At 43.2% G+C, this 72,089-nt stretch overlaps 1 protein-coding gene across 1 annotated transcript; it reads right to left on the bottom strand.

Annotated features, from left to right (window-relative positions):
- Nucleotides 1-19,713: 19,713 nt before the first annotated feature.
- Nucleotides 19,714-47,578, bottom strand: Slc35b4 (solute carrier family 35 member B4). Its single transcript, XM_028866152.2, has 10 exons — nucleotides 47,272-47,578; nucleotides 37,090-37,203; nucleotides 33,743-33,845; nucleotides 32,607-32,656; nucleotides 30,207-30,288; nucleotides 29,927-29,987; nucleotides 28,212-28,321; nucleotides 27,009-27,084; nucleotides 25,968-26,043; nucleotides 19,714-25,215 (listed from the first exon to the last, which is right to left on the bottom strand). The coding sequence occupies exons 1-10, from the start codon at nucleotides 47,346-47,348 to the stop codon at nucleotides 24,969-24,971; spliced, it is 996 nt and encodes a 331-aa protein (XP_028721985.1). The 5' UTR covers nucleotides 47,349-47,578; the 3' UTR covers nucleotides 19,714-24,968.
- Between the last annotated feature and the right edge of the window lie 24,511 nt (nucleotides 47,579-72,089).

Here is a 72,089-nt window from a genome sequence, read left to right as displayed (position 1 = left end):
GGCTTTGGTGACACGATCTAGGCATAACAAGACCCTCACTCTATTGTCTCAAAAAGGGGGCCTTAGACAAAGATATCTCAATATAGATAGACCCAGGCCAGTTTCAAGTCCCCAGAAATGATGGCACCAGCCCCAGGAACAAAAGAACAGAGTCAGGATGTCTGATGGTAACCAATTAACCACCTGATGCCCCTCTCCGGAGATAACATGACCAGACCCCAGAGAGGAGTTGTAAAACTCCTGACAGGGCAAACAGATAAGCTAGAATAAGATAAAGTCCAGGCCCGGGAAAAACTGGACCAATCAAGGATGGACCCGTACTAACCCCCTCCCCTCTAAGAAATTTTATGGGTTTTGCCTATAAAAACTAACTTCCCCAAGGAAGAGTAACTCTTCCCTGCCTCACTTGAGATGGCTTGAGATGAGTTCCCTGTCATGACTTGTAACAGATAAACCTTGCTTTTGCATTCTGGTATGCTCGTCCTTGGTGGTCTCTCTGGGGGTTACGATCTGGGCACAACAGTCAGCACGGCCTCAGTTTGCACTGGACTTCTTGCTATTGCAAAACTTGCTGACTTTAGATGCTGTTATAACCATTTTCACCCCGGCCAAGGGAGAGAACTTGCTGTCTGACAGTGTCCGCTTATTCACAAAGGTGGAACCTTGTCCATCTCATCTCGTCTCAGTTCGCTCCACATCCTAGCACTTCTGCATTGGGGGGTAAGTTCCCGGCATGTCTGACCATAGCACATGGTAAGTAAGATTACTTAAGCTTAAACCCTATAGTGAAGGAAACTTAACCTTTATTCCCTAGTCCATTTGGAACAATTGCAGTTCATCTGAGGTTTCTCCTTCTCTAGCTTTTCATTTTGAATCAAAATTAGCTTCCAGAAAGCCACAGTTGTTCAAAACATAAGGAGATATCACTGGCTCCTGAGAGAACTCACTCTTGAATATATGCTGTTTTCCAGAGTCTTTTCCCATAGCACTGTCTCTTCTACCATTCCAGGTCAATTGTATCAAGCCTCTTTGAAAGGTAACTTTAGTTCTCTTCATAAAAGTACATAATAGGGCTGGAGCAATGGCTCAGAGGTTCAGAGCACTCGCTGTTCTTCCAGAGGACCCAGGTTCAATTCCCAGCAACCACATGGCAGCTCACATCTGTCTGTAACTCCAGTTCCAGGAGATATGGCACCCTCACACAGACATACATGCAGGCAAAAAAACAAAACAAAACAAAACAAAACAAACACCAATGTGTGTAAAATAAAAATAAATCTTAAAAAAAAAAAATAAATGTACATAATAAGCCACACGCTCCCTGCTGCAGGGTCCGTCTCAGCTGCCCTCTGCCTCGACACTCACATGTCACCTTTCCTTGACTGCTTCCCACCTGCTGCCGGGTGGAGCTGTAGGTGGGAACCCATCCTGGGAATGCCCTGTCCACCATGCCCTGCACTCAGACGGGGCTGTCTCTGTCCCATTAGCTGTGCCTCTGGCTCCCTGGTGCTGACCTTGTTCTGTGTATCAGATTTTCCCATAACATGGAAAACACCAATGTCCAGACTCTGTCTGAAGCCAATTCAATAAAGGTGTCTGGGGTTGGAGGCTCGGGTATCTCATCTGTTAAGTCTCCAGAGCGATTCCAGTGTGCAGCCAGGTTTGAGTTTAGAGGGGGCTTTCTAGAATGAGTTTATCAGAACTTTAAGATATTTTTGCCTTCAGTAATTTTTGAGCAGTCCTCTCCCCATACAACATCATTATTTTATCATTATTGATGTGCTATTTGAAAATGTTATCTTACTAAATGGCCTTACTACTTTTTTTAAATGGGTGTATTTGCTTGCATGTATGTCTGTGCCCCATGTGGATGCAGTACCTGCAGGACCAGAAGAGGGTGTCAGATTCCCCTGGAACTGGACTTACCGATGATGGTTGTGGACCACCCTGTGGGTGCTGGGAATTGAAGCCAGGGTCTCTGGAAGAGCAGCCACTGAGCCATCTCTCCAGCTCCTAGGGTTACTAATTTTATATGCTTTTTTAAAGTTAGTTTTTACTATGCAGTCAATCCACTAGTTCACATCCTTGTTCTTTCTAGTCTAAGGTATTAGTTTTTTCCTACAGTTTTTGTGAACTAGTCTATTACATATTAATTATGTGGTCCTTCTTTGTTATACCTATCCATCCATTCGTTATACCAATCCATTGTTATTAGACTGCATTTACTTTAAATGGGCTTTTATGTCTGTTTTCTTATGTGACATTTGCTTTGGTGTGTTCATGAATTCTGATTTCTGGAAGCAATCCTCAGTGTTTAAGAAAGCTTCTTGTGGTGAACTACAAAGAGATGTCTGTGCTGTTCATATGACAGCCATTTGCTTAGAGGAACTATTGAGCACATGAATGTGACCAGTTTGACTGAGGAACTTAACTTGTATTACTTTAAATGTAAATACTAAAGGAAATTGATGGCTACCATATTGAAAAGCCTAACACTAGAAAGTTCATCATAATTTCACTCTTTGGGTCCCTACAGCTAGTTTCAGACTGGGGGGGGGCAGTTAGATTATGAGTAAATAAAATTGCTTTTAAAAATAACTTACATTTGAAAAAAATCTCTATCAATTTTATGTGCTATTTCCTTAAAGATTTGAAAAACCTTCAGTGGAGTTGGAAAAAAGTCTAGTATGTAAAAATGTTGCTATTTCTACTGATTGAGTTTTATTAATTGGGCTATTTAAATGGCCAGCTACATCCCTTATTTTTCTTATCAGTTTGCTCTAGAATACATGATAACAATATTTAGTGCTACATTATAATTATGTTTCTGTCTCTTTTATATGTATAAAATAGTTTTTGTTCTATCAATTTTGATGTTATGTTAATCAGCTCATAAATGCTCAGAACTATTGTTCTGAGTTCACCGATTTCATCTGGCTTTAATATCAAAGGGCCCTTTGGGTCCCTGCTCTAGCGGATGGTTTTGCTTTGAACTTCCCTTGGTGATAGCACCACGTGCCTCCTTCCTCTGCCCCACTCACCTCTCCTTTTAATCTGCGTCTTTGATTGCAATTTCATCTTGGTCTGTCTGTGGTCTTTAACCAAACCCAAGTCTGACTTTGACTTCAATTATGAACAATACTGTTTTTATTTTAATTTTAATTTAGATTCAGTTCCATTTCTATCAATTTGCTGAATGTTTTCAGATGGGCTTGAGATCACTGGGGCTGCATTTTTGTTGTTGTTGGTGGTGGTGTGTTTGTTCAGTTTTTCCATTTCAGGGATGAGTTTGTGTCTTTGTTGTACACATTGCTCCTTTCACTTACAATAATTTACGATATATTTTCACTACCCTGATATTTGTCATGTAAGTTAAAATATCTTTACTTCTTCTTCCCAGTCCTAAAATTACATAGTTAATCAAGAATTATAGGCTCTGTATGGTAAGGTGGTGTATGCCTGTAACCTTATTGATTAGGAAGCTGACAAAGGATGATTATGGAATTGAGGCTAGCCTAGGCTACATAACAACTTCAAAGCCAGTCTGTAGCACACAGAGAGATCTTGTTTTAAAAACAAAAACAAACAAACAAACAAACAAAAACAACCCAAGAGCTGGGGATATAGTTAAGTGGTACCGTGCTTGCTTATTATGTACAAGGCACTGGGACTGATCCATGATAGGGGGAAAAAAGACTTATAGGTTTACTATTTTTCCCAAATAAGCCTTTAAGACCTGTTTTTATATTAACATTTTATGAAGCCTGAAATTTTCGAGGAGAAAGACCAAATCCATGATAGTCCAATTGAAGCAGGCTTTATTTTGGGGTGGCCCTGGGACTGGCTAGTCCGGCTGACTCTCCCTCCCTAAGTCAAGATTTCAGAGAGCTGCCCCTGCCGGCCTCTTGAAGTCCTTTTATAGGAGAGATAAGGTGCACACAGGGGCAAGAGTGGGCTGTTATACATTGTTAGAAAAATACAGTGAAAGAGAAGGAACAAGGGTTAGGATGTACATCACGTGAACGGGGTCGCAAGTTTAGTGTAGGTTGGAGAACATGCTTTGCAGTTTACATCAGACCTAGGAAACAGGGACTTATTCTTAATTACCAATAGGAACCTTAACTTGCAAGGACTTGACACAGGACAAACAGCAACTTATTCTTTAACTACAAACAGAAACCTTAACCGGCACAGGACAAACAGGAACTTATTCTTAACTGTCTTAATTGCAAACAAACACCTTAACCTGCAAGGTATGTTGTTCCTGTTTTGGTCTCACAATTTGTATTACTTTATATTAAGTATTTGTATTGTTTTATTGCTCTCTGAATTTTTCAATAGTTTTAATGTCTTTTTAAAAAAATGTTATGTTCATTGGTGTTTTGCCTGCATCTATGTCTATGTGAAAGTGTCAGAATCCCTGTAACTGGAGTTACAGACAGGCATGAGCTGCCATTGTGGGTGCTGGGAATTGAACCGGAGTCCTCTGGAAGAGCAGCCAGTGCTCTTAGCTGCTGAGCCATCTCTCCAGCCCTTCAGTGTTTATTATAATACTAATCATTTTACTCTTTTGTTGTCAAATTCTTTTAAAACTATTTTATTTTTTGTGTGTCTGTGTACCTGGTGTACATGCTTGAATGTTGGTGTTAGGTGTCCTCGTCAATCATTCTCCACCATGCTTTCAGGACTGGATTTCTCTGCCCAGCTCTGACTGTCCTGGAACTCACTCTGTAGACCAGGCTAGCCTTGAATGCAGAGATCCACCTGCCTCTGCCTCCCTAGAACAGGGATTAAAGGCATGTGCCACCATGCCTGGCTCCCGCCATCCTTTTTGAGACAGGGTCTCAAAGGGTACCACATTTTTGGTAGCTTAGGCATCAGATAGGTTCTGAACAGGCAAAGCCGTTTATCATATCTTCAAGTGTAGTCTTTATAATAAAAACATCACGATTCTCTTCTCACCTCCACCAAAGCCATTGTTAGAAAGGCTGTATCTGAGTATGCACCGATGCAATGATTTGCTGTGTGCAATTGTGCTCTGAATTCCCAAGTTCAAATCCTGTGCCAGCCAAGTTTGATTTAGACAGTCTCCTTGGCTCTTTGTTTCTTCAGTTGTTAGGCTGAGGCATGGGGATTGATGGGTATTTCATTTGACAGAACCAGGGGTTGGGGAAAGATTGGGGAAATGTAATGAATCAGAATGTAATGTAATGGAGCAGGTAGGCCTCCAGCTTCAAGTCCCAGCCCTCTGTGGCTGGGTCTTGAAAGAGAATTAATAATCAAATGGTATGAAATGGAAAGGAAAAAAAGTATTTTCCTGCTGATTCTAAGAGACACATTTGTCACATTTTAATATCTGTAAAGTCAGGCTACATTTTAAAATTGACGGCATGCCATGGGTGAACTGACGGCATTGTTTTTCTTTCTTGGTAGAATATAAAATGATGTTATATATTATAAGATCCTAGATTTGATAAAATATGGTGGGGATAAATATCCTAAGGAGCCAGCTGTCCCTTAGAGGCAGCTGAGATATGTTAGGACAGGCAGATGGATCCCTCTAATGTCCTGGCAATCCATGAGGGCTAAGAGCTGTCCAGTGAAGGTCCTGGGATGGCCAACAGAAGAGAAGATTGTCAGCAAGAGCAAGAAGCCTTACTATGGCGATCTCTTCCATTAGCCTTCTCTTTCAGATCCCAGGAATGCTGGAGAGGCAGAAAATTGCATGGGGCAGGAGACTCCATTCCTCTACCAGGAGCAGAGGCAAAGGCCCTGGGAACCTGCCAAGATCCCATTGGTGGCCACTTATAAATACACATGTTTATTCCACCAATCATATAGGTCTGCCCAGAGACCACTGCTCCTTCTTTGAGGATACCCTATTGAAAGATGTCATGCTGTTAAGGAGGGTTGCCTTAAATTCACTGGCCTGAATGCATCTGGAGGCCAGATGTTGACACTGAGGTCTCCCTTGAATATTCTCCACCTTAATTTTCAGACAGAGTCTCTCACTGAACCTGGAGTTCACTGGGCAGAGTTTGCTCCACCTCCCCCAGGCGCTGGGATTACAGGGGCACGCCATTCCAGGATTTTACATGGGTGATGGGAATCTGAATCCAGGTCCTTATGCTTGCATGCATGGCACCTTACCCACTGGACCATGCCTCTAGCTCCAAGATCATTGGGCCTTGTGCATATAAAAACTCACACAGGAAAGCAGACTATGAAAGCTCTACTCCAGTGTTGGAAGAAACTATGTCTACCTTCAAGAGAAACTTATACCACATTCTTCCCAGAATTGTCCAGGAAAGCACTCTCCAGGTAATAAATTGTCATCGGCTATTATTATATTTGGGAAGAGATGTCTGGAAGCTTTGAAATCGTCGATGGGGGAGATGTGGCAATACTACCACATCCACAGTGCCTGGGGATGCTGAGGAAGGGAGAGACCCAGATGGCCTCTGTTGTTTGGGTGATCCTGCACCTTGCTTTGCTTAGGGCTGTCCCAGATGAGCCTGTTGTGGCAGCAAAATCATTAACAAGGCTTCCATTTCACTCCGGAAACATGTAGAGAAAAATTTATATCACTTCTCAGGGCTCATATGGACCCATATTTTGTCCACACATGTGGGAAAGTAAAAATTTTTCACAAGAATGAAAGTTTGAATAAATAAGATAGTTGAAGGTTAAAAACCAAGAATTTCAAGCCAAGAAATAAAGAGTAAAGTAAAAATCCTCAATGAAAAAAAAAATATCACAGAGTAGAAAATTTCCAGATGATAGATCAGGTGAAAACATTAACTTCCCAAGTTAAAAATGAGTATTTTTAAAGAATTGCATTAAGACATGTAATCATAAACCTTAAAGGAAAAAATAGCCCTTAAAATTAAACAGTTTAAGTTTGTGAATGAATGAATATACATCAAAAAGAAGGACTAAAATAAATCAAGGAAGACCTCAAGGCCACACAGATCTGTACCTAACATTTGTTACCTGTTTCCCTGTCTTTAATATTACCTCCCTGGGAAAACACCAAAACCCGGGGGGAAATGGCTAGGCTTGGAAACAGGCCTTAGCTGAGACAGAGAAGAGCAACGACTCAGAAAAGGCCTCAGATGCCTCACAGTGCAGGGCCCATGCAGAGTCCACGGCAGGAATGAAGGGGAGAAGGTTCCCAGGGAATTACCCTCCTCCCCTAAACCATGCCAAAACCCTTCGACACCTCACCCCTTAACAAAGTCTTCTCGTGATGGGATGGATGGGACACTGTGTATTTATGAACCCACACAGCAGGTTACACTTTTGATGCCTTTTTTGAAAAGTGCTCATGGGTGAAAACTCTTCCTTGAAGTTTGTGATTAATGAAAATAGACCAGTCCTCAGCCATATTGCTAGCACAGGGAGCCGTATAGGAGGATGATGAAATCGACTGTGGAAGAACTTCTACTGCGTACCGTAATCAGCTCAGCATCAGATGGAATCTCTGGGAATACTGCTTTGAAAGCACAGGCGGCAGTCCTGTTAAACAGGACCTGTGAAACATGAGCGCAGTGTGGTCCACTAATTAGAACGCCTCCATCAAATCCAAGTGTCTCCATTAGGGTCATATGCAGCCTGTGCTCAGGAAGGAGAGAGGTCTGCAGTTTTTATATTTTCTCTTATTTATTAACATGCAAACTGCTTGGGGTTTTTTATTAACCCAGGCAGTTGTTGGCATGAGAGATTAGTTCACCCATTTGATGAGGTGAATTCCACAGCATGTTAAATTAGAATCCCAGCCACTAAAGCCCCAAATCTAATTTTCACCCTAGTTTATAAGTTTCTCTTGAAAACTCTATTATCCTAATGCATGTTTCTAATGCCTCAACTCCCAGAAGACACAGTACTTCCTACTGATTGTCAAGCCAAAAATATTCTCAATTGCCACAGTAGGATATTTAAATTTTATATTTACTGGGTCATTGAACTTAGGTACAGCTATCTAATCTATTTTCTCTGAAATCGCAGTGGTTATAAATCATAGCAAAAGCACTGATCTAACTGTGAGGTTTACAAAATACAGACTTGACTCTGGCCACTAAGTTACCGAGAGAGTAGCTACGGGCTGGGGATGTAGCTGGATAGAAAGCTTGACTGGCATGCACACAACTCAGGATTCGAACCCCAGCACCACATAAACCCGGGGTGGTGGATTACACCTGTAATCCCAGCACTGGGGGAATGGAGCCAGGTGGATGAGTTCAAGGTCATTCTCTGCTGTATAGTAACTTGGAGGCCGATGGGATCCATGAGAACCGGTCTTTAAAGAAGGGGCGGGAGCTGGGAGATAAGAGCATGTGTTCTTCTTGCAGAGTATTCCGGGCCAGCTCCCAGCACCCACATGGTAGCTCCTAATTATCCTTAACTCCAGTTCCAGGGAATCCCTTTTCTGACCCCTACAGGGAACCAGGCATGCATGTGGTCCACATACATACATGCGGCAAAACAGTCAAAAATAAAATGAAATAAAATAAAAAAATTCAAGTGCTGGGATCACAGATGTGTACTACCACCCTTGGTTTTCTAAAAAAAAAAAAAAAAAAAAAAAAAAAAAGATAAAGAGAAAGAAAAGAAAAGCAACAAATACTCAAGAATAATTATACTTGCTTTGTCTAGGAAAAGTCTTTAAAGACTGTCAATACAAAATGTGCTTTAGAAATGAGGGGAAACAACAGGAAGAGGGAGCTAACGTCAGGTGAATGAGGCGGCTTAGGTCATTGTACAGTGCTGATACATGGAGAATGGAATCAAGTCTACACACGTGTAACGCTAAAGACACTCACCCAGACAAGCATGGGCCTTGCTCCCTTTTCAGGCTTTGCTCACACCTCACCGTCTCAGATCTCCGATCAATGTATTTATAACCTGTCTCGAGACCCGCGTCTATCCCACTTGATACATCGCCTCCCACTTCCTTTCCTTATTGGTCTTGTAACCTGCGCTTCCCCTCGTTAACATGTGAGCCCAGGAAGACAACTTGGAGTTTCCACAGAGCCATTAGAGGCATTGCTCGATGTTGCCAAACTTCAAGCTTTAGGAAAATGCTATCATTCCTCTGAGACTGCATTTTGGTGTTCATCTTTGTTGGTAGGTGAAATTATAGTTAGCTCATTACTTTCCTGGGTCTTCCCCCAGTGCTCTTGTTAGTGCAACTGTGGCCGCTCCAGCTTTGCTTTTATAAAATGGGCGGCTGGGGGCTGGGGAGATGGTTCGGCAGTTAGGAGCACTCGCTTTGCTTGCAGAGGACTGGAGTTCTGTTCCTAGCACCCAGGAGGTGGTTCACAAGCACCTCTAACTCCAGCTCAAGGGGACAACGGCCTGTTCTGGCCTCCCCAGGCACCCATACCCATGTGTGTGTGCGAGAGCACTCACACATGCACACACACGGGCACACACACAATTTAAATAAATAAATACAATCAAAATAAGCGGCTCAATAATGAACAGTCTTACACATGTCCGATTTCTCCATCGTTATGGTCAGGAGTGATGATTATGGTCAGAAAAAGTTTTCTAACTGAAAGAAGGTGTCTGATTATTTTCCAACTCAGCATTATCGAATTGCAAACAGCTTTTGAAGAATCAATGCTTGTCCATACTTACTTAGTATGTTCTGGCTTTTCAATTTCAACCAATATGATATACATAATGCAGTATGCCACTCTGAATTCTGGACATATCCCCCTGGTACTGGGACTGAGTGTCTGAACATATCCCCCTGGTACTGAGACTGAATGTCCTTTCATGTTTTTTGACCACTGAATGTTTTTTTATTCTGTGAAATATGTCTTGTGAAATATTATTCATGTCTTTTTTACACCTTTGTTCTAAGAAATGAATTATATTTCTTTGATGGCTGTAAGAGTTCTGGATAGATGCTGGGTGTTAGGGCTCAATGGGTGTAGCGCGCGGGTGTAGCACGTGGGTACAGTACGTGAGTGTAGTACGTGGCTGTAGTATGTGGGTGTAGTATGTGGGTGTAGTGCGTGGGTGTAGTACGTGGGTGTAGTACGTGGGTGTAGTACGTGACTATGTTGTCCTCACTCTGCCCTGTCTTCCTCCTCTCTCCCTTGTTGCACTTCTCACCAGACTTGGGACAGGAGGGAACCCCATCCAATCAGCTCAATCCACCACGGTATACAGGGGTCCCCAGGGAGCTCTCTCTTCCTCCTAATTGCCCCATTCCTAATGTTCTTTTCTTAGATAACTTGCCGGAAAAAAATAAACAAACAGCCCTTTGGCATGTGAATTATTCCTTTTCATTTTTAAATTGGGAAATGGAATAATTGTTTTCCATTTCTCTTTAAGAACCATTTGGAGTCAATTCGGCTTCTCTATTCCTCGATGACCTTAGCTAACTGAAGATGACGCACAGTTTATGGGCACTCTGACAGCTGCTACATTGCTTAGCGCACTGTAGTACCATTTGTTTGTGGGAATCATGTATAAACGGCATGATGAGAGGCAGAGACTGCCTTTTGTTTTTCCTTTCTCCTTATGAAAGTCTCAATTCTGCATGAAATTGAACTCTGAATTTACAAAAATCCTTGTTCTCAGATTGAGAGTCTCGGTAATAAATTCTGTGAGATCAAGGGAGCTTGCTGATTTTATTGGCCAGTGTATTCCTTCCTCATGCCCAGCACTTTATATATAGTAGCTTGCACAGTAAATAGTTGACTAATTAATTATGAGGTGTGTAGACCAAGAAAATGTCTTTAGAAATCTGAAAATCTTCATACTCTGTGGATCAGGGCATCCACTTCAAGGGATATTTTCTAAGAAAGAAATCTGATCAATGCAGATGGATTTATAATGAAGGTTTTCATGGGATTCTTATAATAAAGTTTGGAGACATTATGTGAATGAATTTACTTAAGTAACCATAAAACACCCACATATTATACTGTCACATTCATTAAAACTCCTGATTCTGAAGAGTATAAGAACTATATACAAAGTAATAGTAAGCAAATGAAACAGCTGAGAACTATACATTTAATCATTATGTTCTAATATTGGCATGTGGTATATAGGTGGGGGAAAAAGGCTAGGAAAAAACTTGGGTGGTGGTGGCATGTGCCTTTAATCCCAACACTTAGGAGGCAGAGGTAGGCAGATCTCTGTGAGTTCAAGGCCAGCCTGGTCTACAAAGTGAGTTCCAGGACAGCCAGGGCTGTTACAAAGAGTAACTCTCAACAACAACAACAAACAAATGCTGTGGGATGTTTTGTATGCTGTGAATATGTGTTGCTCTGATTGGCTGATAAATAAAATGCTGATTGGCCAGTAGCCAGGCAGGAAGAATAGGTGGGATAAGCAGACAAGGAGAATTCTAGGAAGGGTGAGTCAGAAGACACCAGCCTGCTGTCCAGGGCGCAGCATGTAATGGCATACAGACAGGTAAAGCCACAGAACACATGGCAACATATAGATTAAGAGAAATGGGCTGAGTTTAAATGTAAGAGCTAGTTAGTGGTAGGTCTGACCTAATGGCCAACCTGTTTTAATTAATATAAGCTTCCCAGTGATTATAAGTGGCTGCAGGGTCCATGGGGCTGGGCAGGACCGGAAACTTCAGCTACAAACAAACAAACAAGAAGAAGGAGCAGGAGGAAGAGGAGAAGAAGGAAGAGGAGGAGGAGAAAGAGGAGGAAGAGGAAGAGGAAGAAGCTAGAAAGAAATATAGCAATATTTCTTACTAGTCTTCTCAGGGCAGTGGGACTACTAATAAATAGAATTACCACAGTAGACTGTACATGCTGTGGGATCAGCACCAGATGTTTTCATCTTGATATTATTTTTGGCTTAGGAATCTCTAGAAACCAATCAATTAACTAGGATAGCATACTTAAAAATAGCAATTCTGTGTCTCTTTTCCCCACCCCCACTCCCACCCCTCCTGTATGTGTGTGCACATGTGGAGGGCAGAGTTGACCAGGTATTCTCCTCATCCTCCACTGAACCTGGAGTTTGCCATATGTCTACCCTGGCTGGCATGTTAGCTACCCCCACCAAGCTCTGGGGTTGTAGGTGCATGCTGCCACTCAGGGCTTTAAAAATAGAAACAATTCTTGTGTGTGTGTGTGTGTGTGTGTGTGTGTGTGTGTGTGTGTGTGTGTGTGTGTATGTGTGTGTGTGATTTTTTTCATTTGTTTTTTGAGACAGGGCTGTTCTGTGTAACAGCCCTGGCTGTCCTGGAACTCTTGTAGACCAGGTTGGCCTCCAACTAAGGGATCCACCTGTCCCTGTCTCCTGAGTGCTGGGATTAAAGACATATGCCACCATGCCTGACATAAATGGGAACAATTCTGTCTTAGTTTGGGTTTTTATTGCTGTGAAGAGACATCATGGCCATGGTAACTCTTGTTTTTTGTTTTTTTTTTTGTTTTTTGTTTTTTGTTTTTCGAGACAGGGTTTCTCTGTGTAGCTTTGCGCCTTCCTGGGACTCACTTGGTAGCCCAGGCTGGCCTCGAACTCACAGAGATCCGCCTGCCTCTGCCTCCCGAGTGCTGGGATTAAAGGCGTGTGCCACCACCGCCCGGCGGCCATGGTAACTCTTATGAAGAAAACATTTAATTGTGGTGGCTCGATTTCAGTTTCAGAGGTTCAATCCATTATCATCATGATGGAGAACATGGTGGTGTACAGGCAGACATGTTGCTGGAGCTGAGAGTCCTACATCTTTCAGACAACAGGAAGTCAACTGACAGTCACACTGAGGGAAGCTTGAGCAAAGGAGACCTCAAAGCCCGCCCCCACAGTGACACACTTCCTCCAACAAGGCCACATCTCCTATTAGTACCACTCCTTTGGGGGGCCATTTTCGTTCAAACCACCACAAATTCTTAATCCTTCACAGCCCAGTGTCAGTAATGGGTCACTTCACCGTGTATTCTGAATTTTTATTATCATCATATCTTCCTGGTTTGCAAAACAGAAGGTTGGCATCATCCCTTGAGGGCATTCTGGGCATCAGAAGTGACAGAGGCATGTATATATTTTCTACCAGCACATTCAATGCTTGTGACCTGTCACAGTGATGCATATTTGTGGCCTCGGCATGCAGTATTTACAGGGGTATGTGGAGTTCTGTCTACTTGGCAATAGGCACATTTTCATTGCTCTTGGTGGGAGATTGTCAAGAACCATGCTCAGCGCTGCTGTCTTCCATAAATTATCAACTTGGCTACATTTAGGCTACATTTGGGGACTGGGGATATTTTTATTAGAAAATTGTGATCCTGCTGTGTGGGTGACTCCAGTTATGGTCACTGTGGAACACAATCATCAGACTATCCTGAGATGTGCATCCATAGGGTCACAAGCTCCATGCCTTGAGGCGATGTCCATTTTTCTCCCTGGACAGCTTCCCCAAGTAGCTTCCTAGAGAGACCCTGGGAGAAATGATAATGCTTTGGCAACCTGGGAATGCTTTCTGGGTTCCTCAACAGCAAGGTTTGAAAGAATAGCATGACTGTTCTGTTTTCAGAGATCTCTAAGATTGGCTGGAGGTTCTGTGGCCACCCAGGGAGCAGAAATTTCCCTTTAGGTTTCAAGTCAAGGAATGGGAATGGATGCAGCATCAAAGGCCAGGGTACCTGATGTGCACATACACCACAGAGGGTACAGCTGCACCATCTCCTCCATGGAGCTGGCAATGATGAAGCCTCTTGGAAAGTGGGACTCTAGTGGTAGGTGGATCATTGGAAAGCTCTGAACCAAGGCCCCATTCCTTCCTCCACCCCTGGCAGGGGAACAACATCTACCTTATAATGGTCCACTGAGCATGAATCTGCCTTTGCCTTCCCTCCCAAGCTCTTTGCTTGGCTTTAAGCGCCCCACTTCAAGCCCTTTGTGCTCCTAAGGTCAAAGAGTTTGTACGCTGGGAAATTCTAGGGCTAACACCACCTTGAGAGAAAGCCAAGGCCATGTGTTGAGGGGGAGCCATTGGAGCTACAGGGTCACCCAATGACCAAGAATGGACAGAACCTTTCATTCATCTTCTGAGCATCACATTATCCAACCCTCTACCCCATCCAAAAGGGTGGAAGGAGCCGGGGTAAAGAAGGAATGTGACAATATCCCCACCCTGGCAGAATGGGGGCTGGTTTTGTCAATCATTTAGCCCCTGTCAATTACAAGTGTCACCTCTGTCATACTTCAACACACTTGGGTGAAGAGTGTGATTCTTGAGTAACAACAGAGTTGGACTTCCCAAAGACTTTAGGGACAAGTTCCAAATGACACAACAAATGTCTGACCCTCATAAAGACTAGAAGCCTTTTGTTTCCCAGCAGATGACGGCAAAGTGTTAATTTTATTGATGGTGACGAACCTTCTGTCACCCTCAGCTGCCTTTGATTTTTCTGTTACCCCTAAAAGCCATTCACAGTTATACACTCTACTGGGTATGACTCTTTACATAATTAACAACCTTCTGCAGAGAATAATGGATGAGGGAAAACTCTACAAGGAGGAGGTGGTCTTAATTCATCTCATGTCTCCTACAGGAAGACGAGCTCTTCTGCACCAAATGCAGACGATGCGATGGGGGTTTACGCAGGGCCTTTATGGAATGATTTACTAGCAAATTTGGGTGTATAATATTGTAAACTGCTGCATACCATGTGATTACAAGATTAAGAAGAAGTGAATTGCTAATCTTGTCAGTCCAACTGTTTTCTTCCTTGATAACATTTGTCTTATCACACTTCGGGTGATGAAAGAGTGTAATTGGCTGTTGACACTGATTGAAGGAAGGAGACGTGCCTTCTATTTTTTAAAAAAGAGAATTAATTATCTTGGTAAGGGAGGTAACAATTCCAACAACGGCTCTCACAGCTGCAAAACAGAAGTGAGCTGTCAGGGAGTTTTCATCTCTTTCTTCCCCACCTGTTTTTCTCCTTTTGATAACATCTTTTCCAAGATTTAACACATTTACCAAGGGGGAGGGGAGGGGAGTCTGGGGAGCCTTCAAAAGAGAAAGAAAAAAATTAGCTTTTGGAGTTTGCAGCAAAACCACCGCAAATGTACGTGAGTGGCATTTGCATGTGTTAATGTCTAAGGAAGACATCACCGGCAGATGGAGGTAGCTAAACTCCTTATGCCATTCAAGCCATATTAAGCCAGTAACAGACATCTGAAACTGACCATCTGTCAGCCAAAGAAAAAGGATCCAGGTAAGTTGATACGTCCTGCTTGCCTGAATCCTTCTTAATGTAAGCAGTGTAAAATCAATGAAAACCTACGTCCTACAAGGTATGGGGTATGTCTGAACTGCGCCTATAGACTGGACCTTTTCACCCAGATGGGAAACAAGGCAGAAGCCAAAGAACCTCACTGTTACCCCAATAACGCATATGGAACACTTTGTTTCTTGCGTCTACAACTTGAAAGGCTGCTCAGCTTAAAGTTGTCATCCCAAAGAAACAAGTCATGGGGTGAGCCAAAGAAGGCACAAAGGTTCATTTGAGGAGGGAACTGAGCCTCTCATCAGATGCATTGGCTTGTTTTCACCACTGAGACAACAGAGTGAAGGGTTATGGGAGTTGCTGGGGAAATGGAGGCAGCAGTCTAGGGAAGGCAGGCTTCCTGTTGCATCATGAAGACAGGAATATTTGACACTGGAAGCATTCCACAGGGAACTTGATAGTACTTCCATGTCCAGAACTAAAAGCTAAGGAAGACTCCTCCTCTGCTATAAACAGGAGCAGGGTCAGATTCTTCAAGCGTGAAGGGTTGGGTCATTCCACAAGATCAAACTCATGACACCTGAGGAGCTGGCTGGCAATAAAAACAGTGAGTGGAATAAGATATCATCAGCACTAGTGATGGCCTCATGAAGAGTCCCCGAAAGCAAAGACTCAGAACTACATATTTTATTCCTCACAATTTGATTTTATTTTCACAATCTGTACCCCTCCTCCATCTCATATAAGAAGTGTGGTTAACTTCTAATTTTTCTGGCTTTAGCTTAGAAGATAATCAACTAGACATGAATATGTGAGTTGGGGACTTTGGATCCTTGGGAGAATGACAGCATGTCCCTTTGCCTGAGGGACAGCCAGGTATCAGTAATTAGGGGGGCAAGTTTATGTGGCTCATAGTTCTGAAGGTTCAAGTATAACACAAATGTCCTGGCAGGACCCTGTTTCTGTCACGGTGTAGTGGGGAAATGTAAAAGGAATCACATGGTAGGATGCAAAGCCTGAGTGGTTCAGGACCCAGACTTGAGCTAACTCCCTTCTGAGGGTGACCCTCACAATAAGTTAACACTTGTCACTGGGTCCCACTTTTTATGGTCCAGCACATTAGCGATCTGTCACTGCAATAAAACACCTGGGAATAAACACTAGGGGAAGAAACACTCACTTGGTTCCTGGTTTCAGAGGTCTCAGCACCAGGTTGCTGGCTCCCACCACTGCACCCAAGAAGAGGCGAACACTAAGGTGGGGGTAAGTATGGGGAAGCAGAGCCATACTGACTCCAGTGGCTAGGAAGCAGTTGGGGAGACGTTGAAGGCATGCCCTCAATGATTGACTTCTTCCAAACTAGGTCACACTTTCTAGTGGTTACTACTTCCTAATAATACCATCAGATTATGAATCTATCATCGTGTTAGGTCCATTGATTAGATCAGAGGCCTTATTTTCTAATTAATCCCCCAAAGCCCTACTTCTGAACACTATAATGGGGACAAAGCCTTCAACATAAGTTTTTGGAAGGGACACTTCAAATACAAACCATAGCCTACCACCTCAATGTTGCCACACTAGGGAGCAAATTCCAGCATGTAAAACTCTGAGGGACATAGCCAAGCCTTAACTGCATAGTAGGCAGAAGCATGCTGTTAACTAATTGTTTCGTCCAAAAGTTAAACATTATCATTCAGGCATTCTCTACAGGGATAAAGTGTGCAGAATCATGATTGGGATGTTCAGCCTTATTTCTCTCTAATCTCTCCCTGTATCAGAGAGTTTGAGATTCTTGGAATCTGCATTTTCCATCTTTCTCAGCAGAATTCTTGGATGGTTTTCTTTGATAATGTGATGGCAATTATTGTCAGTTTCTAGAATCTAGAATCACCTCTGGATAAGCCTGTGAGGGATTATCTTGGTTGTTCTGAGGTGAGTATATCTGCCCACTATGGGTGGCACCATTCCCTGGCTGGGTCCAGGACTGCTCAAGTGGAGAAAGCAACCCACATTCCTTGCTCTGTTTCTGATTACAGATGTAATCAGCGTCTCCAAGCTCCTCCCACTATGACTTCTCTGATGATAGGAACTATAACCTGCAACTTTGAGCCCAAATAAGCTCTTTCCCCTAGGTTGCTTTTGTTGGGGTATTTTATCCCAGAAACAGAAAAGAAATGAAGACATACAGGTGCTCCTAAGATCTGGGTGGCGGACAAAGCAGAAGCCATTAGATGGCTCTGGTGTCCCAAGTACACCTGATGCAGCCTTGTCATTTTACAGCAATTCCTGTCGTTTTCGTTGACAACTTCCTGGGGCGGTCACACCAGTTCCAACCCGCCCATTCCCATAAAGAATAAACTGTTGGGTTAAGAGACTAAACTGGGGTTCCTGTTCCATGCAGCTCAATATAATCCTCATGCAATTTCTATAAAAGGGGCGACAGTTTTCATTTCCTGAAAGAATTGCGTATGCAAATGTACCTGCAGAGGCAAACATTTTCTAGACCTAGGACTGAGCGATACTCTAACACTAATTCTCATTTAAATGAAAGGTATGTATGAGGCAACCTAGTGAATAATGGATAATGCATTAAACTTCATCAGTGCCAAAGATTCTGAATCATGGAAACCAAAAACTCTTGTAATGATCCTTGTAGAATGGCTGAAGATTCATTATCAAAGTATAATTCAGGGATGGCACTTAGCCAGGTAGATAACCTAATTAAAATGCTTTCTGGAACAGAACCGGGAGAAATGAAAAGAACAGTTAACACATACATTAAACATTCTGCAAAGTACAGAGACTTAAGCAAATCATTGTAAAAGCTGTGATTTAATTATCTTCTGCTACACATCTGATAATGTTGCTTAAAGTTATGTGCTTGAGCACCAGGAAAAAAAATAAGTACATTCTGGTGCGAACCTGAGGAACCAGTCCTGTCTTGTGACAAGATTTCTGAGGTTTTATTTTCTTGTGTGTACCGGAGGACAGGGCATGAGCTCTGGGAGAATAGAATATGAATCGCAGCAGAACTAATAATGCTAAGAACACAGAACTGAGGTTCACTGATGGCCTTTAGCATACGGAGATTTACACTAGCGAGTAGAGGCAGATAGGAATCTCATTCCTGGGACTTTAGAGGCAGCGCAGGACAGAGGGCACGGCTTCTAACAGCTCAAAACGCAGCTCCAAAACATGAGCAGCTGGCGGAAGTTAGGTAGTTCTTCAGCACCTCAGTCTCCTGGTTTCTAAAACAAAACTAATTTTCCTTACACTGTGGTTTCCCATGGGGATTGCATTATATAATTATAGAAATCCAATGTTGGAGATTCTGGGAAACCCACACGGATGTGTGTTTGTGCAATCCACTTCATTCACTGTAATAAATTCCAGTAATTATCATCATAAGCTTACTTGGCTTCAGAGTCATGTGTAATAACAGAGCCATATGCTAGCTCTTTGAAGTGCTGATGAAGAAACAATCATACACGAAAATAACTTCATTTTAATGATGAGATGACTACATTAATTTGCAGATAAAGGACATCACTAAAAGCTTTGGCTGTTGACAGACCCTGCACAGGCACGTGCTTGTTTTTCCTGGTGAAGAGACTGTGACATGAACAGAACACTCAGTGACAGGCGCTCAATTTTGATAGGTGTGTGAATGTTCATGTAAGAAGGGGGGCATAGGAAATGGGTCCTTGTGACATCTTCTGAAGTGCTGCGGACTCTCATCAGTGAGTGGCATCTGGGGCAGAGATCTGCTGCTGGTATTAGAATCACAGGGCAACGTGTAGAAGAGCGCCCCGTACATGAAGACACACAGGTTACTCAGGAGTTGAACTAAACCATAACTTACCATCTTGAGACGTGTGTCTCTTCTCAGGCTTGCAGTTCAGAACATTCTAGGGTTCAGCATGTCTTATGGCTGGGTGACTTCAGTGTGCAGGGGCTCCAGAGGTCATTCCAGTTCAAAACTGAAGGCTGGGACTACTTACAACCCCTCAGCTCTGCCTGACAAAAACCCATTACAGCTGTTAAAAGGAGGGCTTTTAACTCTTCAATTCCAGCAGCATCTTGCATTTCTGTTTGCACATGCATGCTCCTGCACAGCATGACTACCAACAGACTGAATGGCAAACTGCTTGGAGCATGTGTGACTTTCGTGTTAAGATTTATGTAAAAGTGATGGAGTTTATGGAGAAAGGGGGCTTGTCACACAGAATTATAAAAATCAATATATTGGAGAGATTTGCTGCAGACAGTGCCACAATCTTCTAGGACCTCAAAGGTAGGCCAGTCTACTTTAAATCTGTGAAGCAGAACCAGGCAGGGGGCCTCTTACTGATCCAGCTGTGAGGCATCAGCTACTGACAATGGTCCACATGGAACATCCCAGCACCACACACAAGGTAAAAACGAGCACTCTTGAAACCACACACAGGCCCCTGAAGGCAATGGTGATTGGACGCACCTGCAGGGATTTATCACTTTTATTAAGAAACAATGATCGCAAATCCAAGATAAAAACCAGATGTCTGATGAGTTTTTTCAGAGGTGAAAAATGGCTCTTTATAAGAAATGACGGTAAAAAGACACATTCAGTTTGGCAAAACGTTTTATTCAAAGAACCTCCCTTTCCTCCTTAGCTGCTCAAATATCTCCTAAGGCTGGGAGTGATGTCTGATATTTACACAGCTCAAAGTCTGAATACTCACTAATGTCTTCTGGCTGTTCTACACACATGGCTGCTACGGCTCCCTCCTTCTCTGATCTTTGTTCTTAAAATGTAATATTCAACGAAGCGCTCAGAGGCTGAATGAGTAAAACCCTCACTACCATAATTTGTCACTTTTCAAATCATCCTTTTTGGGAAGCCGAGGCTGTTCTCTGGAAAGCAGGCAAACAGCACGGGAATGCTCGTGGTTGTGAGCCAAGCACAAAGGCTTTCTTGTGTTGCTGGGAATAACCCCTGCCTCCCACTCCGCTTGAGGAGTATACCTCCTCAACCCCCGAAAAGATGTAAAATAACTCAATCTGTCAAAGGCATCATTACAGTTTTCCCCTCGAATATGGGCCTTATGAGTGCAGACCAGGCCTTTTCTGTCTCTGGCTCCTTTGCCGCTTGCCCCTTGGTGGTGATTTCTGTAGGCAAAGCTCAAGGCAGATGTCTGTGATACTCAATGCAGACAAATACACACAGCTCTTCAGGCATCAGTTGGCAACACTGACTTCAGGAACTGTGACATGGGAGTGTGGTAGTCACCAGGCACCCTCTTCAAAACCCTTAGGAGTCTCTAATGACCTCCTGGTGAGCTTCTTCCTGAACATCAACTCTATATGGTAATATGCTCTCAAGTCTCTTCCCTCCTCCCACCAGGCATCAAGGCAGCTAAAAGCTGGGTAGCATTCTACAGCCACCCCCAATAACTGCTCCCCATTCCTTTTCGCGTTTGGAGTCATTGGGATATACCCCGTCCTTGGCTTTCTTGCCAGCCAGCTACTGAGAACTGGGAAGAGCTGTAAGGAACCATTATGAAGAGGGAGGAAGAGGCCTTGGCGAGCATTCATTTTCTCACGTAACACATGTCAGACACTATGCCAGGAGCTGGCAGTTCAGAAATGAATTATGCATGCTCCCCGGCCCCTTCTATTCCTGGAATGTCTACAGAGAGGAAACTTCTAGAAAGAAAGAATACAATGTAAAGTTGAGAGGCATTAGTCTCCCAACTGGTCATAGCAAATATATTCCAAGGCTTAAATATTGCACTTAATATTGTTCATACTTATTTCCAAACACTACACCAATCAACAGTAATAATGAGCACATTTCATCTATATTGGCAGTTTTCTCGATGTTAGCGTGAACTGCCACAGACAAGATTCAGTCAACAGCTTTCAGCAGCAAGCCAACTGAGACCAAAATGCTTTGTTTATCTAACAGGAGCAGAATTCCTCCTAATTCTATCTACTTGTAGCCACAGAAAGGATCTTAGTTTCAGATCTTTACAACGTGGTTTCTCTGAGCACATGTGTCTATCTGCTCAGGTTCACTCAAACTGGTTCTCTGATAACATGTCCACCACCAATAGCTAATTCACTGATGCAGAACTATCCCTGACTTCATACTTCCCCATCTCCAGGCCAAAAAGAAGCAAACAAGAAGCGACAGGTAGCAGGGATTCTCTGCTCCTGGGCTGAGCTGGGAAAGACTATACAGACAGTTCAGAAAGCTCCCATGTTCACACTCCCGTGAAGCACTCTGCCAAGTGTTCCCCTGTACACTGCACTCTTACTAGCAATGCTTACAGGCACACTAAATAAAACATGCTGGACAGATATAAAAACGTATGAAACTCCTGAGATAAAATATCAAGAGGCCCCGAGAACAGAGGCACAAGCGAGCGGGCGAGAATGACGGGGATGGCGCAGTAGGAACAGCGCCGGTGAATGCAGGTGCAGAAGGGAGTGAGGTAAGGTCAGGAAGAACAAAGGGCAAAACCAAAGCCCAAGCCCAGAAGGGGGGCGGGGCCCAGGAAAGGACCACAGGTTGAGAACCCTTGGAACTACCATGCACTCCTCCCAGACCAGAAGAGGGGATACAGGCGGCCCCCACCACCCTGGCAGAGAAGGGCAGTGCTGTGTTTTGGTCAACTGGGCAGGAAGAAGGGAAAAGAAAACACACACCCACTGAACTCTAAATCCATCGAATGGGTTATTGGTTGTTTTAGGTGGATGAAAAGAAAAGAATCCATAAAATGTATGTTTGACTCTCAGTACTGCAAGGAAAAAGTTCAAAAACTGAAATTACATTTCTAATAAAAGTGATAAGGTTAACATTTACAACAGAATGTTGGTTAAAGGATATGCAGGTATTAATTATAACCCAAGCACCCAGTCCTCCCCCACCACCTCACCAAACACCCCAGGCAGGCTGTGATGTGGGCACAGGGAAACAGGACATTCCCTGGCTAGTGGCTTACACTATTGACTCTTCCTCTAAAGCAGTTTCCCATGTCTTCAGCTCTTTCTCGTCAAACTATAAGCTGTCTCTGAAGCTGAAAGAACAGCAATATTTGGTAGACATTTCTCTACATTCAATGAGTCTGGCCTTGATAAAATGGCTTATTTGCCCTTTAAAAATTTTTACAATCCACATAGAAAAAGAATTAGTCAAGAGGAATGAGTTTTTCAAAGAATGATTTTATGGATGAATTTGGAGATGATCCTGGTAAGCAAATTAAGCTAGCGTAGGAAAGACAAACATCATATTCTCTCATTTGTAGTTCCTGGACTTTGTGTAGAGACATAAAATCATGGATGGATGTGTGATCTGAAGGTCGAGGAAAACTGTCCAGCGGACAGCAGGGCGGGGGTGGGGGTGGGGTGGGGGTGAAGGTGGGGATGTGCTCACCTGTGTGGAAACGTCCTGCCACAGGGCCATGTGCAGTGCCGGTGTACAAGGAAAATGAAAACAAAACCTTTCAAAAGGCAGCTCTACAAAGCTGTGAGCAGTGTCTGCTGGGTACTTTCTTCTCTCTAACTAGAGTGTGGAAGGAGGCAGGCTGGGCCCTTCGGGTACTCTTCCTTCAGGTGTACATTTTGTTTTGTGAGTGTTCTGACCTCCTACTTGTCCCTCCATCTCCTTTAATGAAACTCACAAAGTATTCATATTAAGAGGGATGCACATTCTGAACACTCAAAGCCCTCCAGCAACAAAATCCTGTCTGTATCAACCAGTCTCAGGTAACTACAAACTGTAGTCCTTCTCACTGGCATAGACAGGAAAGTGCTGGGTAGCTGAAAGTTCTATCATGTTAGGAATAATCAGAATGGAGCCTCGGGAGCCCCTATGAGCAGATTCTCCTGTTAAACAGGAAGGAAAAAGTACTTTTTATTCCAGCCTTTTAAGGGGACATTTAACACTTGGTATTTATAGCAATGCTGGTCCAAGCGACCCCAAGCAACCCCACATATTTCAAAGCAGCTAAGGAGCTTCTGGGCCCGTGAAGGAGTTCACATGTATTGCAGTATCTTTGAGAACAGAGCATTACCAGCACTGGGAAGTTGTCAATGGCCAAAATGACAAATCAGTCTCCAAACCTGGGGACTCAGGTGGAGAAACAGTACCTCCATTTAAGGTAACAAAAGAGCAAGGCAGTTTTAACTGCCCTCCCCAGGGACCCAGAGGATTAGGATACTTCTCCTTCCTGCTCCTTCCTGTTGTTCTTCAGACCCATCAAAGGGTGCCTCAGACAGTGGAACAAGAACTAAAGTGAGCCTAGGAGACATGGAGAGCCACATCTCAGCTTAAGAGCGCAGACTGCACATAGCTAAAGGATGAAAGGTCTTGGTCTAAATGCAAGGGAAACAGTGAGTTCGGCTGCTTGCAGAGGAGCAGAGAGTAGGTGAGGTTAATGAGGGTCTGGGTCTGAGTGGAGAAAAGAGGAACTAAAACAACATGGACTCCGTGCTCTTCAATCACATACTATCCAGCTGAGGGCACATACAAGCACACACACGTGTGCTATTTGACAGGATTACTCTCAAGATTATCCATGACAGGAAAACCAGACCTTCAGAGCAGTCAGCAGAAAAGAGGCGTGTTTCTGTATGTAAACATGTTCTGCTCACATGAAGCCTCCTACCCACACCCATCAAGAACAGTCTAACCTCTATGGGAAAACAAGACCTCGCTCTGTGGTGGCGGGGTTTGGCCTGATTTATACATCACACTCACACCTATACATCAATTTCCTCATCAGTGACCTGACAAGTGACAACTCTCAGAGCGCCAGGAAGAGCTATCTTCTGATTACTGGTTCTCCAAGCTTTTCACAGACACATCTGAGACCTATATGAGTGTGTGGCTGGCTTCACAGGGGCAGCGGTCTCTCAGGGTACCGATGGAGTGAGCTGTGCTGGGCTACACTCCCACCGTATGTCTGTCACCAGCTAAGGAGCGTCCCGTGGGAGATGGATGGAAAAGCCTCCCTCTTCCCTACTGACCCCATCCTTCTTCCTGCCATGAACACTGCAGGACTGCTCTCAGCACAGAAAGCAGCGGGTCACAGAATCATGTGAACCTTGTACTGATTTTTAAAAAAGTGGAATGTGGGAGGGGGTCCCTCCTATCTGCTCATCATCACCAGCATTCCGCTCACACATCACCAGGGCTCTGCTTCTTTCCCGACACATGGGAGGGAGCTCAGACTCATCACTCCTGGGGTCTAATTTCTCACATGTCCACTGGGTCATTCGGTGCCCGACAGTGCCTGGAACATCAGATCTACTGTAAAGTGCGAAGTGTGGCGGGTGAGAGGGGAAAGAGGGACAGAAGGGTGACGGCTGTCACAGCCAAGGAACTGTCAGGAGCCACAGGGGCGTGGCCTTATCCAAGACCACGCATGGGTAGAAAGCGAGTAGCTCTGAGGACCTGGAAATCAACAAGTGTGGTTCTGATGTTCTGGCACGCAGATGCAGAGGCTATCCAATCGTCTGCCTGGTAGCCTTGTTTGTGTTGTTTACTCTAGCTCAGGGATGCCTAGGCAGAGTCTACAAACACTGTCTGGGTGGCCGGGAAAGAGCAGATGAGCCTCATCCTTCAGAGGTGCTCTGGGGCCTGTTGGGTTCAATACTGTGGTAATTTCGCACTAGCCAAAGTGAAATGGTAACCAGACCTGAGCCGGAGGCCTCTAACACATAACACAGGCTGTCTGTCCCAGGCAGACCTCAGTCCTTCTTGCCGTCCGTCTGCAGCTGACTTTTCGTGGTCCCCAGGTTTTTCCACACCTCTGTGTACATTAAGGTCCCAGTGAAGACAAGCAAGGTGCCCAGACAGTGCCCCGGAGTGAACGGGTTCTGGAAGTACAGGATAGAAAAGATGAGGCTCACGAACTTGCGCAGGGTCACAACCAGCGTGACGGTGAGGGAGGTACACTCTGTTGTAAGGATGAACACACCCCGGACGCACACGTATCTGGAGCAGTGGTTAAGGCTGTTCTCTGTAAACTACCAAGAAGGAAGCTTTGGGTTGCGATTCCTGCCTGCAACTTGACATGCTGAGAAAACACAAAGATCCACTCTGAGGATTCTCTTTAGTAGAACTTCCAGAAAGATTCCAGCCCTGGCGTTCCTAACCACCCATGACTATGGATTTTCATTACAGTTTATAATGAAGGCCAACTACAAAGTAACGCTGGAGTGACATGGTCAGGAGGTGACCCCACTCACCTTTACTGTCTTGTCCTTGGACCCTCCACTCGCTCCTTCAAAGTGGAACTCTGTATAGCAAATCTATGTGGTGATTTCAGAAGGAGGCAGTCAACCTCAATCTGTTTCAATATTTTAAAGACATCACAACTTTTATACTGGTAAGATCCTTCTATCCATATAATTACTTTTAAATGAGTCTTCATTTGAAGTTTGTTTCAGAGCTTTGCGGCAACTTATAACAGTCATGAAATAATAAAAAGTATCCTAGGACACCAGCAACCTCACAGAAATCTCAGGTCATTTCATTTCATGACATGACTAAGTCTAAACCAGTCCACAGAGTCCTGTTTCTTCTGTGTGACCTACCTGACCTGCACCATTACAGTCTACAAAGGAGCTTCACGAATAGGTCTACCCGTCTCCAGTTCACTAGAGAAGGAGTCAAAGCAAAACCCAAACTCATGTCCCTACATTGTAAGAATGGAGACACAGACCAAAGAGCACTCCAAAGGATACTGAGTCACAACATTCATGAGGAGGTAGAACCACATGATGGGCATAGCCACACTGATGACTGGAATTTGATAGAGTTCTGCAGAGGTGAAGAGAAGAGACGATCATGTCAGTGTGAACAGTTGAACTTTTCATCTTCTTAACAAGGTTATACAGGCAAAAACAGTATCAGGAACAGCAGCATTAATTCCCTTAAAAACTGTTGGCCCATACACCCCTTTATTCACCTTGAATCCAGTCTCCACTAACCAAGAGTCAGAGCTCTGTGAGGACTCTTGGAATCTTCACAACTATGGTATTAATAATGAGAAATGCTGCTCTGTAAGTCAGAGCCACGTGGACTCTCTTACACACTGCCTACTTTTATAACACAGTTTTAGGCCAAATGACAGACACAACACTGCACATGCAGAGCAGGCCCAACACAGTACAAAAAGCACTACGTGTGTGCAGCACAAAGCACTGATTTTAAAAAGGGTTTTCTTGTGTGTTCACCTATCTATGTAACACTCTTAGATGATCAGATTGTATGCACGACCATCTATCATCAATTTCCCAAGTAGCCTCTCTAAAAAGCAACAGCTTACCCTCACTTAGACATTCTTTTTTTAAATGTTGTTTTGTTTGTAATTAATTTATCTTGATTATTTCATCTGCATCGAGGAAACAAGCCCTATCATCATTTTGCGCCCTTTTGCTTGGTGCCAAGGCAGCTTAGATTGGTGAGCAGCTCTGCCTTTCAAGGCAGAGGAGAGACACAGGGACAGCTGACTGCCACCCAACTTCTGGGGCTGGAGCGTGTTCATTCCATGTTCACACGCAAACACACGATTCCCAGGAGAAGGGAAGAGGTGAGGCTATCCTTATTTGCAGAGAATCGGAAAGAGCCTGCCAGCCCTTGCTGCGCCAACTACTGACTGACAGCACCCGGAAGGTGCAAGAGTTCCGATGAACGTGAGATAAAGCTGTAGTCGAGCCAAATGCAAAACTGAGGCTTCGCCTCAGAAACTGGCAAGTAATCCTTCCACATGACCCCAGACTTACCAGACTTATTGAACAGAACGACATGGTCATAAATATCAGAGGCCAAGAAGATGAAACCAGGAAGTGGAAGGGCGTGCTGCGGGAAGAAATGGAGCACATAAAGGTAAATGAAAACCTGTTACAGAACAGTCAGGGTAGCTTTACAATGACTTGGAGCTGTCCAATAAGGAAGTTAGCCCCTCTCAGGTAAATGTACCTCGTGCCTTTGTGCCCTTGACACCATATGGCATGACGTCTCATGGAGCCTGATGGTCACCAATGAGAAGGACAAAGAAGTACTCCCCTCAACAAGGCAAAGGGGGACTTCAGCACGCAGCCATTCTGCCCCAAAGGACTTGCTCCATACTGGATTTGAAAACCACAAGGGCCACACAGATTTCAGAGAATTTAGAAACTAGTACAAAGAAATTTGAAGACAATCTGAGGCCAAGGAGAAACAAACGACGAGACGAGGCTAAAGAGGAAGAGGTGCCTGACAACTACCACCTGCCTCACTACGACAGTACAAAGTGCAATCAGGTCACGTGACTCTGGCTGAGCTGTCCCTATACTTGGCATTGCTCTCAATGACAGCTACAAACCAAATAAAATGCTTGCTTTTTAAAACTCCCTGGCCACAAACTCCAGCTCCAAGTAAATGTGCCAAACGGCCTGTTCAGATTAACTGAGCATAGAGGGAGTGGCTGGCCTGGCCTGGGGCAGCTCTCTGGGCATATTTCAATAGCCATAAAGGAGGGCCAGGGAAAGCTACAGGGGAGAGGCTGGGTCACCCCTGAAAATGAAGAAGCTCAGGTACCTGCAGGGAACTGAACTATCATGTGAGTAAAACCCCTCTGGGAGCTCAGGCCCTGAACCCCACCCCCCAAGCTGCCCCACTGACGTCCACACTTCTGATCTTTTGCTTTGGGACTAATTTTCTCTTTCTGGCTTTCCATATTGGGTTTAACAATTTTACCTATAGTCACTTTGTGGGCCTTGGTTCTTTGTCCCTTAAATGTCTTATTTGGTTGATCATGATCATCTCACATGAATAACTGTCACTCAAAATGCACATTATCCCCATGCCTAAAGTACTTCAGTGTTCTGGTCTAAAGGTTGGTTATTAACAACAATACGATCCATCAATTACATCAGGATTTCACTTGGCATAACACATCATAAATCAGAAATTTTCACCTTCCCAGGGTTCAAGAAGTTGCTTACATTATAAAATAATGCCTCCTTGGAGTGTTTCCCAAACTTTTTGTATAGAGTCTCTTGGAATATGCCCATCCTCGCTGACATCAACAGAGCAAAAGTCAGTGCCCCGATGCCTAAAAACAAAGATCAGCTTAAGAGATGCCTTTTGACATATTTTCTTAAGGCGACAGTATTATTTACAGTTTTATACCTATCACAAACTATAGGACATGCAAATTTTAAAACCACAATGCTACAATGAAATCCTCTCTAGTTCCCCATTTCCAAATCCTTATCCATATTTCTGTATACTAAGACAGTGTATGATTGTCTACACTTTTTTATACTTTGCTTTTCTCATGAGGTTCTTCTGGACTTTTCCTTTATGTCCTTTATAAATGTGTTTTCAAAGTGTGATTTAGGGTCCACACATGACCCTATCATGTGGTTGTACCACACTTAAAGGCCTTGTGATGAGACAGTTAGATTTCCAGTTATTTCACTGAAATCAATATACACAAATACTTAAGATGTTAATTATTTCCTTAGGATAATTTTTCATAAATGGAACTGCTGAGCCAAACATTAAAAAACCTTCAAGACCTTTAAAAACTCAATACACAATATTTCTTGAGAAAGGCAATCTATTTACTCTGCTGACGGCTTGTATGGAGACGGCTGTGGTACCGCAACCTCACAGCAGTGACAGTGTTGATTACCGTCTTGCCAATATGGTAAGGCGAAAATGAAAAGTTCTTGCCAGGCGGTGGTGGCGCACGCCTTTAATCTCAGCACTCGGGAGGCAGAGGCAGGTGGATCTCTGTGAGTTCGAGGCCAGCCTGGTCTACCAAGTGAGTTCCAGGAAAGGTGCAAAGCTACACAGAGAAACCCTGTCTCGAAAAACCAAAAAAAAAAAAAAAAAAAAAAGAAAAGAAAGAAAGAAAATGAAAAGTTCTTGTCCTTGGTTTTCTTTGATTACTAGATTATGAGGGTATAAAATTACTGGACATTATTTTTTCCCTTTGAGTTGTATGTTCATATCTTTGGGATTTTCGCATTGGGTAAGTATTTCCCCAACAGTGCAGAGATCTTCTCTGGGAAGAACAGTAAGCTGAAGGGTTCAAGTCCAAAGCCAAGACAAGGGGACACAAGGGTTTGCTGCTACTTTCTTCCACTCAATCAGGGTGAATCCACTCCGTTACTACTGCAAACATTTCCCCCACAAATCCAAGTGAGGATGAGGCCCTGTAGGAGTTGCCTAATTAATTCCACACAGAGATACTTGTATTTTTAAAAATTCTCCTGAGAGTTGATTTGGGAACACTGTCATATGGAACAGTTAACTTAAGAAGAAAATAAGCCCTTGTGCCCCTGGGAAACTGAGAGTTAAGGGTTCTGACTCACCCTTCTTTTGCAGGTACTTCCACTCAGCAGACCGGCTACTAGGAAACAGAAGACTCCCTACACAGTGCTCCTAAAGAGCACGACAGACTTTTCTCTGCCACTGACAAACCATGGGAAATATGGACCCACGTGGAACATGGTGCCAAAAATGTGAACAGTGGCCGCTTCTAATTTTTTGAACCCTAAGGTTCAGAGACATACTGGTCCCAGTTGCCACTCTCCTCCTTGGCATAATTTGTTTAGCCTAAAGTTCTTGCCAAGAAACGTGTCCCACAGGAGAAAACTCAGCAACGGCAGTGCAGAGGTAATTAGCTTTTTGTAACTACTGTACTTGCCTAGTAACCACCATGCAAATGCCTGGAATCCATCCTTCTCACTCAAGCTGGACTGCGAAGTCTAGGAAATAAGAAAATACACTAGCAACAGGGACCAGAACTGCAAACAACATCCGAGACGCAAGGGGAATATTTACGCTGCCCACTTCCTTCCACTCTTCTTTCAGAGTTGAGTTCCTGTCTTACATAAGCACTCTAGTTCGGCTCTTCATTACCAGGTGCCTGGTAATGGGGCCTGATGACAAGCAGTGAAAACAAATGATTTAAAGCTGATTCTTACCACCTGCTTTGCTGACATGAAAGTACAAATAAATATCCCTGCAGACACCAGGGCAATGGAGGTGTACTTGAACATACTGTATCTGGAAAACAAAGACAAGAGCATCTCAGCAAAGGAGAGCATGGCTAAGGGGATTTACAGTCAGCACTATGTGACTCAGTGTAAACGTCTACAGTCTCACTGGGGGACCACTCCCCAGCAGTGTCAACAGCTATTGATCAACTAGACTGTTATCAGAAACTGACACAGTAAACAAAACCAGAAAACAGACATACACCAGAAGTCACATGACACTGCATTCTGCTCTCCAGAAGCCGATGCAGCCTGCCCAGTCTTCACCAGTACCTGTGGCTTTTCCAATCCTAAGAGCCTAGAATGATGTCTTAACACACACACTATTCAAAAGGAAGAACAGATTACCAGGTACAAATGACAAGAATCAAAACTTGGAGAATAATGTCAATTCTGCAGGGAAGATATTTCTTTAAAAACAATCTGAATAACTTAAATGATTTTGTAAAATGTCGGCACAGTTGGATAAAGGGAGGAATGTGCAATTTATAGAGCCAAGGGCAGCATAATGGTGACATTTCCCATTAACTAAAATGGTATCATTATGATGCCCCTCCGAGTCTTGGTAATCAAGGGAAAGGCCCCAGGAAGGATAAAAAGAAATTAAACTTACAGAATGAATCATCATTTCTTTTCTACCCAAGGACACTGTATCTTTTGGTTACAATACCTCATCAGAGTTGATCTGACTGGCTGAGATGCTGAGAGAGGGATACAGGAGAGGCCCACTGCAGAGAAGTGGGGTATGGAAGTGGAAGGGACTGGTTGGGCAGAAGAAGGGCTCAGCAGGAATGGGAGAAGGACAAGAGGGCTTGGGGGTGAATATAATCAAGATACATTTTGTATGTATGTATGTATGTATGTATGTATGAAATTAGCATAATGCATATAGTTAACTGCATATAGTTAATAGATGCTAATAAAACCTTACATAGCAAAAGTTCAGTCTAGAAACATCAAGTTGAAGTAGTTTAAAAATTAAGCCAAAATAATGGTTAAGAAAAATATAGATGTGGTCTTTAAAATATCCAAAGGACTGTGTTCAAGAAAAATAAGAAGTTAAACGTGGATCAGAGCTTGGTGGCAGGACATTTTCCTAGCATGGGCAAGGCCCTGAGTTTGATCCTGACACCATAAAGGGAGGGAAGGGGAGGAGAGGGAGGTAAGGAGGGAGGAGGGAGGGAGGGAGGGAGGGAAGGGAAGAATGAATAAATATAGAGAAGTTAGAGAAATTCCTTTTCTGTGGGTGGTCAAAGGCTCACTCCCAAGACAACAGATTCCAAGTAAACTCTTAAGGGAAACAGGTGTTGGAAAGAGCCTCTGACAGTATGAGGTTATATTAGGAGACTGTAATCCATACACACACACACACACACACACACACACACACACACACACACACAGTATCTTGTTATGAACCAAATCAAAGCTTAGGAAGGAACCCAGGTCTCCGAGGTGAAGGCTAGCTGTCAAGTACAGTCTTCATCTTAAACAAAACATCTGGCCATTTCCTATGTCTGCATAAGGCAGGAAGGGCTGAGGCTCAAGTGAGAGGTGGGTACTTTGGAAAAGCACCCCAGGCTGCTCCTGCATTTCCACCCCAATCCTACCACACCACTGGCAGCAGCTATGAAGAACAACCCTGAGCCTTCTGTTCCTTCCTTGTGTCTATCTGGGTCTTTACCAGAAATTCTCTTAACATATAAAAGTATTCCCGGTTCACTATAGTACACTGAAGAGCACCTTATGTGTGCTGGATATGCAGGTTAATACAAATGCTTGCAGCACATGTGAGGCCCTGGGATCTAGCCCAGGAATGCCAAGATAAAAAGAAAACAAACAACAAAGCACTTTCTAGGACAACTGACCCACAGACTTTTAATACCACTCCCTGGAAATGTTCCATATCCGCACTCTCCAATATGGTCGCCACCTGCCACATGTGGCTACTCAGCGTTGAAAATGTGACTAGTAAAAGTGAGAAAATATTTCATTTTATTTCACTTAGAAAATGTAAGTTCACATGTGCTAATGGTGACCATACTGCACAGTGACTTCTGTGTCAACTGCTTTTATAGGTTGGCAAGGCATTGAAGATCCCGTGGTAACAAGAGCTGTTTGGCCCCACAGGAAGCCACAGGGGGAGTCTTTGGCCTGGTCAGCTGCCTTAGGAAAGTCATCATTACCCATAATTCTGAGAGAAAGAACTCAAGAAAAGGCTGATGGCCAGGAGCAGCCTTTCCCACTGTAGGAAAAGAAAGGTGACCAGTCCACAGAGGTGACCTGGAATATCACTTCCACATACAAAACATGAAGGTGTGCCGTTACCTTTTTTTTAAAATGATAATTCCTAGAATCATGCTGGCAATCAGAGAGCCCTGTAAAAGAAGACAAGGGTGACGTTTCAGTGCACTAGGGAAGAAAACATCATGACTCACAATGGGTAAGAAAACAGACAAGGGAAAATACAGGACAAAGGATGAATAGTCACTAAGACAAAGAAGAGGCCAAAAAAATCTGTCCTGAGAAATAATAAAATCAGTACAAGATTCAGTGGGAATAAAAATGATCAGTTCTCATTAAGTGATCACAACAAAAGCTATGATTAATTAATAGGGCTACATGATCCTTTAGACCTACTTCGCTCAAACTTCCCATCTACTTAGTGTTTAAAACTTCTACTGAGCTTTTTCCCACCTCCATTCTTAATCAAAGAAGTCTCTCCTCTCTAGAAAGGTGTTAACCAATATAAAGTTTGTGTAAGTGCTACGTCGGTGCTTTGGTGTCACCTCGATAATGACGATGATCTATGCAGGTCTCTGTAGGAATAGGACATTAATCTCACACAAATCTCAGGCAACAAGATTAACGTCATTCCCATCACCACCCATTTTGCAGTCTGCTCCAACTCCACCCACACGTGCCTTGATGTCCTCCCCGCTCTTCTGGAACACTCTGCTCTTATTTATATACCAACTAGACATCGCTGATCACACATAAAGAATGGAGAAAATGGATTATCATATTGAGAGAAATCCCCTTCATCCCCAATTGTCCTGCCAGGTGTGATGGGACAAGCCCATAAACCCAGCACTCAGGAGGCTGAGGCAGGGGATGGAGAGTTCCAAGCCAGCCTTAATTACAAAGCAAAGCACTGCAGGCAGGGGTGAGGGTAAAGAGGCTTCAGTAGTTAAGTACGAGCTCAAAATCGGCCAGATGAAGGAGACAGGAAGTAAATCTATTTCCCAGAGAAACTTTAATTTTACTTTCATTAGTCATATATTAGACCTGAAATGAATACAGTAAGCCATGCACTTTCCACTTTCCCATCCTGTTCAAAGACTCAACACAAACCTTATGCCCTAGACTTGACTTCCTGTACGACTGTCTACCTCTGCCCCACACACACAGTCTGCCCACTTTACCATGCTGTTTGGAGGACACACATTCGAGCTGGCACTTACTGATCTGAATATCATATGCAGGGGCATGGCAATGTTCAGATTCAGGGCATAGTTGTTCATCACGCTGACAGTGAAGAACATGGTTACCATGATGGCGTAGTACCTGCATTAGGAGAGAACAACATCACACGAGTCCATGTTTTCAAGAAATTTTGATATAGAAGGAAATGCATATATTTGGTTTAAAAGACACTGGTCTTCCTTCCTCTCTGCTAAGAGAGTATAGAGAACTATTACCAGATAAAGTCACATACTAAGTCCATATACAAACACTGCACCAAGTCAGACTAGCATGGGGAAAGTCTGAATTACTGATATGCTTAAGAAAACCCTTGAGGGGGCTGGAGAGATGGCTCAGAGGTTAAGAGCACTGGCTGTTCTTCCCAAGGTCCTGAGTTCAATTCCCAGCAACCACATAATGGCTCACAACCATCTGTAATGAGATCTGGTGCCCTCTTCTGGCCTGCAGGTGTATATGCAGACAGAACACTGTATACATAATAAATAAATAAATCTTTAAAAAAAAAAAAAAAAAAAAAAAAAAGAAAACCCTTGAATGTTTTTCAAGGAACTTAGGACTAGGATTTACAAATGTTACCTAATCCATAGTAAGACATTTTAAGTGAACAGATAATTCTTGTTTAATGTATTAATTCCTTGTAGATACTTTTCATAGGCCTCTGGAGAATCTGAAAATGGTTAATTACCTTAAATATGTCATGTATATATTTATACAATATTATTTTTCTTAATTTTGAAAAACTACATTCCAATGATTTGCTAAGTCAAGCTCATGTTCAGTCTAGCCACTGTGAAAACTATTTCTCACACTGAACCAGTAGTGTCTAAAATAATGAGGATATTCCTTGATTTGTATAGACTTATACTCAAGATCAGAGTCTTCTTTGCTTTTCTTCTCTCTCTCTTTTAGACAAGGTGTTTAGACAAGAACTCACTATATAGATCAGGGTGTGCTGCATCTGTGTCCTGAGTACTGGGATTAAAGACATGTGCCACCACCTCCAGCCAGAGTCTTGGTCATTTGAGAATTCATAAGTCTTAAAATTGTGATAAAAATTAAAATAAAAAAATCCTAGGAGTTAAGGATGTAGCTCAATTGGCAAGAGTAACTTGCCTAGCATGGGTTTGATCCTCGGTGCCACATAAATTGGGCATCTTGGAAGACACCAATAATCCAATAAGCACTTTGGGGTAGAGACAGAAGAATCAGGAGTTCAAGGCCATTCTCAGCTCCACAAATTTGAGACCAACCAAAAGCAAAATGAAATTCTGTCTTAAAGAAAAATCCTATAATCCTATAATCATGACTTAGAAGATAGAGGGATACATATAAATGAATAAGTAAATAGTTACTATGGATAAGTAAATTCATACTATGAATAAGTAAATAGATTAAAATTTTTATATTTGTATGTTTTCATCTTGATCTAGAAAATATTCAAGATGTCTTTCATATATTATTTAGCTAAACCATATTCTTGTCAATGTTTTTTCAAGTCAAAAAGGATTAACTATCAGCAATTTCAGGATTCACTCAAAAATATTTTTTAAAAACTTTAAATAAATGCCTAGACAATCTAGAGCAAAAGTAAACAATGGTTCTGTATTGTTCATAAAATATTCAACCTTGGGCACAGATTTCCAAACAGTTTTGTGTCTACACACCCGAAGGATAAACAACACCCATTCTCATGTTATCTTCTTTTGATACTAGTTAGACATGGAGCTGGAGAGACACTACAACGGGGGGGGGGGGGGCAAGCGAAGCCAAGGCTGCATTAACAGTCTAAGGAACTTGACACCCAACAGAGGACAGTGCTCCAGGCAAGCAAGACCACTAGTGACGGCTTCTCACAACTCCCATGCAACATCTGTTAGTCACTTTACAAGGCTGCTCGCCAAAGTTCCTCATGACGAGACACTCTCATGCTGAGACACCACTGGGAAAAGAGTTATCAAGGTCTTTCAGGTTAATTAATTTAATTCTTCTATGTGACTATTTACATAGCATGGCCTAGAAATTGTTAGTGGGGATGAAGGATCTGGGCAAAACTTTGATTGTTGATTCACATATAGAAAATAAAATAGTCACTGTAAGGGGACATGAATAGGGATATGATAATTAGGACAGACCATGGGGGATATAATGACAAGAGGCACAGGGTGCAATAATAAAATGGTAATAGGCTGAGCATGTTAGTGTACACCTTTAATTGCAATATGTGGAAGGCAGGGGTAGGTGGATCTCTATGAGTTCGAAGCCAGCCTGGTCTACAAAGTGAGTTCCAGGCCATCCAGGGTTACATAGTGAGAGGACCTTGTCTTAAAAAAAGAAAAAAAAAAAAAAAAAAAGGTAAGAGTCTAAAACGGAAGCACAGGTAGGAGGAGACAGAGGTTAGCCAGCAAGGGTGCTACTGTATACATAGACATGATGCTTTCACCAAGATCCATGAGAGCAGATGAGAGAACAGGAAGACCCAAAGGAGTTTTTAAAAAATGGTGGGATTCCTATCATGATGTACATGCTGGCTTGCTGGAACAGAAAGTTTGTGGGGACACTAAATCCAATGGAAAGGAAATTAAAATTTTTAGTATTACATTAACAAGAGCCTAAGGTACAATATGAATAAACTCAGCAAGCTACTAAGGAAGGCAGAAGACTGACAAGGATGAGCTTGAGTACGTGGGTGACATTCACACTCCCAAAGAAACTGGGTGATACCACTTAAGTGCCCCTGGGAGGGCACCTCCATCTCAAGTCTCTCCAACATGAGAACCATCGCATCTGGCCCTGTGAAGATACTTAGGGCAAACCTGGACTAATGGACAGAGTCTGGCATTAACATTTTTTTCTTAGCTTGTCAATTTTCTTTTAATTGGAGCAAAATTCACACAATATAAAATTAACCATTTGTGAGCAAACAATTCAGTAACATTTAGTAATTTGCCATTCTGTATACTCACTGCTTCTTTATTTCCAAAAGCCAATTGTTTTGCAAGATGCTTGATGATACTACTCTTAGCATAATCAGTAACTCTACCCACACAAAGGACAAACATGTAACTATTAGAAGTTTCTGGTCACCCTAGTCCTTCTGACCCTGTATTATACACATATGTACTTATCGCCATCACAGTTATTTTAAATGTTATGGGCAAGAATTTCATTCTAAAAATAGTTTTCTAGAGTATAACAATGTAATTCATAAAACTAATGACTCCACTGTCACCCATAACCTAAGCTTGAGAAACATGTGCCTCATGTTTTTTGTCCAGGCGCCACCTTTCAGGTTTAAAGGACTCAACAAGACTTCAAAGTGCCATACCTTAGTGGGATAGCTGGTGGCTTCCTTCCCAAGTCAGCTTCAAAAAGGAAGCCTTCCACAGCAATAAATAAGAACTGTGCGAATGTCACGATGTTCCCACATCCTGGGTGCTTCCTGTACAGTAAAGAGCAGAGTAAACACAAGGCACAAACTCAGATAAAGCACACTACAGTCTGTTAGATTTATGGCACCAAAATAATAGAGAGGAGAGATTTCTGCAGCCGCTCTCCTTCCTCATCTTGGCCCTCACATGCCATGCATCACACACTTTGACACTGCGTCACAGGGAATGTCCTCTGTTAGGGTTTCCTACAGCAGCAGGCCCTGCATGAGAACTCCTCTCATTGCCAGACACATGAGCTGACTTTCCCAGTAAGCTGCAGGAAATTTCCCTGTAAACTCACATACATCCCCCACTACCCAAAAGGTCTCCAGTCATGGACAGAAACATGCTGGAATTCTCCTGGAATGTTCATCTATTTCTACTGGCCAGGAGTTACTGGTCACGTGATAATAGGCATGTGACTTTAGACTTTAATGTCCCCAAGGAGCGATAAGTAGTCCTGGGGATGCAGGGTAGGCTTGCTATTTTAACAGGGCACAGGTACATATCTGTACACAAATCAACATAACTGTGTATCTGTACAAGGGTGATTAAGAAAAACTGTCAAAAATGGGTTCTGGGGCTGGGATAGTAAGCTCAAATGACTGAGCAATACTGCTGGGACACACAGCGGCCCTCCACAGCCCTCATCGCGGGTCTTCAATATATTAGACAGTCAAGAGAGATTCCTGGACTTCAACAGATCCTCTTCGGTGCTCCAAGAAGAGCCAGGAGTGTTCCACGGCGCCTAATAGGAACACATGCCATAGGACAAAAGTTCTTTCTGACGTCCCTCTCGAGGCATTCTGAAAATCAGTTCTATGAAATGCTGACAGTTTTCCTGAACCACCCCCAACTCTGTCCTATTGCTGAAGACATCCCAAGTGAGCATCAAAATTCCCCCCTAAGACTAGTATTAACCAGCTTCAGAGTCTGTCTTTTCATCTTAACCAGAAACACCCACTGACCCCCTGCATAGGCTTTTTAAAGCAGTTTTATACTAATCCAGTTCTATTTATTAAAGTCAACTCCATTTTCTACTATGCTGTGAATATTAAATACTGATGGCAAGATACACAACTAGGTGCTGGGGCCTTGAACATGCTGTCTTAGTCAGGGTTATTATTACTGCGACAAGACACCACAACCAAAGCAACTTGGGAGGAAAGGCTCTATTCGGCTTACACTTCCACATCACTGTTGGTCACTGAAGGAAGTCGGGGCAATAACTCAAACAGGGCAGGAACCTGGAGACAGGAGCTGATACAGAGGCCATGGAGGAGTGCTGCTTACTGGCCTGTTCTTCATGGCCTGCTTTCTTATAGAACAGAGGACCATAATGGGCTGGGCCCTCCCCTATCACTAATTAAGTGCCCTACAGAGGCTTGCCTACAGCCCAGTCTTGTGGAGGCATACCTCAATTGAGACTCCCTCCTCTCTGATGACTCGTTTGTGTCACGTTGACATATAAAACCAGGCAGCACACTAGGCAAGAACTCTACCACTGAGCTATATCCCCAGTGCAAATCCTTAAACACACCCTCATGTGTTATAAGAATTCCACCATTTGGTCCACTTGGATGGGGCATTTTGGTCTTATGGGCATGGTTTTCTCTGAAGATACTTGACCCCTTAAAAAGGGGCGGAGTTAAGGGTCACACGCTCTGTCTTGGGTAGTTGGAGCAGGAGCAGCCAGCCCGTGTAGCCTGCTGGCCCTGTTCAACCCCAATAGCAAGGGTTTGAAAAAGGATTTTTTTCATCACTTGGCAACAAGCCAGGGAAATTATAAGAAAATGTCCTACTTGTTTCTTGTATAATCAAACTCCACTACCCTAAGGGTACTCAAAGAAATGAAATTTGGCAGATGGATGTGTTCCATTTTGCAGAATTTGGAAAATTTAAATATGTATACTATACCATAGGTACATATTCAGGGTTTCAATGGGCAATTGCTTTGAGTTCTGAAAAGGCTGATTCTGTAATTACACATCTATTAGAAGTCATGGTCATCATGGGCATACCTGTACAAATTAAGACCAACAATGCTCCAGCATATGTCTCTAGTAAAATAAAACGTTTTTGCATATTACAATATAAAGCATATTACAGTTATATCACACAATCCAAGAGGACAAGTGATTATAGAAAGATCAAACTGTACTTTAAAAGAAATGCTAAACAAGCAGAAAGAGGTAATAAAGACCCCCAGAGATAGACTGCTTAATTCCTCAACTTTAAATTTTCTAAATGCTAATAAAAAAGAACAACAGCTGCAGAGAGACATTGGACAATAGAAAAAACTGAGTTAAATCAGCCTGTGTACTTTAAAGATGTGTTGACCTCAGAATGGAAAGCAGGATATGTGTTACATTGGGGAAGGGGTTTTGCATAGGAAAAGTGATTGTTTATCAACCAACGTGGTGGTTCATGTCAAAAGGAAAAACTCACCAAATTAGGGTTGGGGCAGGATTCTATTTTTGTCTTTACAGGAGAATAAAAATATCTATCTTAAGGATATCAAGAACTTTTGGATGACAGACATCTAAAAAAGGAAGGAGAACTGCCCAGAAAAAATTACCAGGAAAAGAAACAATCTGGCATGATGGTATAATTACTTCTACAAGGTAAAATCTCTTTACCTCTCAAAATATTTGTTGTCCCAACTCAATTAAAAACTGAAGCTGGCTTTGGAGTTGGAGTGTGGCTCTCTCTTTCTCTAAACCCAAGCATGTTGTTAAAAGAAAATTCAGTCTCTGTCTCATATCAGAAGAGCCACATGGTATGGAACAGAAGAAAACCAAAATCTAGGGACTATTGTCACAAATCTCTTTCCCCTCAAATTTAATTTGACTCTTTAAAATTCTCCTTTAGACACATTACTATCTTAAAAATAAAACTTTCCGTTTTGATAATGATGTTTAAGTTTTCCACAGTGAACAATAAATTTTCCTAACAGCGATCTCTGAAATCTCCAAAAGGATGATGGGGCCCACAACAAGGATTCCACTATAATGCCATTAAGCCTATAGACACCACCCAAAGATTGGTTTTGGACTACAAACTGCTCAAGACAATTCTAAGGTAGCTAGCTGAGATGGTCTACACTCTTGTACCACTCCAGTCAGAATTTTAGAGAAGCTTTACCCATTACCCAGAGACTGGCTACAAATGTTACAGCTAGTTCTACAAATATTTAACCATTTTTCAGTCCTTAAAGAGTCCCAAAGAGACATTATTGCCCCCCCCCCCCCGCCAGACAGCAGGAAGTAATTCTAAAAAAGCAACGCCCACTTTCCCTATAGATGGGGTGGATGGTTTTGGGGTTCTTCTCAGGGTTATGGATAACTGTCATCTGTAGGGGGCTGATAATAAATTGTTATAGGGTTGGGGGTGGATCAATAGAAGTTAAACTCAGGGATCTCATTTGGAATAGAATATGGGGGGATAGGCATGATAAGATTAAAAGGTAGATTATCAGTTTAAAATAATTTACATTCGTGTGGATTCTTGTATATTGATACAAATACAAAGATATTTTTGTTACACTGTATGTTTCTATTTCTAAAATACTTTTGTATATTGATACAAATTCAAAATTATTTTTGTTTATATTGTACATATGTTCCTTCTTCTGTTTAAGATATTTTGTATAATGATACAAATGTAAAGTTATGTTTGTCATACTGTATATATATATATGTCTCTACTTCTGTTTAGGATATTTTTGTATATTGATGCAAATTAAGGTTATTTTTGTCATATTGTATTTACATTTCTACCTCTGGTTAAGATGTTTTTGCATATTGTCACAATTTCAAGGTTATTGTCCTTATATTGTACATCTGCTTCTATTTTTACATAAGTTATGACCTCTACAGCTTGTTTATTTTTATAATGTGAAGCTTTAGTCCTTAAGCTACATAGGTTAATAAGAATTACATGTTAATAGTCACACATGTCTGTCAAACTTATAGTCATGTTAGTTACATTTTCAAGGTCATACAGAGATATATTTCAGACAGATAGGCCACCTTCAAACACTCAAAGACATACAGAATATGGCATTTAAAATGTTTTAATAACCTAGAATCCTTTTAATGTAAGACACATCTGTTCCTGGCAGTACTGATCTACTCCAAGAAGATGATGGGCACTGAAGACACTCCATTGGGAGTTCATTTTCTTCTTGGCAAAACTGCCCTTGCCTTGACTGCTGACAGTAAGTACACTGTCCAATCTGGACCAGTAGGACACAAAGAAAAGCAAATGCCAAACTTTGCCAAGACAGGGTGGGAAAGTCCTTCAAAATGTCCTGCTTCTGAAAATGGTCTGTCAAGATATTCTAGGCCTATAAGCCAAAGTTGGATGCCCCAACGTTGCAGAGAACCTTGGGTGACTGTCCAGGCACCCAACTATTTCTGTCATTCCTGACATTTTTTTGGAAGTTACTTGCACTTCCTGCTTACTCAGGTAATTTATTTTCCTTCTCAGGTCTTTGATTTGAGGGTTGAAGCCTCAATAGTTACAGTTACAATCCTCCTGAATCTTTTCCAAGGACATATTAGGTACAAAACTTAGATTCTTTAGGAATGGACGACTATTGGAGTAATCTCTATGAAAATCTCTAGACCAATTACCTATGGTCTAGATGTCTAGGATGTATTCTTTATTTGATAATTGTTCTTGTTGTATGTAGTTTCAAATATTAAGATTATTACCTTTCCTTCCTTCTGGACAATACATGTTAATAGTTTTTATTGTATATAGTTTTTACTAGGTTAGGATTAGAACCTTTCTTTTATTTTAGCCAAAAAAAGGGAAATGTTGTGGGAATTCCACCATTTGGTCCAATGACCAACTGGATGGAGAATTTTGCCCTTATGGGTGTGGTTTTCTCTGAAGATACCTGTCCCCTTAAAAAGGGTGGAGCAAGGGTCACACGCCTCCTTGGGTGGTTGGAGCAGGAGCGAGCAGCAGGGAAGTATGGCTTGCAGTTTGTTTCTGTCACCCTTGGGTGGAACAGCAGGACAGCAGCCTCTGAATCAGCAGTGGTGTCTCAGCTCTGTTCTGGGTCGTGAGTGTATCTTACAGATTTCATTCCTTAATAAATCTTTCCTCATCCAAGACTCCAGAGTCCCACATTACTCATGCATAGAAACAGCCAAGAAATACAGCACTCCTACAGAACGAGGCTTGCCACCTCAAAAAGACACGGTGCTATCCTTAAGCTCTGCCACCTATGAAGGTTTCTTGTAACCTACTGCTATAGATGCAGTTCAACAATCTGTCTTTCTTGGGCTCAAGGGACAAGGCTAAACTTTGTAGGAATCCATAAACAATCATGGAAGACATCCATCTCATTCAAGAATCTAATTCAAACCATTGGTCAATACAGGAGAGCAGAACTTGAACTCCAGATGGCTCCCAGCACAGTGCTCATCAGCTCTATCCTGGCTGGTCCTCAGGAACCCATGGATCAGGCTGGACATGGCAGTGCATACATGTAAGCCTAGCACTGTAGGTAGGTGAGGCAGTATTTAATGAGATTTTGTCTCAAAATTAAAAGAGGAAAAAAGTAGAAGGGCTAGGGATATAGCTTAGCGGCCTTATAGAATACGTTCCTAGTGAGCAGGAATTACTGAGTTCAATCTCCAGTACTGTGAATGAATGAATGAATGAATGAGTGAGTGAATGAATGAATGAACAAAGAAGCTGTGTTCCTGGAGAGGTTCACCCTCCCAGTACTGATCTCACTGTCTTGGGCTGGGGTCCTGGGAATCTTTGCTCTCAAGGATTCCCCCATTCAGTCCTAGTGGGAAAAGTATGCCTGTGCTTCTGCATGCAAGAGTGTGCGCGTTCTCTGTGTTCATGGCAGCCCGGAGCTGAACATGACAGCGCTGCTCCACAGTTTCCTATTGACATCAACGAGCACCTTTGTCAATTACTGTGTGATGTGGAAGCTACTCAACTTCTACATCCAATTTTCCTTAAAATGGGAACAGTGTGAGTGCTTATCTCATGGTTTATTGTTGTGTAAATGAACAGGTCCCAGAAAAGCACCTAACACAGTGCCTGCCACATAATGGAAAGGCAACCAGAACCGGGTGATGACTAGTCTAGGCTCCTACACACTGAGCAGTCTTCAATCAAACGATAGCTGTCCTTCCCCTGCCCTCTGTATGTGTGTGTGTGTATACATGTGTGTGTATACATGTGTGTGTGTGTGTGTATACATGTGTGTGTATACATGTGTGTGCACGTGTGCACATGTGGATGTTGACATGCGTGAGGTGCACTTGTTTACATCACATGTGGAAGCCTGAAGTGCCAAGGCGGATGTCCAGAATCATCCTTAATGGTTCTTTCACCTCATTTGCTAAGGCAGGCTCTCTCAATCGGGGCCAGAGCTCACAGAGACAGCCAGCTTCCTCTGGGGTCCACCTGCTGCTGCCTTTCCTGGCTGGAATTGTAAGCATTTTATGTGAGTTCTGGGCATCTGAACTCTGGTCTTCATTCTCGCACAACAACCACTTTAACCAGGGGGGCATCTCCTCAGCCTGATAGTTACCCTTTTAAACAATCACACTGGACACGGTTTTTCCCTTTATACAGTGAAAACTATGTATTGTTGCCATGAGAACTCAGTGAGAAAACACGCACGAGGTGGCAAGCACCACGCAGGAGGATCAACACTTCTCTGGCTCTCCCTTCTATTTTCTACTAAAAGCCTGCGTCAAAGCTCTTACAGAGTAGTTCCTGAGAAGCCACTCCACACAGAGTCAGGAGGAGTTCCTGGGGGGAATGACCTGGATCTGTGCCCTTGAGAGGAGGAAAAAAGCACTCGGGAGCCCAGCGTGGACTGCAGGCAGCCAGTGGTCGGGAAGCTGTGCAGAGGGTGGACCACGCCCCTTTCATCTGTGCACTCCCTCTCTGGGCGCTCAGAGTCAAGCAAGTCGTGAGGGCGGGGCGGGGCGGCCTCACTGTAAGCAAATATGCTCGAGGATATTAGCATTTGTGTAAAAGACTTAAAAAATTTAAATTTACAATTGTATCCTTCAGATGATCTCTGCTGTTTTCCCTTTATTTATCATATTTTATCACTAAAGACATATAAAAGCCACATGGTACTCCATGAAGTAGGACTTCATGGCAAATGCGTAGGGTGTGTATATAAGGCTTTAGATGTGCAACCATTACCATCATCTAATTTTAGGGTACCCTGAAGGAAGTCCCACCAGGAATCACTTTCCCATTCTCCCTCCCATCAGGTCCTTTGACAATTCTACTCTACTTTTTTGTCTTTACATAGGATGTGTGAGCCTCCCTGTGTACTCCTATGATCCTACCACCAATGCTTCTTTAAGCTAATGCAGAGAGCATTTTAGGGACACAGTGCTGGCCCAGCTAGGGGTGGGGTGTCTTTGAACTGGAACAATTCACTTTAAAGCTTCCAAGTAAAAACTTGAAATGTTTTCCCTGAATCCTTCCTTCTCTTTATTTCTTAAGACTTATAATCATTGACTGCAGACAGCTTCTCTTATTTGGGATTTTCTTTGCCAAAAATCCAAATTGTAATCTTAAAAAAAGACAACTTTGAAGAGAATGAATTGGGCAGATGGTTCACACCTCGCTTCTCTCTTTCCTGGACATAAAACTTCCTTATTTAGTTCAATGTCATGTTCTTGATGGAAAAATTAAATGGGAAAAATAAAATCTTTCACATTGTTATCTTGATGTTAAGACACACAATACCTTGCCTGCTTCATCACCTCTGTGTATATACAGCACATATACAAAACATACATATGTTACCTATTTTGAAGGTTGATCAGAAAGAAGCACTTTAAGAGGGGAATCAAGATCTCACTTATTACTGTGTAACTGTTCATTCAATGCACAGGGCTTGTATTTTATTACTGGTCCCAATTAGAGGTCTACAAAAGTCATCAAGAAAAAACTGAATTTGTTTTCCAATTGGGGAAAAAATGCTCAATATCCCCTTCTTTCAACAAGTCATTTCAACCTCTGTATTTAGAGTGACATCTAAAGGCTCCAAGGAAGCCATTTAAGAAGCACAGTTTCTGCTCTCTAATGGGCTTTCTATGGTACTTCCTCATGATTAAAGCCACTGGTTTCAAGATCCTATCTAGAAGGAACTTTAAAGAGCCTCTGGTCTACGCAGGTCCAGTTTTCCTGCTCTACAGTGGGAAGTTGTGTTGTGCTTAAGCCAATCAGGAGTAAGTTGCTATCAGTCTGATATACTTACATTGCATTAATAAACCCACCTTCTTACCACTGCAGGAAAACCCACAACTGCACACCAAAATGCAGATTAAAAAAAAAAAATAAGGAATTTGGATTCATTTACAAATTAATCTTAATAAAATTCTAAATAAAGTTTCCTATAAGAAATGAAAAGACTTTATAAATTTATCCACAACTTTCCTGGATCATCACAAAAAACAAGCAAATAAACAAGGTATCCCTGTACTGAAACAAAACTGTTAGGGAGAAGGGGAAGCCAGCCACCAGCGTGAAGCAGGCTGTACCCATGTATCACTCAAACCTTCAGAACCCATGGGGATGAGGACACTCTCACGCGTGCCTTGGATGGCTGAAACCAAGTACTTGAGCCAAGAGCTCACAAGCTGCACACAAAGGCGACACTCAATTTAATGGCATATCCAACGCAATGATCTGACTTTGTTTCTATAGCTGGCCTGAATATATCACCTATTTATTTAAAAATATATTAAATATATATCAAATTCCAAAGTTTCCTTCCTTTGAAGTGTATCCGGCTTACAGTCAGAAACTTTCTTTTTCGTTTTCATATCCTTACCACTCCCAAGATAAACAATCACTCTTCATCAACACTCTGCATAATAAAATGGCAATCTCTCATCAGCAAAAATTAACCCATACAGAGCTGACCATTAGTAAACTGCTTGCTTCAAAAGGACTTAAACCAACAGTATCAAGTAAAATACATTTCTACCAAACATCTCACTGTGGACCGCTAAAATTAAACAATGAAAGGGAACTGGAAATGGTATTGGGCTAGAAATTTAGACATCTGAGATGCCATTTCTTGCTCTGCAACTTAAAAGCAGTGAAAAGACCACCCAACTTTACATCTGTTTCACTCTCAGCCAAACAATGTAACCCTTGAACACCGGGTGCTCAGAGAGTCAATGGACACAGTATATAGATTCAGAAACATGTAGTTAGTTATCACTGTACTGAGATGTTATTGAACTGCCTGGAAAAGGAGGCCCAGAGAAGTTAAGGAGCATACTAGAGCCCAGCCTGAAATGACTAACTTGAGCTGTTCAGTCCTAAGCGTTTTCCTCTCCACCTCCTGTCTCTTCTCTAACTTCTGCCCACTGAACTTTGCACATTATTACCCAACATTATTTGTAAGACATCACCACAAAGCCAAGCCTGTTCCCTCTGGAAAAGTGTCCTAGTCATTCCGAAGCTATGCTTCAAAGTGCACGCTTCTCAATTAAAGCCTGTAATAAGCTAAATGCTCAAGGACCATGGTGACAACCCAGTAGTTATCTGCTCTACATCTCTCACATGTGAGTTTGGGTGAAGTCCTCACAATCATCTACGACCAATAAAAGCAAATGCTTTGCAGGACATGTCAATACACACAAACGAAACTTTCTTTGCAACGTTGTACAAACAGGACTGCTGTGCATGTGAGGAGGCTTTGCCCAGGACAGGCACGTGTCATTCCCTAACTGGACAGGAAAAAAAGTGCTAGAGTTGGATGAGTAGTAGGGAGCGGGTGGTTTGGTGGAGGAACTGCCTCTGCCAATAGTTCCTTGAGCACTTGGATCAGTTACGTGAAAAAAGTCTCCAAGCTTCAAATTCTCGAAGTGTGGCATCTAGGTGACGAAAGCAGCACCCTGGGTGTCTCTGTCACTTGGATGCTAAGGGACGAGCAGTACGCTGGACTGCTGAGTAGCGGGCAGCGCGGGTACCCAGTGCAGTGGAGTGGGGAGGTGGATAGGGCGAGTAGCCCTGGACCAGCCCCGGGAGCCCGGGCGCGGCCCGCGAGGGTCACTCACCGGGCCAGCAGCTCTAGGAAGATCACATTACTGCAGCAGCCTGCGAACACCAGGCCCACCGCGAAGGCCGGGCGCATGGCCGGTGCGGGGCACAGGGTGCGAGCGCGCAGAGCGCCCTTCCAGATCGCTATCCTAGGAAGCCCTCACTGAACATCACCACCACCCGCTGTTCGTTGCCCAAGGGCCGTCTCTGTCCACTCTTCTTCCGCGGCCGCCACTGACGCGACCAGCCCAAGAGCTGTAGTTCTCAGTCATCCCCGGCTCCATTCATCTGAGGGGGCGTCCAATGGCTGGCCAGACTACATGTCCCAGCATACCGCGCGCCTTTACGGCAGGCGTGAAAAACTGGCAAGTTTCCCCAAACCCTCGCGTGATCGGAATGCTGCGCGGCCTTCTGGGAAATGGAGTTCCAACGCTGTCGGTGTTCAGTACCAGAAATGTTGAAACAGGATTCCAAGGAAGTAGCTTGTGGGATCTGGAATTACAGACCTGCGACTACTCATCTGAGTGTTCTAGCACCTGAAACAACTATCCTAAAACTGAAAGAATGTAGAAATTTCTCTAAACCAACTTTTAGGAAAACAGTGAAACCAAAAGTTTTGAGGTTGAGCCTTGGCTTGAACTGGCTATTTAGGGCATCAGCTCAGCCACCCCACTATCGCCATAAGGGAAGATAGGCCCGTCTTGGAGGTTATTGTGGAAAAGACTAGCACTGTAAGTATACTGCTGTCTGTTATGGTTTTTGTGGAGGCATTGGGCACATAATTGTGTTCTGCTGACATTTTGCCAGCTTAAGGTGCTCATTAAATACTGAATTTTACTGATAAAAGGCATTCTTTTCACTTTAGTTCTTGTTTCTATCCTCCTTTGTAAGACAGACATTTACAGTTTCAGAATGCATTGGCATTACCTGGGGTGCTTATTGCAAATACGGAGTTCAGGACCATACACAAGAATTGTGATTCAGAAGGTTTGAGGCTGGCCCCAGTAACCAGCACTTAGAGCATGCACTCAGGAGGATTCTGATATAGTCTTTGGGTCACAAGTTGAGAAAGCCATTGGCAAGTATGTTGTGAATCTTGAGAATGTCAGACTGTTTGTGTCTTGAGGAATTAATATATATATGTGTGGATATATATATATATATGTATATATATATATATATATATATATATATATATATATATACCAATCGGTCTCCTAACTTGCCTCCCATTACATGCTATCACTGCTTAATGGAATTAGACGTATGTATGAAGCGGCACAGTTCTGAGCAGTGTACTAATACTGCATAATAGGAAGTAGGGTATTGGGCTGTTAATGCATTGCATCTATCAAAAACCAGCCTTGCTGGATGTAGAAAGTATACACATACTGTACAAATACAAAACACAAAAGCACCGACTGTGTACATAGTGATCACCACGCATTCTTTCTGTTTCTGTTGAATAAAAGGCAACACCAGGAAGCTCGGTAACAAATGCCATGAGACTTCAGCCGGAAGAAGAGGGGGAAGCACTTTCCCCTTTTCACCTAAAAGCTGGTGTGAGTAGGTTTGTTTGTGTATGGATGTTTCCCTTCCGTGTATATCTGCGCAATGTGTGTGTCCTGGTGCCCTGAGAGGCCAGAAGAGGTCATCAGATCTGGAACTGAAGTTACAGAGGTTATGAGCTGCTGCGGGCCGCAGGAATATATCATAAGAACTCAGCTGGTTATGGCAAAGTCACTACCTGGAGGGATCAGGGAATTCCTCCAGAGGAAGCCAAATCCCAAGGAGTTTTTGGTGTTACTTGGCTTGTTATATATCAGCTGTCTTCTGTTATGAAAATCATGTGTGCCTTCATAGTTTTCCCAATTGACTTTTCCCTAAGAAGGGCTAACAGTGTGGGCTGATCACTCTCTGGACATACACATTCCAGGTATTTGGAGAACAGCCTCAGAAAAGGCTTTCTCTGGAATCAGATTATCTCCCTTAGCCATTTTCAAGGACTACAGGAAACACCACCCAGGTTGGTGCCCAACTTCCAAGGACTAACAGTGATAACAGCCCACATGCAAGTCTCCTGACTTAAATTCCACAAGGAGACACCGCCCAGGGGGGCGCCCAACTTCCGAGGACTAACAATGGTAACAGCCCACATGCAAGTCTCCTGACTTATGGTAAATTCCACAAGGGGACACCGCCTAGGAGAGGTGGACGTTAAGTAATAGCTTTACACAATTTAGCCCGGACCCTCCCTTTATGTACCGGGACTTCCAGGGCACAGAGAGGAGAAGAGAAAAGAGAATGGAAGAACTAGATGGGTAAGAACTTGAGAGGAACAAACTGAGATGGGGAAGAACTAGATTGAAGGGCTAAAAGAGAGGACTAGAGGAACAAGATGGAAGATGAGGAAGAGCCAGATGGGGAAGAACAAGATGAGGAAGAGCCAGATGAGAGAGGAGCTGATAGGGGAAAGAACTAGATAGATGAGAACCTAGAAGGGACAGAACTAGATGAAGAAATTAAGATAGAACCTAGAGGGGTTCACAGACAAGTGTAGAGAGAAATCAGGCTAAAGATGACCTAAATATGAGAGCAGAATATAAGCATATAGCTGTCACAGAATAATAAAGTATATGGACTAAGGAGTTTCGTGTACATAGATTCATTTCTTTTCATCAAAGGTTAATTGTCAGTTGGTTGTAGATTCTTCCCGGACCCTGGGAGGGGACTATCGAGGGGCTGGACCCCCATAGTCCCCGATAATGAGCCATTGTGTGGGTACTAGGAATTGAACCTGGGTCCTCTACAAGAACAACCAGTGCTCTTAGCCACTGAGCCATCTCTCCAGCCCAGGTATGGACATTTTTGACTGGAGTGCTTGAACATTGCCTTTCTCAAAGTACCCCGCTCCGGGTGGGGGTTGACTCTGCAGCTGAGGCTGAGAACCGTTAAGGAAAGAGAAGAACGGACTCAAAGGGCTGGGGTTAGTGACATCAGTAGATCGTCTTTAAGGTGCCATCTCAGCCTGATGAAATCCAAGTCCTTAGGGAGTGGGACCCGGTATCCGCTGTAATTGAAACTCCAAGAGTGAAAAGCATGCATGGCTTTACTTAACTCTCAGTGGTTCTCAAGCATGGCTACGTAGTAGAGTCATATTCAAGAGTTTAAAAATGTATTGAACAACAAAAACAAAAACAAATCCAGAAGTATCAGACCCACTTCCGATGAAACAAAGAAGACGTGTAAGTCCATCTAAGTGGTTGGATGGGAGCTCCACCTCAAACCCTGGCACCCTGACATCCCTATACCCAAAGAGTCTGGAATGTTTGGAAGGAGTCCACCTCAACTCCCCTCCCCATTTCTCTCCCTAAACCCACCCCTTCAAAGCCTGCCAAACACAGCTCCTCCCCAAACCCACCCCTTCAAAGCCCGCCAAACACAGCTCCTCCCCCAGAGAGGCTCAAGACCACGCCCACAGGGTATACAAGCTGCATCCCGGAAAACAGACGCGTGGTTCTTCGCGTGGTTCTTCAGGCCTCTCATCCCCATCTCCTCTCTGTGAGCCGGCGGGGAATCACCCAGGAATGCTTTACCCATTAAACCTGGGCTTTTCCTGATCTGGTCTGATTTGGTTTGCTGTGTCAGCAGAGAGGCCTTCAGGAATCCTAAAACTTATCATTTGGAGGTTCCACCAAAGGGGGTTGATTTTTCTCCACTGGCCCAGGGCCCCATTGTGGGAAAACACCCCTCTCCCCCACACCTGCTCTTGGATGGATAAGTTGCCTTTCCAAGTCCTTGCCTAGGAGGCCCAGGGCCTCTTCATTTTTAAGGGTGTCTTGCTAGAGACATGCTGCACCAGGCCCCTGACCCATTCCAGAGCAAAGGGCTGCCTTTGTTCCATGGGACCCCTTGTCCAGAAGACGGTTTGTTGAAGGGAATTTCCCACACACCCCTGTTTTTTTGACCCAAGACTTACCAGAGTGGACGGATTGTGCTAGGCATCGGGTCCCGGCATAGACTTGAGGAACTGCACTTGCCATTCACAGCCTGATCCCCAAATGCCCTGTGGGTCTTTTACAAAATCTATTCAAACTGGGGCTACAGAACTGCCCTACATCCACTGTTTTCGGGTTCTGCATTCCCATCCTCCCTACAGGGGCCAATGTCACCTCACCGGTCCATTCACTGCTGGAGACACTGACCCCTCCCCCACTTCCCCCAAACTCTACCTACCCAACCCCCTCCTCCAGGGCCACAAATCTAAGACCAAATTCCTCCTCCTTACCTTCCTTCCTGTCCTCCCTCCCCTCACTGCTTCCCCCCATCTCCCAATGCCTCAACCTACACACTGGCCTAACGCCCCCAAATCTTCCCCAGTTTCTTCTCATACTCAGTCTCACCAGGCTCCTGCCTTCCTACCCATTTCATTTCTTGGTCAGTACCAGATATTAGAAAAAAAATTTAAAAAGGCTGAGGAGGATCCCTAAACTCCCCTACAGGAATTAGTGAAAATGGCTTCTAAAGTTTTTAATGCTCAAGAATGACAGCCGAGTCAACCCTACAGACAAGGCTGCAACAGAACACGCTCCAAGTCCAAGCCTTAGCAGCTGCTCTGAGGCCAGGACCCACACAAGGGGTATAAGGGAAGTCAGCCATGAGGCTCCATCTCGCCAGAGCTCAGCACAAGTCAACTCCTCCAAAAACTTGCTTCAAATGCGCCCTGTCTGCCGACAGCCTGGGCACTGGAAATCAGAACGCCTCCATGTAGGTTCATCCTCTATGCCATGCCATGGAGGTCCAGCCTCACCAACTCTGAGAATTCCTAAGCCTGGTGGAGAACAGACACGGCCTAGACCTGCTGACTCCGAGCCTAGGGTGACGCTGCAGATAACAGATAAGTCCATTGACTTTCTTTTGGACATGGGAGCTACCTATTCTGTTTTGACATCTCACTCAGGTCCTACGGTTCCCTCACCATTTTCTGTCACTGGGGTGGAGGGGACCCCTTCCTTCCCACTTAAGACTCTGACACTTCCCTGCATTCTTGCAGGGTGATTCTTCTCACACTCTTTTTCTGGTCATACCTGCTTGCCCTGCATCTCTTCTTGGTCACAATATTCTCAGCTTTTTGCGGGCCACACTCACCTTGGCCCCCACACTCTCCTGAATATTTCTCAAGTCCATTCACAGGGGCCCTCTAGATATGTCAGCCTCTGCACCAGCTTCGAGGACACCAACCAGGCAAGGATTGGCAGGTGGACTTCACTCACATTGCCCACACCTAAAGAACTCCGCTACCTCCTAACTATGGTTGACACCTTTACCCTCAGCAAAGGTTGAGAAGGCCAATGGACTCGTCAAACAGCTCACCAGGCTCTTTATCGAACTCAGGTTATCTTGGCCCTCCCTTCTCCCCATTGCCCTTACCCGCCTCTGGGCCACCCCACACTCTCCTACAGGTTTGAGCCCTTTTGAGCTCCTTTACAGAAGGCCCTTCCTCCTCAATCACCACCTCCCAGCCTAAACTCCCCCACTGGCTGGGTCTCTCCCCTACCTCTCTCTTCTGAGGTCCCTTTTCCATTCATACTGTGATCCTCACCACCCACTTGGCTGCCAAGCTCCTGGGACATCCACGCTGGTACCATCTTTCCAGGCTCAAGTGGGCACCTATTCAGGATACATGGTCTGTCCAGCGGCCGGGACCCTCCACCTTCCAGTTTTCCAAGATGTCCACTAAAGGGCCTATCTGCTCTTCTGCTCTGTACATTCAGCTTTACAGTACAACTAAGGTAGATGTTAATGATCTATTTTTTCCCTAGAAACTTGCCTTCTTTGCTTCCCCAAGAAACAGATGCCTGAGGTCTCCAGGATGACAATCAACCAGATGCTCCTCCACTCACACCTCCTGCTGAATGTGAGCTCACCGATTCCTGACTCCTTTTCCCCATGTCGCCCCATGTTCACAGGAAGTAGTAAGACTTGAACTGGCATCCCTATACCCAAAGAGTCTGGAATGTTTGCGTGGCACCCTGGCATTCATATACTCAAAGAGTCTGGAATGGTGATAAGTTTTAGGCCTCCTGAAAGCCTCTCCACGGATGCAGCAAACCGAATCAGACCGAATTGGTAAGCCCAGGTTTAATGGGTAAGGCGCTCCCAGGCGATTTCCCGGCCCTCAGAGAGGAGAAAGGGATGAGAGACCAGAAGAACCACGAGTCTGTTTTCTGGGATGCAGCTTATATACCCTGTGGGCGTGGTCTTGAGCCTCTCTGGGGGAGGAGCTGTGTTTGGTGGGCTTTGAAGGGCAGGTTTAGGGACAGAAATGGGGAGGGGAGTTGACTCCTTCCAAACACTAAGCAGTGAAAATACTCTCACGTCCTCTGCAGATGGTTCTGCCTAGATGAAAGCTGAGCCTTTTCTCTGATGGAGATTATTTCACATTAGACAAATCTTCACTTTCCATACACCCCAAATTTGGGAGCACTTGGGTGTTCTAATCATCTTAGTAAAGTCTCAGCTACAAATCAAAACAGGCTGAAGTTACTGAAGGAAGAGGAAGATTGAGAGTCTGCATATGCTCTGCATCTTCCTCCATACTTCTGTCTTGGCATATTCCAGTTTTTAGTAATAATACATTCACTATACAGATCAATGACCTGGGCTCTTGTTCAGATGCTGATTCTGGTTCAGTGTGCCCAAGGTGAAGGGAAAGCATGAGGTTCTTCCTCTCTTCCTTCCTTCCTTCCTTCCTTCCTTCCTTCCTTCCTTCCTTCCTTCCTTCCTTCCTTCCTTTCTCTCTCTCTCTCTCCTCTCTCTCTCTCTCTCTCTCTCTCTCTCTCTCTCTCTCTCTCTTCTTCATTCCTTCCCTCCCTCCTTCCCTTTTTCCTTTCAACATTTATTCTTCTCTCATACATTACATTCCTACTGAAGTCTCCCCTCCCTTCCCTCTTTCCAATCCTTTCTCCCCAGATCAACTCCTCCTCTGCCCCCTCCCCAAATGAAAAAAAGAGCAGGGCTCCCAGGGATATCCACCAAACATGGCACAACAAGATACAGTAAAACTGGGCACAAACTCTTAATATCACAGCTGGAGGAAAAGGGTCCCAAGCACCTGAGAAAGAGTCAGAGACACCCTGACTCCCATTGTTGGGAGTCCCATAAGAACACCAAGCTACACAACTATAAGGTATATGTAGAGGACCTAGCTCAGACTCATACACAGTCTGAGTTTGTTGCTTCAATTTCTGTGAGCCCTTATGAGCCCTGCTTAGTTAATTCTGGAGGCTGATGTCCTTGACCCCGTTGGCTCCTGTAACCCCTCCTCCCCCTCTTCTGTGGGGTTCCTCTGACCCCACTTGGTGTTTGGCTGTGAGTGTCTGCTCCCGTCGGTTGCTGGATGACCCCTCTCTGATGACAATTGGACTGCTGTAAGTCTAGCAGAATATTGAATCATTTCATTGACCTTGGTTCTATCCTTGGTCTCTGGGCTGTCCTGCCTCTGGTTCCTGACCATCCAGGCAGTGTCAGGCATGGGCTCCCTCTCATCATGGGCCTCCAGTTGGACAGGTCATGGGTTGGCCATGCCCACAAGTTCTGTGCCCCCATTGCTCCAGCACGCATATCTTGTAGGCAGGACAGATTGTAGGTCAAAGGTTTTATGGCTGGGTTGATGTCCCAGTCATGCTGCTAGGAGCCTTGCCTAGTTATAGAAGATGACCAGTTCCAGCTTTCTATCCCCCGTTACTAGGAGACTTCACTAGGGCCACTCTCATAGATTCCAGGGAATTTCCATTGCACTAGGGTTCTACACCACCCACCCATTCCCCCAGTCCCAGTCATCTCTCACAGTATTCTCTCCCTCCATCTCTCCCACCCCCACAGATCCCTCCTGTCCCATCCCCACTCCCCACTCCCTACCCCATCCACAAAAACTATTTCCCCTTCCCAGGAAGATCCATGTGTCCCCACCTCAAGCCTCCTTGTTACTTAGCCTCTCTGGGTCTGTGGATCGGCCTTTACTTAACAGCTAATGTCCACTTTTAAGTGAATACATACCATGTTTGTCTTTCTGGATCTGGGTTATCTCACTCAGTTTGATATTTTCCAGTTCCATACATTTACCTGCAAACTTCCTAATGTCATTATTTTTAACAGCTGAATAATACTCCATTGTGTAAATATACCACATTTTCTTTACTCATTCTTCAGTTGAGGGACATCTAGGTTGTTTCCAGTTTCTGGCTATTATGAATAAAGCTACAGTGAACACAGTTGGGCAAGTGTTCTTGGAGTAGGATACAGCATCCTTTGGATATATGCCCAAGAGTGGTATAGCTGGGTCTTGAGGTAAATCAATTCCCAGTTTTCTGAGGAATGGCCGTACTGATTTCCAAAGTCGCTGTACAAGTTTGCACTCCCACCAGCAATGGAGGAGTGTTCCCCTACATCCTCAACAGCATGTGCTCCCACTTGTGGTTTTAATCCTAGCCATTCTGACAGGTATAAGATGGAATCTCAAAGTGGGTTTGATTTTCATCTCACTGATGGTTAAAGATGATGAACATTTCTTTGTTTCTCTGCCATTTGAGATTCCTCTGTTGGGAATTCTCTTTAGATCTGTACCCCATTTTTCAATTGGATTATTTGGTTTTTGATGTCTAGTTTTTTTGAGTTCTTTATATTTTTTGGTATTAGCTTTCTGTGGGAACAGTGAAAATCTTTTCCCATTGTGTAGGCCACCATTTTGTCCTATTGATGGTGTCTTTTGCCTTATTGAAGCTTCTCAGTTTCATGAGCTCCCATTTATTGATCGTTGTTCTTAGTGCCTGTGCTATCAGTGTTCTGGTCAGGAAATTGTCTGCTGTGCTAATGTGTTCAAGGCTATTCCCCACTTTCTCTTCTGTCAGGTTCAGTGTATCTGGATTTATGTTGAGGTCTTTGATCCACTTGGACTTGAGTTTCATGCAGGGTGATAGATATGGATCTATTTGCATTCTTCTACATGCAAACATCCAGTTAGACCAACATCATTTGTTGAAAATGCTTTCTTTTTCCATTGTGTATTTCTGGCTTCTTTATAATAAAAAATCAGGTGTCCATAGGTGTGTAGATTTACATCTGGATCTTCTATGTGATTCCATTGATCAACATGTCTTTTTATGGCAATACCAAACTGTTTTTATGACCATAGATCTGTAGTAGAGCTTGAAATCAGGGATGGTGATACCTCCAGATAATTCTTTTGTTGTTCAGGATTGTTTTAGCTATCCTGGGTTTTTTGTTTTTCCACATGAAACTGAGTATTGTTCTTTCAAGATCTGTAAAGAATTGTGTTGGAATTTAGATGGGAATTTCATTGAATCTGTAGATTTCCTTTGATAAGATGACCATTTTTACTATGTTAATCCTACCAATTCATAAGCATGGGAGATCTTTCCATCTTCTGATATCTTCTTCAGTTTCTTTTTCAATGATTTGAAGTTTTTGTCATACAAGTTTGCTTTGGTTAGAATTACCCCTAGATATTTATATTATTTGTGGCTATTATGAAGGCTGTTGTTTTCCTGATTTCTTTCTTAGTCTGTTTGTTATTTGTGTATAGGAGATCTATTATTTTTTGTTTGTTTGTTTGTTTGTCTGTTGTTTTCTTGTTGTTGTTAATCTATCCAGTCACTTCACTGAAGGAGTTTATCAGCTATAGGAGTTCCCTAATAGAATTTTTTTGGTCACTTATGTATACTATCATATTATCTTTAAATAACAATGCTTTGACTTCTTCCTTTCCAATTTGTATCCCCTTGATTTCCATCAGTTGTCTCATTGCTCCCACTAGAACTTCAATTACTACATTGAATAGATTTGGAAAGAGTGGACAGCCTTGTCTTGTTCCTGATTTTAGTGGAATTGGTTTGAGTTTCTCTCATTTAATTTGATGCAGGTTATTGGTTTGCTGTAAATTTTCTTTGTTGTATTTAGGTATGTCCCTTGTGTCCCTAATCTCTCCAAGACATTCATCATAAAGGGGTATTGGATTTTATTAAAGGCTTTTTCAGCATCTAATGAGATGATCATGCGGTTTAAGTTTGTATGATAGATTATATTGACATATTTTCATATATTGAACCATCCCTGCATCTCTGGAATGAAGTCTACTTGATCATGGTGATGATCTTCTTGATGTGTCCTTGGATTAGGTTTGTAAGTATTTTATTGAGTATTTTTGCATCTGTGTTCATGAGGGAAATTGGTCTGTAATTCTCTTTCTTTGTTGAATCTTTGTGCGATTTGGATATTAGGGAGATTGTGGCCTCCAAGAAAATTGGCAATGTTCCTTCTGTTTCTAATTTGTGAAATAGTTTGAGGAGGCTTGGCATTAGCTTTTCTTTAAAAGTCTGGTAGAATTCTGTGATAAAAAAAAAAAACCAAAAACAAAACCAAAACAAAAAACAAAAAACAGATTGGGAGACTTTTAATGAGTGCTTCTATTTCCTTAGGGGTTAAAGGTCTATTTTAAATTGTTTATCTGATATTGATTTAACTTTGGTAAGTGGTATCTATCAAGAAAACTATCCATTTCTTTTAGATTTTTCCAATTCTGTGGAGTATAGACCTATACATAAGGTATGACCTAATGATTCTTTGGAATCCTCAGTGTCTGTCATTATGTTCCCCTTTTTGTTTTTTATTTTGTTAAATTGGATATTCTCTCTCTGCCTTTTAGTTAGTTTGGATAAGGGTTTGTTTATCTTGTTGATTATTTTCAAAGAACCAACTCTATGTTTCATTGATTTTTGTGTTGTTCTCTTTGTTTCTATTTTATTGATTTCAGCTCTTGGTTTGATTATTTCCTGTCATCTACTCTTCTTGGGTGACCTTGCTGCTTTTTGTTCTAGAGCTTTCATGTGGGCTGTTAAATTGCTATTATGAGATCTCTCCAATTTCTTTATGTAGGCACTTAGTGCTATGAACTTTCCTCTTAGCACCACTTTCATTGTCTCATAAGTTTGGGTATGTTGTGCATTTATTTTCATTGAGTTCTAGGAAGACTTTAACTTCTTTATTATTTCTGTCTTGACTCATTCAGTTTCCATGAGTTTATCAGCTGTCTATTGTTTCTGTTGTTGTTGAAATCCTGTTTTAATCCTTAGTGGTCAGATAGGATGCATGTGGTCAGTTTTGGAGAATGTTCTGTGAGGTGCTGAGAGGAAGGTGTATTCTCTTCTGTTTGGGGGAAATGTTCTATAGATATCTGTTAGTTCCATTTGGTTTATAACATCTGTTAGCTACGAGTATTTCTTGCTTTAGTTTTTATCTGGATGACCTGTACATTGGGAGAATGAAGTATTGAAGTCTCCCACTATCAATGTGTGAGAGTCAATGTGTGATTTAAGGCTTTAGTAATGTTTCCTTTACTAATGTGGGCACCCTTGTGTTTAGGGCATAAGTGTTAAGAAGTGGAAGACTAGCTTGGTGGGTCTTTCCTTTGATGAGTATGAAGTCTGTCTCTTTTGATTAAGTCTAATTTGTTAAATATTAAAATGGGTAAATGAGCTTGTTTCTAGGTTTATTTGCTTAGAAAATCTTTTCCCCACCTTTACTCTAAAGTAATGTCTATCTTTGATATTGAGGTGTGTTCCTTGTGTGCAGCAGAAGGATGGATCCCATTTTTACATTCATTCTGTTAGTCTCTGTCTTTTTATTGGGAAATTGAGTCCATTGATATTGAGAGATATTAATGACCAATGAATGTTAATTCTTGTTAGTTTGTTGTTGGTGGTGGTGGTTGTGTGTGTGTGTGTGTGAGTGTATCCTTATTTTTGTTTTGCTGGTATGAGATTATTTTCTGTTTTGTTTTGTTTTTTAAATTTTTTTTTTTTTGAGACAGGGTTTCTCTGTGTAGTTTTGGTGTCTGCCCTGGATCTCGCTCTGTAGAGCAGGCTGGCCTCAGACTCATAAAGATCTGCCTGACTCTGCCTCCCGAGTGCTGGGATTAAAGGCATGCCACTGCCACCCGGCTATTTTCTGTGTTTTTAATAGATGTAGTTAACCTCCTTGGGTTGGAGTTTTCCTTCTAGTGTCTTCTGTAGAGCTTGATTTATGGATAGGTATTGTTTAAATTTGACTTTGTCATGAAATGTCTTGTTTTCTCAGTCTATGGTGATTGAAAGCTTTGCTGGGTATAGTAGTCTGAGCTACCACCTGTGGTCTCTTAGAGTCTGTAGGACATCTGTTCAGGCTCTTCTGCCTCTTAGAGTCTCCATTGAGAAGACAAGTGTAATTCTAACAGGCCTGCCTTTATATGTTACTTGGCCTTTTTCCTTTGTAGCTTATAATAGTCTTTCTTTGTTCTGTATGTTTAGTGTTTTGTTTATTATGTGATCAGGAGACTTTTTTTCTGGTCCAATCTAATTGGTGTTCTATAAGTTTTTTGTACCTTTGTAGGCATGTCCTTTAGGTTAGGACAATTTTTTCCCATGATTTTGTTAAAAATATTTTCTGGCCCTTTGAACTGTGATTCTTCTACTTTCTCTATCCCTATTATTCTCAGGTTTGGTTTTTTTCATAGTGTCCCAGATTTCCTGCATGTTTTGTGTTAGGAATTTTTTTAGATTTAACATTCTTTTTGACCAATGTATCAATACCTTCTAAGCCTGAGATTCTCTCTTCCATCTCTTGTATTCTGTTGGTGATGCTTGTGTCTGTAGTTCCTGTTCGATTACCTAGATTTTCCATGTCCAGGATTCCCTGTTTGTGTTTTCTTATTGCTTCTATTTCCATTTTCCAGATACTGAACATTTCTTCCATCTGTTTTTTGGGTTTCCTCCCCTTGGCTTTTTTGAAGAGATTTATTAATTTCTTCTTTAAATACCTCTAACATCTTCCTAAAGTTGGTTATAAGGTCATTTTCTGGTGCTTCAGCTGTGTTGGAATATTTAGGGCTTGCTGTAGTAGGATAGCAGGGCTCTGGTGGTGCCATATTGCCCTGGCTGTTATTGATTGTGTTCATACACTGGCCTCTAGGCATCTGGGTTTGGGGTAATTATAAGTTCAGGTGCTGATTTCTGAGTTTGTCTTTGTTGGATGAGTGGTTTTTTTGTTTGTTTGGTTGGTTTTTTTTTTTTTTTTTTGTTTTGTTTTGTTTCTCTTGGTTTCTGTTTTCTCTCTGGTCTTCTGGCCTGAGTGGCCTGCAGTTCTGGTGGTGGACTACATCCTTTGGTCCAGCAGGGTGCCTCCACTGGGGTTCTGGTGACCTGAGTGACTTCTGGGGTTCTGGGAACCCAAGTAGTCTCTATTAAAGCAGGGAGTTCCACCAGAGTTGTGGGCTGGGCTATGGTGTCTAAGGGAGTGGGGCTCTTTGGGGAAAGCTAGGCAGGCTTTGAGGAGGTGTTGGGGGTCTGCTAGTGGGCAGCTTACCTGGGTTCTGGGTACCAGTGTGGCCTCTTGGGTTATGTGTTTCTAACAAGCTTTTAGATGATGCCAGTTCTCCTAGTCTGTGGGCCACACTTTGAAGAGTAGAAGACTATTCATTAGCTCATTCTGGAGTCTGCTCTGTTCTTCCTCTCCTCATTGGTTCAGGGACTTCAAGCCAACAAAACTATCTGTATGTTCTTGCTTCCCTTTAGCCTGCAATCATGCTAAAAACCCAACCAGTCAACCAAAAAAAAAAAAACCAAAACAAAACAAAAAAACCAGAAAAACAAAACAAATAAAAACCAAAGCAAAAAAAAGAACAACAACAAAATCTATTTCTCATCTTCCTCCTTTTAATGTCAAATCTTTGGGGAGTAATGTATACACTTAGTCTACTTTAAAATGGTTTTTAATTTTTTTGAGAATTTCATACATGCTCATGTATTTCAGTCATACTCACCCCCTCCTGCCCCCTTTCAACTTCATATTCTCTTGTATACTCACATTAATACAATCTATATACACATGGTTATAGAGCCATCCACTGGGCATGATCAACCACCAGGGACCACGCACATTTAAAAAAAAAAAAAAAGACTCTCCCTCCCCCAACAACCATCAACTGTTGGCAGCTCCTCAGTGGGGGGTGAGGGCTTATGTGCCCCCCCCCACCCATGCTGGACTGTTGGCTGGTTTGATCTTGTGGTGTCTTTTGCAGGCATCCACAGCTGCTATGAGTTCATAAGAGCAGAAATCCTGTTGTGTCAAGACAACACTGGTTTTCACCAGTTCTCCCCAAACTCTGGCTCTTATGACCTTTCTGTCCCCTTTTCCATGATATTCCTTGAGCCTTGGTAGGTGGGGGTGTGATAGAGATGTCCCATGTGTGGCCGAGCACTACACAGACTCTTGGTAGTTTGACCAGTTATGAGTATCTATTAACCACTGTCATTTAGTCTGCTGCTTAAAGCCTTCAATTAGCTTCTTAAACTGCTCAGATTAAGGAAAGCAGTCCCTTGAGAGCCCTGACGACTGTTCATCAGCCCTCTACCACCATCTCATCTGACTTGGTCTCAGCAGCTTCTGGCTTTCTCTTGCTCCTGTTTCTAAGGCAAGACTGCTCCTTTTACTCCCCTTTTCAGTTTCCCTTGTGAAAATTGAAAATCCCTCTAAGTGCTGAATTTTTCTTTCTAAATTCCATATCCGTCACATTCTTTTACTGTCCTTAACACTGACCATTGGTGAGGGCTTATTCGTGGCTTCTACTATTTCATATGTGATGGTGATTGGTTGGGTGGGTGCCAGGGGTTATAACCACAGTCTCCCTCATGCTCCAAATCAAAGTTGAACTTTTCCCTGACATTTTCCCCTGAGATCCTGGACATCAGCACATGTTTGTGATCTACCCACCTCACTGGCCTTTTTGTAAAGGGTAGTATGCATTACCTCCCCTCTTTTGGGAAAACCTGGAAAGATTTTCAGACTTCTCACCATGCCTTTATTATTATTGTTGTTGTTGTTGTTGTTGATATCCATAGGCTCAAAGTATCACTAGATTCCAGCCTCCCACTGGCATCTGCTTCTCCTCCTGTAAAGCCCTCTAACATGTTGCTTCCTTCAGCCTTTGCCCAATTCTTTAACCCCCACTCCATGCTGCCTCCAAACTATAAGTCCCAAACAAATCCCAAATCTTCATGTCAGGCTGCTATCCTGGGATTTCTATTTGTGGTAGTTTGAATGTAATTGGCCCCCATAAGCTCAAATGGAATGGCATTATTAGGAGGTGTGGCCTTGTTAGAGGAAGTGTGTTCCTGTGGGCTTTGAGGTCCCTTTTGCTCAAGCTTCCCTCAGTGTGAACCTCAAACCACTTTCTGTTGCCTTCTGATGACGTTGTAGCCACACCATGTCTGCCTGCATGCTGCCATGCTCCCCGCCATGATGATAATGGACTGAACCTCTGAACTCTAAGCTGCCACCTCAATTAAATGTTTTCCTTTATAAGAGTTGCCGTAGCCATGGTATCTCTTCACAGCAATAGAAACCTAACTAAGACACCATTCCAGTTACCCAATAACATGTAGTGAACTACACCAAAATATACTGGTTTGAAGTAAAAGACAAAACAGAAATCAAGAAGCCAATCAAAACATCCATTTGTTTTCTCTCTTACAACTCTGCTGATCATACATGTTCACTCACCATCCAGCTGTGCTGTTCTCTTTGGGGTTTCTCATACAGCTGCAGCCAGATGTTGGCACGACCTGAATCATGCTAAGTCTTGGCTATGTTGATACCCGAGATGGCTAGAATAACTCTCTTCCCATTGTCTCTTATCTGTTCTTTCCTTCATCACGATGGCCCTACCATAAGTGGGTTTCTCGGGTGACAACTGCTTTCCCTTAGGGCAGGGCTCTCAGCCCTCTAACGCTGTGACCTTTAATACAGTTCCTCATGGTGTGGGGACCCCACCCATATAATTATTTCCATTGCCACTTCAGAACTGTAAATTTGCTACTGTTGTGAATTACAATGTAAATATTTTTATAGACAGAGGTTTGTCAAAGGGGTCACAACCCACAGGTTGAGGACCACTGCCTTGTAACAAGCATTCTAAGGGACTCCTGAAGAGACACAGTGCTTCAGAAGTCATGGACTGTCACCTCTACAACCTACTGGTTCCAAACAAGCAACCTAGGTTCACTATGAGAGGGAACTTGTAGCACGAATCTTAAAAGGTCTTACTAATAAAAACAAACCCAGAGCCAGGTATTGGGGTGAACGCTGAAAGATCAGAGAAACAGAACAGGCCACATCCAACCTCACCTTGCCTCAGCTGATCGTGTTTCCTCAGATTGAAAACCTCTGAGTCCTCATCTGAATGGATCTCAGCTGAACTGCTGCTAAAAGCCTAAAAGCTTAAAGAGCTAAAGTTCCTGGTCCTCACACCTTATGTACCTCTGCTTCCTGCCCTCACTTCCTGGGATTAAAGGCGTGTGTCTTTCCCAAGCAAGACATGAGATCTCAAGTCCTAGGATTAAAGGTGTGTGTTACCGCTGCCTAACCTCTATGTTTAATATAGTAGCTGTTCTGATCTCTAACCCCAAGATAAGTTTATTGGGGTGCACAATATATCAACCACAGGAACTAATAAAGGGGTCAATTCTGCGATGGGGGAACATCTTTAAAGACGAGCTATACAAGGTTCCTTGGCCTCCTGTTGTAGAAAATCTATGCTCAGTAGCTGGCACACTGACGTGTCATATTCCAACTTCAGACTGCTTCTCTGGTTTCATCTGTTTCTTTCCTTGGTGCTACTGGGACTTCACCCAGAGTAAACATTCTGTTCTCTGAGTTCACAGCGACTTTCAAAATCTCTGTGTGTACACATGCTGCTCTGTTCTGCCTGGAAATCCGTTCTCTGGTCACATCCCATTCTTCTTGGCAAGGAAGGGCAGTGGAATGAAACTGTAGCCTTATGCTGCTGGATAAGGTGCAACACTCAGACGTCCTGTCCCTGCGTACAACAGTTCAGTTCGCACTCCACGGGTGGCTCCCTTTGGTTCCCTTCCCGGGACATCAGCACTCCATTCACACTTCACTGACAGTTGTGACCTAAATGTCACTACTAATGTCCCCAGTAGGCTCGTTCTTGGGACACTTGATCCCCACCTGGTAATGCTGTTTGACTGGGAAGCTAGAGGAGCTGAGCCTCACTGGAGGGAGAGGGTCACTGCAGGAGGGCGTGGAGGTTTCAGAGCCTGGCTCTGCTTCCTTCCCCCTCCCTGCTTCCCCACTGAGGACACTATGGGGCCAGCTGCCTCCCAATCCTGTCACCATGCTTTTCCTGCTAGAGGAAGAAGATCCTTTCTTAAACTGTGAGCCAAGGTGGCTGGAGAGATGGCTCAATGGTTAAGAGTATTGGCTGCTCTTCCAGAGGCCCCAGATTTGGGTTCCAGCACCCACAAGGTGGCTCACCATCATCTGTGACTCCTTCTCAGGCATTGTGATACCCTCTTCTGGCCAAGGGCACCAGGCATGTATGTGATGCACACACAGAACATGCAGGTAACATAGGAATACATGTAAAACCACGCGTTTTCAAAACTGTGAGCCTAAACAAACCCTTCCTCCTTTAAGTTGCTTGTGTCAGGTATGTTGTCATAACAACAAGAAAAGTCTCTGATGCAGAGAATTGGTACAAAGGAGCAGCCATTGATGAGATGAATCAACGCGTGGGTCTTAAGCCTTTGGAACTGCTTTTCAAGAGGAATGTGGGAGAATTAGGAACTACAGGCTAGAGAACCCCAGAACACTATAAACACAGATCAATAGGCCTTGCTGGCGGATGCTTAAAGGACCAAAATGGAGAAAGAAAGGAGAGTCGAGGCACAGCTCGTGGAGATTCTGGAGGGAGTGGGATAGTATCAGGCGCTGGGCCAGTCCATTCTGGGAAGGCATCGGGTTGCATTCTGCCCATGTCCTGAGTGTGGCTGAGTTAAAATGTGATAGACGTGTGTGTGTGTGTGTGTGTGTGTGTGTGTGTGTGTGTGTGTGTGTGTGTGTGTGTGTGTGTGTGTGTGTGTCTGTGTGTGTGTGTGTGTGTGTGTGTGTGTGTGTGTGTGTGTGTGAAATTTCAAAACAGGATAGCATTTAGGCTGTATTTTAGTATCTTAGTTCCTGATCACTGCTCTTATGGGAGCTCATTGCTCACTGTGAAAGACATGAAAAGTGTGAAGTTTTTCAAAGAATACATGAGTGAGTTTTAATATGCAGACAAAGTGGTTATGGAAACGGCTATCATTGATAAAGGTATTAACCAAATAAAAAGATTAGACTCTCCACTGGGACAAGAGAAATATGCCCTGAGGGGAAGACCTCACCTATTGCAGCTACAACTTAGGAAAATACCAAACCAGTTGAAAGGAGAGAATCTGAACTGAAAATGGTACAGAAGGGAATTTCTGCTCAAAAACAACTACCCAGGAAAGTGTTTCCTCAGATTCAGCCACCAAGGTGCACAGTGGTCACTACAGCTGTGACAGAAGAGGGACGCGCTGCCTCTTGAGCAGACAGCAGAACTTGGCATCATCATCTCTCTGTGTGGTATACTTTTGAAAGTATGAAAGATGCAAGAGTGAAGGGGATCGTGCAAGCTTACACCCAGGTTCCAGAAAGTCTGAAGCAGGACACTGATTGTTAGGGTCATAGTCCCGGCAAGGAGGCCCTGAGAGGTCATTGCATGATGCTGGAGAGACGAGGAATACACTGATGTGGAGTTCCCAAGATGCTGGACATGTTAAGACAGTGGGATATCCCCTGAGGGGACGTGACAGGCTTGGGATGCAGCTGACAAAAGTTTGTCTCCCTCCTTTGGGAGCTTGCATGGTACCTTCTGGTACCACAAAAGCCAGTCCTCAAGGAGGAGGCTTTCAGGTCAGTTTCAGTTCTTGGTCCTGTGTCTCAAGTGCATGGTGTCATCTTTGTCAATAAAGACTTATGTCTGTCCACCTCTGGGGAGCAACCAAGATCATAGCAATAGTCTATAATGTTTGAGAGTCTCTTGGACAACCCTGACCAATACTTCAAAAGATGGTTTCTCGTGCAATCTTTGTTTGTTTGTTTGTTTCCAAGACAGGGTTTCTCTGTGTAGCCCTGGCTGTCCTGGAACTCGTTCTGTAGACTAGACTGGCCTCAAACTCAGAGATCCACCTGCCTCTGCCTCCTGAGTGCTGGGATTAAAAGCATGCCCCTTCACTACCAAGCACTGTTGAGATTTTTGTTAGATGGTCTATGACTCTTGGAAGGAACGTCATCAACTCAGATGGGAAGTTTTCATTTAATATAGAATATATATATTTAATTTAAGTTTTCATTCTAATATAGAATATATATATAGAGAGAGAACAGAATAGAATAATATGGGCCAACTTACATGTATTATAGGTTTTAAAAGTATATAGTTAATAGTATGTTTCCTTATTGCTGTACAGCATTTCCTTGTATGACACAGCAAAATTTATTTATTTGCTCTACTAGTGAAGGACTCTGGTATGTGTTTCCTTTTCCCCCCCTTCTCTTTCCCTTGAGTTCCAAATTCTAACATCTTTGGATGTATAGCAACTTTTTAGATAGCAATCAGGCTCAACAGAGTTGCACTCCGCCTCGTGTACACACACACACACACACACACACACACACACACACACACGCGCGCGCACACACACACACACACACACACACACACACACACGCACACACACACCATGAGGAAAAGGCCCAGCCCTGGGAATGCTCATTCTCTTTGCCCTGGTGATGTCAGCGGGGAGAACTGTCAGGGCTGTTTTCAGAATGCCGTTTCCACCTCTCATCCCAGCCACTCAGACATATTTTGAATCATTTATAAAATCCACTTAACCAACTTGTTGACAAAGAATTAAGTAAGATGACTCCTGTGGGATATTGCTTGATAAGTCTCAAGTTGACAACCCTACAGAGATCTGTCATCTGGATTTTTTTTTTAGAACATGTTTTCCATATCTATCATATGAGGATGCTTTTCTCATCTCTACTTCACATAAATCTTGGGGTACTTGGAGCTCTGTGCAGGAGAGGCACACTATAAATATCACTCAGGTTTTATTTTATAAAGTTGAAATCATCTCATTATGTGCTTCATAAGCCGTATTCAAGCAATGCCCTGGTGTCCTGGCGACTCGTCATTTTCGTTTCTTCAAAGGCATTATTCAACGGTGAAGTTTTCTTTTCAAATTATTACAGACAAGGAACAGAGCTTGGGCTAAGAAGGATGATGTCTTTTTGCCAGGTGTGGTGGCACACACCTTTAATGCCAGCCCTCAGGAGACAGAGGCAGGTGGATCTCTGTGAGTTCCACATAACATAGTGACTAGGTTAGCAAAAGATACACAGAAACTTTGCTTCAGAAAGAGAAACAGAGAGAGAGTGAGAAGAGAAGAGAAGAGAAGAGAAGAGAAGAGAAGAGAAGAAAAGAGAAAGGAAAAGTTTCTTAATTAGGTCCCAAAGCAGGGCTTTTGTCCTACTGCATCCTGGCAATCTCTATTTTACTTTTGACTTCTGTGAACTTGGTTACTCTAAGTCTCTCATACAAATGGGTCACACAGAGTTTGCCTTCCAGTGTTGCACTGTAATATCCTTGGAGGTACATTCATGTTATAGGATGAGCCAGAATTCCCATCCCCTTTAAGACTGACAAATATTCTGCTTTGTATACACAAATGTGTAATTATCCTTTCATCCATTGCTTGACTTGGATTTTCTCCCAAAGGATCAGGTGCTGGGAGTTTGGTCCCTAGTGTGGAGATGCTGAGAAGTGATGGAGCCTTTCAGAGGTGATTGTATCTTGAAGGGGGATATCTTCAGTTGTATCTTGTTTTTCTCTCAGGTCATATTCTTATTCTTATGAGAAGCCACCCGAGTGGCAACTGTTAGAGAGCAAGTCACCCTTGGTCCATTTTATATACTACTGGGTTCCTTTTCTGCATTTCTTTCATGTGGTTGTATAGTGAGTGACGGATGCTGGAACTGTGTGTTTTGGATCCTCCTGCCACTAGAATCATGAGCCAAATACATTTATTTTATTTATATGACATCCAGACCAGAGGTGGTTTGTTATAGCAACAGACAAGGGACTAACACAATCCACTGATGGACAACTGAGTTGCATTTACCATTTGGTTGTTATGACTCATGTTTGGAACATGAATGTAGAGATATTACTTTCAGATTCTGCTTTCAATTGTCAGGGAATCCCTGGATCACATGGTCATTCTGTGTGTAATTTTTTTTTAAGGAACCTCCATATAGTTTCCACAGCTTCTTTACTACTTATTGAGCTCAGGGGTTCCAATTTTTCCAAATATTACCAATATTTGATTCTTGCCATTGCTGACCATTGTCTTAGTTATGGTTTTATTGCTGTGATAAAACACCATGACCAAAATCAACATGTGAAGGAAAAGGTTTATTTCATCTTACAGCTTGTAGTCCAGCATCCAGGGAAGTCAGGGCAGGTACTCAAGGCAGGAACCCAGAGGCAGGAATGGAAGCAGAGGTCACAGAGGAGTACTTGATTCCCAGGCTGCTCCTTGCGGCTTGCTTAGCCTGCTCTCTTGTAGCACTTGTGACGGCTAACATTATGTTTTGTTTGAAGTACTGTGCTTAAGAGATCAATAAAACAGAAACGCCTCTCACCTGTCAGCCCCACTTTCCCAAGGACAGACAACTTCCGGGAATGCTGGGCGCTCTTCTTATAATTGCCTGGTCCTATACAATTTTAATGAAACTGTTGATCATGTAAGTTAACAAACCAAGTATTTTCACTTTTGTGAATAAGCTTGCTTGCCCCTGATTATACAAAGGCAGGAAGTATGTAGTCTTGCGAGTTTTGCCTTTATAAGCTCCTGACTAATGTAATTTGGCACTACACCTTGGAAATCCTGAATCTAGGGTACAGACCTGGCGTCAACAGCTAAATAATGCCTCTTCTTTGTTTAAAATTTATCCATGGTCAGACTGGTAAATCTCTGAATCAGGACCACTATCCCAGGGGTAGCACCACCCACAATGAGCTGGGCCTTCCTACATCAATCATTGTGGTAGTTACTTTTCTATTGCTGTGATAAGATACGATGACCAAGGCAACTCGTAGAAAGAGGAATTTCTTTGACTTAAGGTTCCAGGGGGTTAAGAGCCCATCATGGCAAGAAAGCAGGGCAGCAAGATGCAGACACACTGCCTGGAGCAGGAGCCGAGAGTTCACATTTTGATCCACAACCAGGAGCAGAGAGCACACTGAAAATGGCAAGAGTATTTTGAACCACAGTGCCCACCCCTAGTGACAAACTTCCTGCAACGTGGCCATACCTTCTAATTCTTCCCAAACAGTTCCCTCAACTGGGGATGAAGTCTTCAAGCATATGAACCTATGGGGGCCATTCTCATTCAGACCACCACATTCCACTCCATATCACAATGCAAAATGAAATCAGTTCCACTTCAAAATCCCCCAGTCTTTCACAGTTTCAACAAAATTTAAAAATCCAAACTTCAAAATCTCTTCAGACTCAAGGAAACCTCTTAATTATGACCCCCTCTAAGATCAAAAGTGAATTACACACTTGGAGCATGCAGTGGCACCGAGTATACATTTTCCTTCCAAAGGGGAGGAATCAGAGCACAGGAAGAAAGTACTGGACCAAAGCAAGACCGAAACCTAGTAGGGCAAACTCCAGAATCCTGCAGCTCCATATCTGATGTCAAGGGGCTTAGATGGCTCTGCCCTCCCAACCTTTCTGATTGCAGCACACACTCCTCCCTTGGACTGCTTCCACTCCCTTCTGCAGCTTTCTTTGCCAGGTATCCCGCAGCTCTGGCATCTCTAACATCTTGGGGTCTCCAACATAATCTAGGCTTCACTTTGATAGCTTCACACAATGGCCTCTCAGGGCCTCCACCCAGAGACCACCCCCTGCCACACTCCTGGCCTCAGTGACTCTCCTTCACCGTGGAGGAAGATTCCACAACCTCTTTACCCATGTAACCTTCGTGACTATGAAGCTACAGCCATGCGGATTAACACTGCCAAATTTGGCTGCCCATGTGGGATGGAGCCAGGCCTCTCTGAATGACATTTGCAGCAGCTTTCATTTGTTGATGCTTTTTAGGAATAAAAAATTCCTTAGACCTTTTCTTTTCATCAATTGGGAGCTTATCTAGTGAGGTCTTGGCCCGAGGGCACACCTCCCTTTATTCCAATTCTGGTCAGGCCTCTCTTCAATCTCCTTATCATTGTCAGCATAAGCTGTGGCTCCAGCACTAAATTTCCCGGTGTTCTTTTTCTCTTCAGACTGTATATTCTGTATTTATCCCTCTTCCACTTACTCCTTTTCATTGGAAAACTGCACAAAAGCGATGACTAAATAACCATGCCACGGCATCAATATTAGGCTGACTTGAAATCTCTGCTAAAGAAATTAGTCCATTACTTTCGATTTAGCCTCAGGCAAGTTCTTAGGAGGTGGGTAGAAAGCAGCCACATAGGTTACCAAAATATCACAATGGTCTGTATTCTTGTTGCTAATATTGTTCCCCTCTGAAACCTCTTGAGCTGGGCCTCCATGGCCCACACTGAGCTCCATCTTTGAGCTGTCTTTCAAGCTCCTACTAGAATGGCCTGTTACACCCCACTTAAGACATTCAACAACTTTCCTGATCCAAAAATCTCTAAATCTTCCACGTTCCTCTAAAAAACCCAGTATGGTCTGGTCTGTCACAGCAGTAACCCACTTCTTGGTACCAACTTCTGTGTTAGTTACTTTTCTATTGCTGTGATAAAATACCATGACCAAGTCAAGTTATAGAACAAAGTGTTCAATTGGGTTCATGGTTTTAAATGGTTAGAATCCATGATGGCAAAGCAAAGGCATGGCTACAGGAACATCTTGATCTTCAAGCAAGAGACAGGGGATGCATTGAGGATGGCTGGAGGTTTTTGAAGCCTCAAACACCTCCTCCAACAAGGCCACACCTCATAGTCCTTCCCAAACAGTTCCACCACCTGGGGACCAAGTCTTCAAACATATGAGCCTAAGAGGACTATTCTTATTCAAACACTACAATCATCAATCAAGAAAATGCAGCACAGCTTGTCCATAGGCCAATCTGATGGGAACAATTTCTCAATTGGTGTTCCCTCTTTCAAAATGACTCTAGCTTATGTCAAACTGACATAAAACTAGTTAGCACAACCATGTCTTTGGGTAGTCACCCAAATGCAATGGTTTTCAACCTGTAGGTCGTGACCCCTTTGGGAGTCTCATATCAGTTATCTTACATATCAGATATTTACATTATGATTCATAACAGCAACAAAATCGTGTGTCTTTCTCTTGATCCCCAATAAGCTGTGCTTCATACATTCTCCTATCAGCAAACAGAGGTACATTTATTTACACAATTTTTCCCATTAATATGTCTTGAAAACTGTTCCACACTATCCTGGTGGTGGTGATGTCACTCTTGCTGTCTTTGTGTGTGTATGTGTGTGTGTGTGTGTGTGTGTGTGTGTGTGTGTGTGTGTGTGATTGTGTATGTGTTTAGACAATCTCTTACTGTGTAGTCTTGGGCTTGCTATGTAGACTGGGCTGGGCTTGAACTTGCAGCAATTCTGCCAAGCCTCCTGCTTCTGTGCCCTGAGGGCTGGTATAACTGAATGAATGACCACACCCGGCCACGTGTTTCTCTTCTTAACATCCTCACACTTTTCCATTTATGGACGAGACATCTTTTCAACTGCTCTCCTGTTCTTGAAGGTTGAGGTTCTCCAATATTTTGCTGTAACAAATGGCAATGTGTTGAATATCACTGTATTCCTGAACAAACTAAA

The sequence above is a fragment of the Peromyscus leucopus genome, chromosome 3, assembly GCF_004664715.2.
Source record: "Peromyscus leucopus breed LL Stock chromosome 3, UCI_PerLeu_2.1, whole genome shotgun sequence".
Taxonomy (NCBI): Eukaryota; Metazoa; Chordata; class Mammalia; order Rodentia; family Cricetidae; genus Peromyscus; species Peromyscus leucopus.
This window is presented reverse-complemented; position numbering and strand designations above follow the sequence as displayed.

Excerpts from the sequence above, each read along its gene's own strand:
- Slc35b4 (XM_028866152.2), bottom strand. The coding sequence starts at position 47,348 with ATGCGCCCGGCCTTCGCGGTGGGCCTGGTGTTCGCAGGCTGCTGCAGT. Across the intron at positions 33,846-37,089 it reads CCACCAGCTATCCCACTAAG|GTACTACGCCATCATGGTAA; the intron begins GTATGGCACTTT and ends CTCCTAATGCAG. Across the intron at positions 27,085-28,211 it reads AGGAGGCATTATTTTATAAT|CACGCCCTTCCACTTCCTGG; the intron begins GTAAGCAACTTC and ends TTCTTCCCGCAG.